Here is a 72,089-nt window from a genome sequence, read left to right as displayed (position 1 = left end):
CCAATAATATCATCCTCAAATTCATCACCTAGCATCATTACTCATTTCTATATATGACTTACCTCCTTCATTTAACCTAAATATTAAATCATTCACACTCATCATACATTCATGCATCCTCATTCATACTTCTACATTCCTGTGACATACAGTGTTCAATCATTGTCTTCTCATCAGAGTGCCTCGAAAAATCAATTAGTTGTTCTCTCATCCTAACATTTATAGTTGCCAATAGCCATTGCATGCGTAGTTTCTACTCTTATTCAAACATTCCTGCTCATTTAGTGTGGTTACTCACCTGTACATCCTTTGCTGTTCTTAATATATATTAATGACATGCCATTCTATATTCACGAAGATGCAAAGCTGGTACTTTTTGCCGATGATACAAGTATAGCTATCACTCCCAATAGACAAGAATTAACTGATGAAATTGCAAACAATGTTTTTCAGAAAATCATTAAGTGGTTCTCTGCAACTGGGCTCTCATTGAACTTTGACAAAATACAGTTTATGCAGTTCCACACAATAAATGGAATGACACCATTAATAAATATAGACTTCGATCAGAAATCTTTAGCTAAGGTAGAATATTCAAATTTTCTAGGTGTATATATCGATGAGGGGTTGAACTGGGAAACAACGCACTGAAGATCTGCTGAAACGTTTGAGTTCAGCTACTTATGCTACTAGGGTCATTGCAAATTTTGGCGATATACATCTCAGTAAATTAGCTTACCGTGCCTATTTTCATTCTCTGCTTTCGTATGGCATCATATTCTGGGGTAACTCATCATTGAGTAAAAAAGTGTTCATTGCACAAAAGCGTGTAATCAGAATAATTGCTGGAGCTCATCCAAGATCATCCTGCAGACACTTATTTAAAGAGCTAGGGATCTTCACTGTAGCCTCACAATATATATATTCACTTATGAAATTTGTTATTAACAATCCGAACGAATTCAAAAGCAATTGCAGTGTGCAGGGCTACAACACTAGGAGAAAGGATGATCTTCACTACTCAAGGTTAAATCTAACTTTGGCTCAGAAAGGGGTAAATTATGCTGCCACAAAAGTCTTTGGTCACTTATCTAATAGCATCAAAAGTCTGACAGATAACCATATGGTATTTAAAAGGAAATTAAAAGAATTTCTGAATGGAAACTCCTACTCATTAGATGAATTTTTGGATATAGTAAGTGAGTAATTTCCCCACCCCCACAAAAAAAATAATTTAAGTGTCATGTAATCTTTTGTGTAATGTAATATCTTGTGTAGACACCTTTTATTAATCTGACACGTTCCACATCATTATGAAGTGTCATATTCATGATCTATGGAACAAGTACTAATCTAATCTCTCTAATCTACAGTTGGGTATGATTTGTAATTTCTTCTGTCACTAATTCATAATAGCTGAACTAATCCAAGATGGGAAAGAGTTGGTGTAACATACTCTGAGTCTGCAAAATGCATCCTAGTTGGCAAAATGAAAAGCAGATAACCTTATGATTTATAGCTCATAAATGAAGACTTTTGAGGTTTTAGGAAAAAAGTTGTTAAGAAAGAGCTTACCTGGATGCTTGTTTCACTTAGATGAAGAAAAAATCACGTTCTTATTCCTGATACAGGTATTACCGAAAAAGTTTCATATAAATTATCAGTGAGCTATTCATTGATTTACTATGACGCTGTTCTCCATAGGAAACATGTCTAATAGGATACACCAGATTTTGGCTGCCTACAACACTATCGAAATTTTAAATCTAAATAGTATAACCAGATAAGCTTCTGTTCCTTCATATGTAACAGTAGCTCTCATTCAGAACAATAATTCATATCATAGTAAAATATTGGTTGTCACTGTAAGGGCTTCACATGATTAATAAGTATATATTCATCTCTCACCTCCTTCCTCCCCCCCCTCCCCGCCCACACACACACCATCGAAAAATAAGAAAGCCTGGCCTAACCAAAACCCTGAAAGAAAATTTCTTATTAATTTCATGTTTAGTCACCTCTGACTTGGCTGCTTGGTTCTCTAAAATTCTAGTCATCAGCATAAATAAGTCACAAACACAACAAAAAATACTTTGGGTGTAACAGGTGATTGTTTACATTATTTGGTTGTTAAGACAGAACTACACTGTGGAGAGACTTTTTATTTAATCAACTTATACATAGAAGTGCTTCCAAACTGTGTAACAAACAGCACTGTTCACGGTGTATCACTATTAATATTTTCACACACTTGATCCCTTTCTAGATCAGACACTATTCTGATAAATTTCGTCTTTAGCTTGTATTTGCCGCAATGTGGACAATCTTTTTATACTGGCACATATCCCTGAAAGAAAACTGTCAATGTGATCTTCCTTTGGCTGTGTCGCTAGAATATAATTCATCAGAGAAGCAGATGCAGAGTCTGTAGTTCTCCTCTTATTGCCACTGACTACGCTTTTGCATGACAGGCCTGCCTGTCTCTGACCTCAAATCACTGTTATTTTCAATGTCCGGAATAGGTGATGACACCTCACTGTTTGATTCATCCTCTGAACAAATATCAACAGTTATGTTAGAAACTGTTTCCCGCTCCAGCATGTATGGGCGCAGGAAAGCCATAATCTCCTCATACTTCCATGGCTTCTTGGGTATGGCAGCTTGTCCACTTTTTGTTTTTTTAATAACACATTTTCTAAATTGGTCTCTCAGTGACACCCATCGTCGCTTGCATTCAGGGCCTGAAATAAGACAACATATACAGCTGTTAATAGAGTGCATGGAGTAGTCTAACGCTTTTTCAAAAAATAATTAGGGACTTTCCAAACTTTTAACGGGGACACAAACACGGTTTGCTTTCATTTATTTTTACAACAGCTTCCCAATAATATGAGGTACTTTTCATTTGCTATGCTGTTAATCAGCACATAGGCAGTAGACACCATTTCTTGGAAATCATCCAGGTTTCTATAAAAACATACTTTTGTTCAAAAATTTTCATGAGTAAACACTCTCTACAAAATGTTCAATTACAGCCTAAACAAAGCTGAAGAAACTTTGTAAGCCTTATCTAGTAATTTACAAAACTGCTAACAAACATATTTGTATCCTGTGATCTTTTTCTAGCTCCAAATATATATGAGAATAAGGTAAGAGATTCTTTACGTACTAGGTACAAGAATGACTGTCCATTTATTTCCTTTTCACATGAATCAATGTAGTAAGTGATTGTATATTCTGTCATCCCATTAAAGGTTTTTTGGTAATTACCCAGTCACAATGTGTCTGTTTTACATAAAAGAAGTGTTGTCTCATTCTGATCAAATGTATAGAGCAATAACACTTTGTAATGTTGTTGCTTTAATTTGAGGTGTAAGCGGTGCTGCTAGACAAGACCATAAAAGTGGGTTAAAGCTGTGAGCTGTCTGGGGAAGTTAACCTTGCATTACTGAGCAACTGTTTCACCAGGTATCCAGTCTAGCTTACCAAATTCCCAACCAGACTAACATTAATTATAATCTTTTAATCGGCATACGACAACCGGTGATATATATATATAAAAAGAGAATTTAAATAAAAAGAAATAAATCAGTTTATATTTGGAAATTTATTTTAACATTGATCATTGCAATTTCAGCATACTAAACTTGAGTCATAACTAAGCTGGTGCCTTATTTAGGTCTGTGAAAATGTGAGTTTGTAATCTTACGGAACACATCAAATAGGGAGTCAAGATTGGGAGACTACATACAACACTGCATTCATAAAATAACACACGAAGAACGTCATAACATATCCAAGAGGAAATTAACCACAACCAACCGATTCAATTTTCACCCAAAGAAGTTACGTTCGTAGCACAATCCTGTCCGTCATGTAATTACCACACACTGGTATACTAAATTCATACCAACTCCCTGTGAAATCTTCCCGAAAAGAGTAGCTGAGAGCTACTTTGATGATTACACCACATGCTTCACGTGGTCAACTTGGTTTACACAAAGAGTGTAACTCCACAATAATTTTGATAATTAAAATAAATTACATCGAAACTCAATTTACAAAAGAAAAACCTCGAACTGGTTACTATCGTCTTACTATTAACCTGATGGGTCAAACAATTGTATAAGCACGTGGTACTGGTCTCACAAAGTACACCCCAAGTGGGTTGAACATAAAGAAAAGTTGCTAAATTGAAAGATATTGTCAAGACGAGTCGTTATAATCTCACGCACATTCGCATTTAAGATTGATGAACTTAGTTAGAGTTACGGATCAACACGTGGTTCTGCTTTACTCACAAAGTAGTGACAAAGCAACTACCGGAATATTTTTCTGAACTTCACACTCGAATTACACTGCGTTGCAATTTAAGATAACATTAGATATTTTAGAGCTAAACCTGAAATAAAGGCGATTAAATTTTCAGTTAGGCTGAACTTAAGAAATCCATTGTCCTATGGACTTAGCAGACACGCGCATAGCCGGAGATCTTACCACTTCAGACGCTCGCTGCGGACAGACTGCCGTGGTCCCTTCCTGAGGGGTGCCTCACAAATACAAACGGAAGAAGCCAGAGGGGCAGCTTCCTATACCAACATGACAAGAGACCGACAGGACCATACTAAGGATAGAAACCTCTCTGCTTTTAGAAAGCGTAGCTACCTGTTCCGACGTTGGTCCTACTGTTCTTTAGCAGACAGGCTTGTCTGCTGCCCTCAAGCATGCAACTAGAAATACATTTGCTCATTCATCCTCTCACACAGAAGGGAAGGGGGATGACAGTATCTTATCATATACAGTATATAAAAGAAAGCGGATGTAGGTTCCATATGAGACTGTGTGACATGAATTACATATAAACTGTGTTTGAAAGTGTAGTAGTGTGATAGATCGTTCTTGTTTATGTGTAAAAGTAACACGTTCCACTACTCAGTCTCCTCCCAGATAGTCAGAAACGCCACAGTAAATTTAGAAGAGGAATTTATGCCGTAAATGAGAACAGATTTAAGAAATTAACATGAAAGGAATCCAACAGAGACCTTTCAAATTTTGTAATTTAAAGAATACGAGTGGCCCAAGTGTATTGCCAGATTTTCTATATGGTGTGTTATTTACATAAGTATTAAATTAGTGCAATATTTCGAAATTATAGCAACAGTGTTACATTAGATACGATATATTTTACTTTGAGGCTTTATACACTGCACAGCACAAAAGTGTCTGCTAAATTACTTTGTGCTACTCCCTCAGATAAATACTGGAAATATACAGCCCAATAAATCTGACTGGAACTATTCTCCGTTACGTGTATACAGCATCCACGTGCAGTACATAATCTAAAGATCCTGAAATGCTAGGTGCACGTCAATACAACATAAATTCGGTCAACACCAGTGTATTTACGTTGCTGGAGTTTGTAAGTTTTAAAAAACACCTTGTACAGTATATAATGTTTTTACCGTGGAACGCTGCACACGGTACTCCACTCAAATATTCATCGTTGTAGCGAAAACTTTCGCACATACTAACTACGTACCACTTAACAATCCTTAGTAGAAAGTAAAATTAAATTGCGTTTCATTTACCTGGACGCCCCACCTCTTCTCCAATTTCCTTCCACAGTGTTTCTTTCCAAATGGAATCACTATATCTCCTATCAGTCATATTATATAGCTCTGAATGAGAACGAACTAATTCAATCAAATACTCGTCGAACTCCCATTATCTAAACAAAATAATAAATACAATAGAAAACACCGGAACTTACTTGTAATTAGAATAAATAACAAAGAGAAACTCGGAACTATAAAAAATTGATTCTTACATGTTAGGTACAAGCAAAGTTTTCGAACCACATCTACCTAACCTCACTCTTTCCAAAATATATAAACAGGGGCCGAGTAAAAACATGGAGGCAGTCTTTCGAAAACCAGAGATTTACATCACGTCAACTCACCGTCATGACGGGAAACATTCTCCGAAAGAATGCGTGACGTTGACGTGACGGAGACGTTCCGGGACGCTGACGTCGAGTGTGAACACAGCCATTAGAAACACAGGGAAGAATGTTTTGGCGTGACGGACGTGACGGAGACGTTCCGTTAAGTGTGAATCGACCTTTACAGTGCGAGTTGGCGCGAGTAAAAACAGTCAGTGACGAAGTTGTCGAAAAGAAAATAGAGCATATCGAAGCAGGTAGTGTACGTGAAGAGTTGAAGGCGATTTTGCAGAGTAACAGGAGAGTGTTTTCAGGGCATACTGGCACTATCAAAGACTTCACTTACAATTTCCAGGTAAAACCACATAAACCGTTTTTCGTACGACCATGGATAGTACCACTTGCCAATCGGGAGAAAGTATCTGCAGAGATCGATTCCATGTTAGAACAAGGAGTAATTGAACGTGGTATAAGTTCTTTAATAATCCCATAATATGTGTTCCCAAGAAAGACGGATCAGTGAGACTTGTCCTCGATTCGAGGCAACTGAATACTGTTATCGACAAGGAAACTGATCGGCCTGAGATACTTGATGAACTACTGCTAAAGTTCCATGTAGTGACTGTTCTCAGTTCACTCGTTATAAGGGCCAGCTACTGGCAGGTGGAGATCGATAATCTTGCCGAAAATATTCGGCATTCCTTTGGTGTGGGCGTTGTTATGTAATCCGAAAATGGTCATTCGACCTTAATGTGTCTTTCAGCCGCTTTTATTCGGGCATTGAGCACTGTAATACCCGAAAATTGCGGTAGAGGATAACACTTTATGTCGATGACATATTGATTGCCAAAAGGACGTGGCAAGATCATAACAAAGTCCTGAATCAAGTACTACGAGCGTTTGGTAGACACGGTGTTACAATAAATCTCCAAAAGTCCGAACTCGGCAGGGGAGAGATAAAATTTCTTGGACAGATAGTGACACCAGAAGGTATACATCCAGATCCTGAGAAATTAAGTGCAATTAGAGAATATCGTGTGCCAAAGACGAAGAAATGGCTGCCAGCCTATTTGGGGTTAATTAACTTTTACAAGAGGTTCATCAAGATTAAGGAGATTGCCACCCCACAGTTGTGTGACCTGACTGGAAAGAAGAGTTTGTGGAAATGGGACGAGGTTGCGCAAAGAGAGTTTGAAAGTTTGAAGGAGACATTATTGTCTGTGCCTCTACCTGTGCACCCAGATCTTAGTAAGCCATTTTGCATGTCTTCAGACAGTTCACTGAGCGGTCTGGGAGTGGCGTTGTTCCGTCGCAAGTAGGGTGCTTAATGAAGCCCAACAAAATTATACTGTTACTGAATTGGAAGCATTGGAAATAGTATGGGGCTTCGATAAATACCGGTACTATCTGTTTGGAAGAGTCACAAAAATATATACAGACCACAAGGCGTTGAAATTTCTTATGACAGCTAAGTTGACCCAGAAGAGATTAATGAGGTGGGCCATGTTCCTTCAGGAATTTAAATTTCAGTTTATCTATGTGCCTGGCCCCCAAAATGTGGTTGCACGCGCACTATCCAGAGGTCCCGTTGATGTCACAGAGTGGTGATGCTGAACCCAATGAGAATATTTATGAACTGCTGTATATGCGCGGTGTGGCCTTCGAAACTTTCATAGGAAATGCCCTGATTAAGATAGGAGGCGAACAGGACAAAGATCCCAATTGGCGAATAATGAAAGAAAGGCTAAATTGTAAGATGGCAAGAACTATACCCCTTACATGAAGTCATTAAAGATCACCGATCTCACGTTGAGCGAACAGTAGGGCAGAACAAAAATGACTGACAAGGCACAATGCATCTTGTAGAGGGTATAGTATGGATGTATTGGAATAATTAATGTTGGGTGATGGTTTTCAAGTAATTCACATGATGTGAAAACTTTTTGGAAACGCGTCGATTTACTGGAGGCTAGTTTATCCCAGGGAAGTAATCAGAGTAGACCACAGATGGGTGGCAGTGCGTGAAGGGAAGCTACAATAGGCAGTTTTGGGCGGTTCAAGCTCAGAGAAAGTGGTAATGGAGTGCGGCCTCCAGCTGCCTCAGGATGAGTGACAGTGAGTGGGTGGTTGACCCCATGCTGGTGTACCGGGAAGCAGACGGAGAACTTGTATGCCTGTTGATAAATGTCCGTCATCCCGTTTTCAGTGAAACATGCGAGAAAGCCATGCAAAGCTACGGTGGAGTGGTCAACAGAGGCCGAAATATGCGTGTTTGTGACTATAGCAACTTCACACTGAATTCACAGTCTGCAGAGTCTGAAGTAAATCAGGTGAAGTGCGACGGAATGAAATACGCCGGCCTCCGATGGGAAAGTAGGACCAAGGAATTTGAAGTACTCTCCTGGGAGCCAGAATTTCAGAAAAATTGGTGTTTTATGCAGACGCTACTCCTTGATGGGTGGCCTTGGAGGAGCTAAATAGCAGAAGTTGAGAGGAAGGGAAATTTTGTGGGAATTTGTTCACTTCGCAGAGCAGGCATTGGTCAGTGCTGGGAAGTGACACATAATTAACGCGACTGGCGCTGCAATTGGCGTAAGTGATTTTGCTGGAGGGGAAACCGAGGTGAAGAGCGGACTGGCAGAAGTCTCGGTAGAGGTAATCCGTTCCCACCTTGGCTAGAGTGCGGACGTGGCGTTCTTTACTCAGCTTGCCTGAGAGAGATTGAGCATCTCTGCAGTTTATGACTTAGCAAACGGAACGATTGAGCTTGGAGATAGAAAGTTTTCGTTCAGATATGTACTGAGCAAGATAGCTAGCAGTGAATCGATGAGCGCAGCCTTGCAGCACCATGAGGCCGGCCGACATCCGCACAACGACGACGCCCCGCCACGCTGAATTCGGTGATATTGCGCCCGCTCTGGCTTGAGTTAGGCCACTGATTAATTTGTTGGATGACGCCGGCAAAGTTTCCACGAGGGTTTCATGGGCCGTGTATTGTAGAATTCTTCTCGCACTTCGCATTACGCCTGGGTCAGTCGATCGGAATTAATTTTGATTTATAGCGATTTACTCCACGTAAACGCAATTTACTTCCACTGCCTGTTAGGAGAGCCATGTAATGTGATGATTGAAGGCCGTGAGTTAAAATAAATTTGTGCTAATCTACTGCATCTGTTTCCAATCAAGTAGTTGAAATCCCAAATCACTTTCTTAATTAATTTTATGTTCAACATGTGCATCTGGTGTTCAATAGCTGAATATAACATCAATATGTACCCCTTTTTAATTAAAAATGGATCAATTCTGAATCAATTAATGTCAACACTGCCACCGCAGTTCAATCAGGAGTCACAGGGCCTTATTACTTTCTTTGCGTTATCCGATATTGCGGCAGTTTTGCACTCTCTGTTGATCTGTTAGTCAATTAGCTGGGGTGAACACACGCCAATACCAGATAAGTGACGGGTGGGGTGTTACAAACTGCTGTATATGCACGGTGTGGCCTTAGAAACTTTCATAGGGAATGCCCTGATTAAGATAGGAGGCGAACAGGACAAAGATCCCAATTGTCGAATAATTAAATAAAGGCTAAATGACCAAGGGGAGAGGAGTCTCCAAAAATTCTATATGATAAAGGATGGTATCCTGTTCTATAGAAAACATCCAGATAAAGGAAACTGGGTGGTATGTATACTTGATGAAATCGTAAACAAGTTGATTTGGTACTACCACGTCGGCTATGGTCACTTCGGGGCTCAAAAGTGCAGTAGGAAATTGGGGGAGTCGGTTTACTTTATTAGTATGGAGCGGAGAGTAAAAAACGGTACTACGTACGTGTGCAGTGTCTCAGAAATCGAAGACCTCTACCGTCTCGTGTAAGGCCCCAATCTTTCCTATTGTACCGGCCAGGTCAAGGGAATTTGCGGCCACGGATCTGTTCGGGCCTTTGCCCCGAACAATAAACGGATATCAATACTTATTTGTGGTGGTAGAACTAGTGCCCAAGTATGTGAGCTTTGTGCCTTTAAGGAAAGCTATGGTGAGGACAGTAGCCACCACTTTTGTTAAAACAATTCCTGAAAGAAGTGGGAAACATAGAGAAAGTGATTGCGGATAATGGACCACAATAAAGGTCAAAACTGTGGTATTCCACACTGAAGAGGAGACGTATTAGGACGGTTTTTATATCCAAATTTAACCCGAATCCGACCGAGAGTGTTATTAAGGAATTGAGTAAACTCTGTCGAATTTACTGCAATCGCCATTTGAGACTGGGATGTGTTTTTGGGTGACTTCCAGGACGTCATTAATGAGTTGCCACATGGCAGTACTGGCCTATGTCCCATCATGATGCTGCAGAATCGAGTACCACCTGACAGAATTAGAGAGTTGGTGCATTTTCCTCCGAGAGGGAAGCAAAGGCATAGTGAAATTGTCAACTTAGCAATTAAAGCGAATCATAAAGTGGCTCTAAGTCGACAAAAGAGACAAAAGGGAAAGATACGCCGTCTGATAGTGAAAACTGGAGACAAAGTGTTAATTAAAGGTCATCGTTTATCTAAGAAACACAGGTTTCTTGCTACCAAGTTATTTAATGTGTATGTGAGGCCTTTCCGTGTGAGGAGAGTGGCTCACGAGAAGGCCGTCGAAGTCGAAACCATTCGTGGGCGAAAGTCACGAGGTCTGCACCACATTTCTAACATAAAGTTATTCCGAGAATAAAAGAACATTTTTTTATCGGGCAATTTCTAGTCACTTGGTTGATGTCAAGGGTCATCGAACGGTTAACTTTGAGTGTTCAGTGGGTGTAGAAAGAGAAATTGAGAGTTTGTGGTTAAATTTTAAGTACTGTTGATATGGAAGATGGACACACTTTGAGGATATCTGAAATATGTGAAGAAAGGAGAATCTATTGGCGAGGATTTGTGTTAGTAGCGCCAAAAGTGCGAGGCAACGTGTGTGTGTGTTTTTTTTTCCAGAAAGCAGAGAGGTAGAGAGGTTGATTGCGCCGACAGGAGCGCGGATTAATGGGTCAAGGATCCCAGAGCACTTAGTGGAGAAGAGATGAGACGGTTTTGTGTGATTGTTAGGGAGAGCCATGAATAGAGTACGCTTGGTAATATGATCCAGAGAGAGTAAGAGTGTGTCAGATGCTGTAAAGACATGGACGAGAGGACGAGAGAGGAATCATAAGAGAGAAGTAACACTGAACGGATGATAAAACACCATAAAAGGAATGGTAAGGTCCTAGCGTCATGCCAAAGTGATCAGGTAACCTGAACTGGTAACGTATAAAATTAATTTCTAATACCCTGTAAGTGAGATTTATGTCAGATATGCTAATGCGTTCTTGATTATTTGTGTGTGGTGTGCGAATTTATGTGTGCACTGCTTGTTGTCAGGTTCTCATAGATTTTTAATAACAGGTAGTGGAGGCGATGGCAAGTTGAAGATAACTCTGAGGTGAGAGGCTGAAAATAACTGATAGTGAAGTGACCAGAAGATAAAGTTATGTAATGGATTTGAATGGTAATCAGTATCCCGAGAAGAGGAAGTAGTCTCAGTGCGTGAGTAAAGGTGGATAATCATGGTAATGTGTTATTCTAATGAAGTAAATCATTGTTAAGATTAAATTTTACAGATTAGTGTGATTGTGTGCATTTTGATGTGTCATTAAGGGGAGTCCTTAGTGGACGTTATGACCCAGTATGGAGCGATTAGTTCAGGTCGAGAGAGATGTCTAATGGATCGTAAAGAAGAGATGCGTTGACAGTTAGTTAAAGGGGGTTTGTTTTCGATAAAGAACCAACTTCAAATCTTCCCTTTACCTGAACCTAATGCATGATATAACCCGTGGGAGGATGTCAACAATATGGTTTTCCCTTTTCCAACGTGTTGTGCATCATTTCTCTGCAACTATAAGAATAATGTGTTAATGAAATTAGAAGTAAATATGTTCTTGTAATTTGTTGTAGGTGTATCCCATTTGTTCTTAATCGATAGGAAATTAGATAGAAAATACAAAAAAAAGGGTCATGTACCTCCTATATATGATTGTCAGGATCTGTTAATCGGAGGGTGTTTAAATGTTTTTGGTGGAATGGTCTGTTAGTTTTAGTGTGACAGTTGTAAATATGACTCCTTAATGTAAAAGCAGACATGGAGTCGCTGAATTTATGATTTGTAGTTAGAATAAGTCTTAATTTTTTTACTAACCATACTGAAGGTAGTTGCTTTTAAATGTTCACCTGGAACAACTACGGCAGTCACTTAAGTAGAATATATTATACACTCTTAAGAGAATATATTAGGGATATATGTATGACTTGATGAAAAATGCTCAAAAGTATTAGAAAGACCGTGTAAGTCAGGTCTCTTCATGAAGGGAGTAATTTATGATTTTCGTTGGGTGTCATGAGGAGTCAATTTGCACTGTGCAAACAACACTTGATCGATATGAGAGTTTTCTTCTGATCAGTTATAGTGTGGATGAAGCTGAAGGAAAGAATGAAGTAGAATGATTGGTCGTAAAGTCATGAGTATTGCATAACAATGATGAATTTTATGGCGTGATGACGTTATGTTGCGAGTACGGTAGTGCAAAGTGGTCCCTTGTGAACTTTCATAAACGATTAACCATGACATTTATGATTATTTTTATTTCAACAGTATGTTATGTGTTTTTTTAATTGCTGATATCTGTTGTACGAGACTTAACAGTGCTAGTGATTATGAAAGATAAATGACATCAAAAAAAGGAAGAAACATATCTTGATAAAATTAGATAGTAGTTAGGTTGTATTGGACGAATTATAGTAACCAACATGGAGATACTGTCCACAATAGTTATGTTCATCTTTGGTGGTGTTTTATTGTACCATAGGACTTATTTCTATTGTACAAGTATACTGAATGCAACGAGTTAATTGTTTTATGTACATCGTTTTTATAATTGCTACGAGACAGATGCAACTGACATAGGAGTCTGGATGAATTTTTTGTTGTTGTAATGTTTGATGTGACCCTGTTGTTAGCAAATGAATAGTCACTTGTTTTTCTTCCAAAAGTAGGTTTATCTAATAACTACAGTGGTTAAACACGAACTGAAGCATAACAAGAAAAAAATGAAAAAAAATGTCAAAATGTGTCCTTCCATAGCAAGGATCCATTTAGTCCATTTTTTCACTATGACGAGGAGGTGATGAGAGGGAACAGTTTGTTATTTCATTCAATTCATAATTACATAAATGCACTTCCTTCCCCTAATCCCACTACGTTGCCTTGGGTTGATTAAGTTTGGGGTTTGTACTAAGAGTTCGTCTGTTGGTAGTTTCAAGGCAGAGATGTGGTCGCCCTGTAGGTCGGTTAGTGCCAACCTAAGCCTGGAGTAAAGACAGATATGATGCACCTGTTTGCCAGGGGGTAGTCTAGGGTTGGTAACAGGTCACCCTCCCCTCCACGTAAGGGAACGGCCGTTGAGGGCTGCCATGATAGTCACTCTTGGGGTAGCGGCTGAACTGAGCGGACGAAATCGAGGGCAATCTCCGTCTTTGCCGCCAATTTCATCATGGAATCAGGTATTATGTTTTACACTGTTACTAATCCGCTCTTTTTCAGGATCGAAATACACTCCTGGAAATGGAAAAAAAGAACACATTGACACCGGTGTGTCAGGCCCACCATACTTGCTCCGGACACTGCGAGAGGGCTGTACAAGCAATGATCACACGCACGGCACAGCGGACACACCAGGAACCGCGGTGTTGGCCGTCGAATGGCGCTAGCTGCGCAGCATTTGTGCACCGCCGCCGTCAGTGTCAGCCAGTTTGCCGTGGCATACGGAGCTCCATCGCAGTCTTTAACACTGGTAGCATGCCGCGACAGCGTGGACGTGAACCGTATGTGCAGTTGACGGACTTTGAGCGAGGGCGTATAGTGGGCATGCGGGAGGCCGGGTGGACGTACCGCCGAATTGCTCAACACGTGGGGCGTGAGGTCTCCACAGTACATCGATGTTGTCGCCAGTGGTCGGCGGAAGGTGCACGTGCCCGTCGACCTGGGACCGGACCGCAGCGACGCACGGATGCACGCCAAGACCGTAGGATACTACGCAGTGCCGTAGGGGACCGCACCGCCACTTCCCAGCAAATTAGGGACACTGTTGCTCCTGGGGTATCGGCGAGGACCATTCGCAACCGTCTCCATGAAGCTGGGCTACGGTCCCGCACACCGTTAGGCCGTCTTCCGCTCACGCCCCAACATCGTGCAGCCCGCCTCCAGTGGTGTCGCGACAGGCGTGAATGGAGGGACGAATGGAGACGTGTCGTCTTCAGCGATGAGAGTCGCTTCTGCCTTGGTGCCAATGATGGTCGTATGCGTGTTTGGCGCCGTGCAGGTGAGCGCCACAATCAGGACTGCATACGACCGAGGCACACAGGACCAACACCCGGCATCATGGTGTGGGGAGCGATCTCCTACACTGGCCGTACACCACTGGTGATCGTCGAGGGGACACTGAATAGTGCACGGTACATCCAAACCGTCATCGAACCCATCGTTCTACCATTCCTAGACCGGCAAGGGAACTTGCTGTTCCAACAGGACAATGCACGTCCGCATGTATCCCGTGCCACCCAACGTGCTCTAGAAGGTGTAAGTCAACTACCCTGGCCAGCAAGATCTCCGGATCTGTCCCCCATTGAGCATGTTTGGGACTGGATGAAGCGTCGTCTCACGCGGTCTGCACGTCCAGCACGAACGCTGGTCCAACTGAGGCGCCAGGTGGAAATGGCATGGCAAGCCGTTCCACAGGACTACATCCAGCATCTCTACGATCGTCTCCATGGGAGAATAGCAGCCTGCATTGCTGCGAAAGGGGGATATACACTGTACTAGTGCCGACATTGTGCATGCTCTGTTGCCTGTGTCTATGTGCCTGTGGTTCTGTCAGTGTGATCATGTGATGTATCTGACCCCAGGAATGTGTCAATAAAGTTTCCCCTTCCTGGGACAATGAATTCACGGTGTTCTTATTTCAATTTCCAGGAGTGTATTTAGCATGTCGTTACAGCCATGCATTCATTTTTTTTTTTAGAAATTTTGCCTTCACAATTAAAGTTTTCAGTTAGGGTTTCTTTTACAGAGGCGAGCGTGGGGGCTCGCGTTATCCCTTTATAGTGCTGCAATCACTTGGTGCCTTCAGCACACGAGAGCAGCAATAGCTCTAAAAAAAATTGTATAGTTTCACTTTTAGAAACAGCATTTTTTTTTGCAATGTTAAAGTAACCTGGGGCCTCACCCCGCCTAGTGAACACGTGGTCGTAACGGCTGATGAGTAATTTGGATGACGATTCCGTGTGAAACCTGGTAGGAGATGCGTGTGTGACATGCTTAAGGTTCTAAGCGTGTGACGTAAAATTTTTGGCAGGCCATCTCATAAATTTTGTTCACGGTTCCTTTTTAACCCCCATTTGCAAGCAGCACGTCCTAACTACTTTGATAAAGAATAGGTTGAGCGTGTGAATGATTGTATAGTATGGGAAGTAAGAACGAACAGAGGGGTGAGTACAAAGAAATTAGCTGTTGGTATCGGTCACCCACGTGGTGCCGAATTGCACTACCAGCGAGGTACCAGTTCGTTCTTGGAAATTAGTTAATGTGAGGATGTTTACGTGTGCTGTTAATTGATTATTTGCATGTGCCGTATTTCACAGGACGTTTTATTTTTTAAGAATTTTCTTTCTTTTGTGAATATTGGAGATGTTTGTGTCTGCTTTGTTCCCCCGTTTTTCCACCAAAGAGAATTTTTGTTATTCGGTCCTAGCAGTAATCTTGGGTACGAATTTCGATCACTGTCCCAGCAGACGGACCACAAGGGCAGAAACATAGTACCATCCTCTTTCCCAGTGCAGAAGTAGAAACGAGATGTCCGTTACTTTAAGCACCTTCAGTGCGAGACAAAAGATATTTGACTTGACTTTGTTTGCTGCAATTATTAAATTTGTAAAGTTTTGGGGAATATAGATAATAAATGTCATATTAAGTCTGTAAAATTTATGGGATCTAGACAATAAATGACCTATGAACTGGATGTCATGGATTTAGTGGTCATTACAAACTCCAGTCCCGTGTCGAGAGCAATGTCACGAATTTAATGATCATTACAAACCCCAGTCCTGTGTAAAGAGCAATGTTACCAACAAAGTGGTGTCCTTATAGATCATGATAGAGTGTGGCCTTTACTGACTTGCCCACTTGGTTGTTTGAGCCCTCCACCGCGTTATCCGCTGCGCAATATTAACATAATAATCCTCAGATCCGAGCAAAGTATCAAGCGGGCAAGCACGTGTCAATGAGGCGACTTGGTCACATACACGTCCGGAACGCTCTAGCATAGATAGAAGGAAACGGAGGAAGAGAGATAAAAAAATGTAACGATGCATAACTAAGCAGAAGGAACCTTTCAGGTTATTTTCAGTTGTTGTGAGAGAAACATTAATCAACTCTGGAGTGGCAGAACATTATTTCTGGTTAGGGTACCATATAGTTCAATACACATGAGAAGAAGAAAAACAGGCATGTGAGAATGTTCTGTCTGTAATTATATTTTAGATCTACGCTGAAGAGAGCAATGTTCTGGAGTACCGTCATGAAGTAGCCACATTAGCCTTCACCTCAGCAGAGCAGGATCACCTGCAGGAAGTGCATGTGTGCCTCGACGCTCGCCAGTAATCCCCGCCCACTCATGGAGGCTGAAATGATGATGTAAATTTGCTGCCACCATAGCAAGGGAATCCTCCATAGCCCATAGACCAGTGTTAAGCAGTTTGGTAACACCACCCTTGTAGAGGTAGCCACATCAGGACAGAAATCCTAGCACCCGGTGGCCTGTGCGACGAACCAACTCGTCGGTGCAGAGGTAATTCTGAAGGTAATAAGGTCTGCACATATTGTGACACGAAGAGTGGCAGTTTTCGTGGAGAATGTCTGGCTTATACCATCCCGGGGAGCCTCTGGGCTGTTGCTGATATCGGGGTCATTGTAGAAGATTTTTAGTTTCCACCTTTAACTCCATGTAGTTCTTTCAGAACAAAACCTCCAGCCATATGTCCATATGACCATTTTTGCTCGTTAGCCTCTCAGAGGTTCAAATGGTTCAAATGGCTCTGAGTACTATGGGACAACTTCTGAAGTCGTCAGTCCCCTGGAACTTAGAACTACTTAAACGTAACTAGCCTGAGGACATCACACACATCCATGCCCGAGGCATGATTCGAACCTGCGAACGTAGCGGTCGCGCAGTTCCAGACTGTAGCGCCTACAACCGCTCGGCCACCCCGGCCGGCCTCTCAGAGGTGTTTCCAGCAGTTTTTCGCCATTTAGCAGAATCACCATGTTTATGTGATAGGGTGAGTGAACCAACTCCTTCCTCCTGTCTCGAGAGATAAAGCTGGAAATGTAATAAATGTTTCAAGTTACTGACATACGTAAGTTTCCTAGAATCAATCCCCTTCTTCCATTTCATGAGAAATCATTCAGCTTAATATGAAAACACTGGAAATCAGAATTTTCGAAAACCTGCCCCATATTTCGCCTGCGCCTGCCCCTAGTATTACTTACCAGGGGTTGCCAATTCAGTGCACACATCAAATGTAAAATCTTAATTTTCCTATGTTCTGCGATATGAAGTGGGCTTTAATGTCAACTAACAAGGTAAGTACAGGAAATCGAAGGGCTAAAATCTGGTAAAATAGTTTTAAAATATTGAGAAGTTCTGTTCTACCAACCAAAATGGCACGGGCGAAAATACATTCAAGGGGGCCCTGGTGCAAACAAACAATTATTGTGATCGCTTCTCAGTTTTGGTTGTTGATAACTTGATACCAGTGTCTGAGTTTAATTTGTACAGCACTGAAGATGATCACAATGTGATCGAAAATCGATTCTGCTATCAATAAAACATCAATATTACGGCCAACGCTGACCTTCCTTTTAATTTAACATATATGGTTGTCGCCAATCAAATCTAATTACCTCTTTTTTCTGATTCCTGAGACAGTAATTTCTTGCGGCCCGTTGGATGGCCTTGCTGCTCTCTGAAGGCCAGCTCTACCATTTTTCTGCTCCACTGGATGGCCACTTCCGAGAAAATGCGGAGTCTTGGATCTACAGGCGGCACCGTTATCCGCAAGTGGTACCTGCACTGACTAGTACGGGAAAGCTAACGCATGTACTTCAAATTTATTTATTTATTCGTATGGCTAGGCCCCCCGTCTTCCAGACCCGTCGCCGGGTGCCGGTCTTTCAATTTGACGCCACTTCGGCGACCTGCAGTCGATGAGGATGATAGGATGATGATGATGATGATGACAGCACAACACCCAGTCCCTGGGCGGAGAAAATTCCCCGACCCAGCTGGGACTCGAACCCGGACGCAGAGAACTGACAATCCGTCACGCTGACCATTCAGCTACTGGGGGAGGAAATGTACTTCAAATGACTAGAGTCTTACATCTCAATGGTTTAGCGACAAGGAAGTACAACAATGCACCGTTCGTAACGTTCGCATGTTTCTTTGCACGTGCTCCTGGGTTCTCCTCCATTCCGTCCAGGATAAACGCTTGTTCAAAAAAAGTGAAGTACCCATAATGGAAAGAGAAAACGAAATCAAACTTCGCTTGTAGGAAGGGTAAGAGATGTTATTTCAATGATTAGAAAATACGTGTCAAATAACTGGGTAACATTTGATGACTTATCAGTATGAAGCTGCACCCCTTCTGGCCTGGATGAATGCACTGATCCACTTGGGAAAGTTGTCAGAAGGATGTTTATTCTCTCCTGATTAGATTCGATTTACTTTCATTCCAATTGATCCATAGTGAGGAGGTCCTCCAGGATGTAGAACATGTCAGAAAAACAACAATACATGGCAAATATTTACAACTCAAACTGAAACGTCCCCTTAGAACAATTTGTACCTGACTGTGCTTAAACTGACAAACAATATTTTTAGCGCAACGCAATCTGACTTTCAAAAATCCCTACAAAAGAATGGCCCTGACTAACATTAACCTATACCTTTCACAAATCACTTACCTCACAAAAAAATCTTCGCTACTCAAGCTACTGCAATACAGCGAGCGCCACTACTGCCAGCTAAATAAAAGATTCAAACTACTGAAGGCACTAACTACTGATAGGCATAGTTAGCAAATGAAAGATTTTGATAGAGAACAAACAATGTATTTACCTTAATAGTCATCAAAAGTCATAATATATATAGGAGTTCATAACATCCATTCTTACAAATATCAAAACGCCGCCATTTCTCTCCCCACATCCACCACTGCTGGTGGCTCACTTCCAACTGCGCAACGCTACGCGCTGTTCACATCCAGCTGCCGCTGCCCAACACTACAATGGCAGACAACAATGCAAACTAGCCACAGACTGCACACAGCACAGCCAGTGATTTTCATACAGAGCGCTACGTAACGTTGCCAACAAGAAAACATAAACAGCCTACTTACATAGCCCCCATGCTCCCCACAAAAAAATTTTACAAGTTGTTTTGGGCAGTGGCCAATAATGATTTGATAAAATTTTTCATAGTTACAATAACAAATATATCAAATGCACACACTTATTGATACAATGTTGGTCAAAAGCTAAAATTTTCTCAGAGTCCATAAAGACAGTCCTGATCATTCATCACAGTAAAATTGCAGTGTTTTTCTCAAAGGCTTAGCAGTACAAGAGAAGGCACACGGAAGTAGTCGATTTCCATGCAGTCTTGAAGAAGTAGCGTTGTCCTTCCAACGGAAAGACAGTGCTGACTCTTGACATGCAGACAGGTAATGGGCCACAACAGAGCAAACCCACCGCAGAGTCAGTCGAAGTTTTGAAGAATATTGGTAGGTAGGTCATCACAGTGCAGACCCACTGTAGTCCTGGTAGAGAGTACGGTATTGGTGGGCCATCAGAGGTGCAGACCCACTGCGGTCCTTGTAGAAATAATGGTGTCGCCATATGAAACGTCCCCTTTGAACAATTTATACCTGTCTGTTCTTAAACTGACACACAATATTTTTAGCGCAACGCAATCTGACTTTCAAAAATCCCTAAAAAAGAATGGCCCTGACTAACATTAACCTATACCTTTCACAAATCACTTACCTCACAAAAAAATCTTCGCTACTCAAGCTACTGCAATACAGCGAGCGCCACTACTGCCAGCTAAATAAAAGATTCAAACTACTGAAGGCACTAACTACTGATAGGCATAGTTAGCAAATGAAAGATTTTGACAGAGAACAAACAATGTATTTACCTTAATAGTCATCAAAAGTCATAATATATATAGGAGTTCATAACATCCATTCTTACAAATATCAAAACGCCGCCATTTCTCTCCCCACATCCACCACTGCTGGTGGCTCACTTCCAACTGCGCAACGCTACGCGCTGTTCACATCCAGCTGCCGCTGCCCAACACTACAATGGCAGACAACAATGCAAACTAGCCACAGACTGCACACAGCACAGCCAGTGATTTTCATACAGAGCGCTACGTAACGTTGCCAACAAGAAAACATAAACAGCCTACTTACATAGCCCCCATGCTCCCCACAAAAAAATTTTACAAGTTGTTTTGGGCAGTGGCCAATAATGATTTGATAAAATTTTTCATAGTTACAATAACAAATATATCAAATGCACACACTTATTGATACAATGTTGGTCAAAAGCTAAAATTTTCTCAGAGTCCATAAAGACAGTCCTGATCATTCATCACAGTAAAATTGCAGTGTTTTTCTCAAAGGCTTAGCAGTACAAGAGAAGGCACACGGAAGTAGTCGATTTCCATGCAGTCTTGAAGAAGTAGCGTTGTCCTTCCAACGGAAAGACAGTGCTGACTCTTGACATGCAGACAGGTAATGGGCCACAACAGAGCAAACCCACCGCAGAGTCAGTCGAAGTTTTGAAGAATATTGGTAGGTAGGTCATCACAGTGCAGACCCACTGTAGTCCTGGTAGAGAGTACGGTATTGGTGGGCCATCAGAGGTGCAGACCCACTGCGGTCCTTGTAGAAATAATGGTGTCGCCATATGAAACGTCCCCTTTGAACAATTTATACCTGTCTGTTCTTAAACTGACACACAATATTTTTAGCGCAACGCAATCTGACTTTCAAAAATCCCTAAAAAAGAATGGCCCTGACTAACATTAACCTATACCTTTCACAAATCACTTACCTCACAAAAAAATCTTCGCTACTCAAGCTACTGCAATACAGCGAGCGCCACTACTGCCAGCTAAATAAAAGATTCAAACTACTGAAGGCACTAACTACTGATAGGCATAGTTAGCAAATGAAAGATTTTGATAGAGAACAAACAATGTATTTACCTTAATAGTCATCAAAAGTCATATACAGGAGTTCATAACATCCATTCTTACAAATATCAAAACTCCGCCATTTCTCTCCCCACATCCACCACTGCTGGCGGCTCACCTCCAACTGCGCAACGCTACGCGCTGTTCACATCCAGCTGCCGCTGCCCAACACTACAATGGCAGACAACAATGCAAACTAGCCACAGACAGCACACAGCACAGCCAGTGATTTTCATACAGAGCACTACGTAATGTTGCCAACAAGAAAACATAAACAGCCTACTTACAAAATAAATAAGCTAATGTACCATGCCACAGGTCCTAAGTGGCATGGTCGTCATTTTTTAATGAACGCCGTATGAAAGAATCATTTTACAAATATTAATGCACTGAATTTAAAATAAAAAGTTTTTTATTTATTTATTTGGTAATAAACGTGTAATACAACTACTAAATACTCATTTACAATGAACACATTACTGCACTGAACTGGTGACGAAGTTAGATTGTACCTACACACACACACTAGCTTACAATGAACACATTACTGCACTGAAATTGTGCAGAAGTTATTATATATATATATATATATATATATATATATATATATATATATATATATATATATACACTCCTGGAAATTGAAATAAGAACACCGTGAATTCATTGTCCCAGGAAGGGGAAACTTTATTGACACATTCCTGGGGTCAGATACATCACATGATCACACTGACAGAACCACAGGCACATAGACACAGGCAACAGAGCATGCACAATGTCGGCACTAGTACAGTGTATATCCACCTTTCGCAGCAATGCAGGCTGCTATTCTCCCATGGAGACGATCGTAGAGATGCTGGATGTAATCCTGTGGAACGGCTTGCCATGCCATTTCCACCTGGCGCCTCAGTTGGACCAGCGTTCGTGCTGGACGTGCAGACCGCGTGAGACGACGCTTCATCCAGTCCCAAACATGCTCAATGGGGGACAGATCCGGAGATCTTGCTGGCCAGGGTAGTTGACTTACACCTTCTAGAGCACGTTGGGTGGCACGGGATACATGCGGACGTGCATTGTCCTGTTGGAACAGCAAGTTCCCTTGCCGGTCTAGGAATGGTAGAACGATGGGTTCGATGACGGTTTGGATGTACCGTGCACTATTCAGTGTCCCCTCGACGATCACCAGTGGTGTACGGCCAGTGTAGGAGATCGCTCCCCACACCATGATGCCGGGTGTTGGCCCTGTGTGCCTCGGTCGTATGCAGTCCTGATTGTGGCGCTCACCTGCACGGCGCCAAACACGCATACGACCATCATTGGCACCAAGGCAGAAGCGACTCTCATCGCTGAAGACGACACGTCTCCATTCGTCCCTCCATTCACGCCTGTCGCGACACCACTGGAGGCGGGCTGCACGATGTTGGGGCGTGAGCGGAAGACGGCCTAACGGTGTGCGGGACCGTAGCCCAGCTTCATGGAGACGGTTGCGAATGGTCCTCGCCGATACCCCAGGAGCAACAGTGTCCCTAATTTGCTGGGAAGTGGCGGTGCGGTCCCCTACGGCACTGCGTAGGATCCTACGGTCTTGGCGTGCATCCGTGCGTCGCTGCGGTCCGGTCCCAGGTCGACGGGCACGTGCACATTCCGCCGACCACTGGCGACAACATCGATGTACTGTGGAGACCTCACGCCCCACGTGTTGAGCAATTCGGCGGTACGTCCACCCGGCCTCCCGCATGCCCACTATACGCCCTCGCTCAAAGTCCGTCAACTGCACATACGGTTCATGTCCACGCTGTCGTGGCATGCTATCAGTGTTAAAGACTGCGATGGAGCTCCGTATGCCACGGCAAACTGGCTGACACTGACGGCGGCGGTGCACAAATGCTGCGCAGCTAGCGCCATTCGACGGCCAACACCGCGGTTCCTGGTGTGTCCGCTGTGTCGTGCGTGTGATCATTGCTTGTACAGCCCTCTCGCAGTGTCCGGAGCAAGAATGGTGGGTCTGACACACCGGTGTCAATGTGTTCTTTTTTCCATTTCCAGGAGTGTATATATATATATATATATATATATATATATATATATATATATATATATATATATCAGTTGGTTCTACTGAGAAATTCATCAATGGAGTAGGAGTTGGCCACCAATAAATCCGTTAGGCTTCTCTTAAACTGAATTTCATTGGTTGTTAAGCTTTTTATGGCTGCTGGCATGTTATTGAAAACGTGTGTTCCTGAATAACGCACACCTTTTTGTACAAGACTAAGTGACTTTAAGTCCTTGTGAAGATTATTCTTGTTTCTAGTATTGATTCCATGATTGAGCTGTTGGTTTGGAAAAGTGATATATTTTTAATGACAAATTTCATTAAGGAATAAATATATTGGGAAGCAGAGTTAGTATCCCTAGTTCCCTAAACAGGCTTCTGCAGGACGTTCTTGAGTTCACACCACATATAACTATTACTGCACGTTTTTGTGCCCGGAAATCTTTAGCTTGGCTTGATGAATTGCCCCAAAAAATAATCCCATATGACGTTATGGAATGAAAGTAAGCATAGTGTGCCAGCTTTTTCATTTTTATATCCCCTATGTCACACAATTCGCATTGCAAATAGAGATTTGTTAAGACGCTTCAGCAGTTCTGTGGTGTGCTCCTCCCAGTTGAATTTATTATCAAGTTGTAATCCCAAGAATTTAACACTGTCCACTTCTTCTATCTGCTTGTCATCGTATGTTAGGCATATACTCGTGGGACACCCCTGAGCCAAGACGGTCCACAACTGTTGTAACTGGTCCACGACATTCTGGATGCTGGAACTGGGCCGAAGTTAATGCCCGAGCTGGTACCACTCGTATTCTGTCGGGGACAGGTCTGGGGAACACGCTGACCATGGGAGTACCTCATCATCACAGGCACTCGTGTGTTCGAGCACTATCCTGTTCAAACATGGCACCACGATATTGTCCCATGAGACATAACACATGAAAATGCAGGACGTCCATGGGGCACTGTTGTGCCATCAGATTTCCCTCAATCACCACCAGCCATGAGCCGAAGTCTTAACGGATGGCTTCCTACACCATTACACCAGGAGTAACATCTCTGTGCCTCTCCAAAACATTGGGAGAATGGGACCTACGCCAAGGTCGCCGCCATACTCGCGATCGTTGGTCATCCAGGGTAGTTCATAGTCTCGGATCATCGCTGAACGTAATGAGACGCCATTCATCACCAGTTCACGCTTCCAGGTCACGGCACCAATCGAAACGCATCAATTGGTGTTATGGTGTTAATGGCGGTCTACATAAGAGACGGCAATCCCCCATCCCGATTGCTGCTAATCTTCATCTAATGGAATGAGATGATACAGATTATTTGTTCTCAGATGCCAGGCACAGATGTGAAGTGGTCACGATGTGCTTCGTGCAATATACGGCTATCCTCCATTGTGTTGGTCAGACGGGATGGACAGAACCCTTGATGACGAGTATGCCTGCCTTCACGTTCTCATGCAGTCCAACACAGGGCTGAGACATGGTGTGGTGTCACCGCCAGACACCACACTTGCTAGGTGGTAGCCTTTAAATCGGCCGCGGTCCGTTAGTATACGTCGGACCCACACGCCTCTTCCATTTGAGCTCCGCTTCATCGCTTACGCCGTAAAGGTGTTCCGTTCGTCTGGACGACGGAATGCGAACGCGCCTTTCGCCATTTGAAATCGGCGTTGCTTTCCAATACTTGCCTTACGCCATTCGATCCCCAGAAGCCCCTTTTGTTGATGGTGGATGCATCGGATTTCGGGATCGGTGCTGTGCTTGCGCACAAAGATGGATCGCACGATCGCCCTATTGCCTTTGCGTCCAAATTACTCTCGTCTGCGCAAAGAAATTATTCACAGATCGAGAAAGAAGCATTGGCTCTCGTATTTGGTGTTACAAAGTTTCATGTTTTCTTGTATGGTCGTCACTTTACCATCATCACAGACCACGAACCTTTGACATCGCTTTTTCATCCGAACAAACTTGTACCTCCACGTACAGCGCACAACTTCATTCGCTGGTCTATTTTCCTCCCGCAGTACCGCTACGATATCTTGTATCGGTCCACTGCTAAGCACGGAAACGCCGATGCGTTGTCCCGTTTACCTGTTGCTGAGGATAGAGCATTCGATTCCTCCAAACTTGCTTGCATGTTCATTGATTCGGCAACCGATGACGTGGTCGAATCCTTTCCGATTGATTTTCGTCGTGTAGCTACTGCCACAGCTGCTGACCCTGTCCTTGCTACCGTTCTTCGTTTTGTTGCTACGCAATGGCCCTTGTCAAAGTCACGGATTGGGGATCCGTTGGTTCGCCGATTTTTTGCTTACAAGGAGAGACTTTTTGTTCGACGTGGTGTTTTGCTGTTGCGTTCTGATAATGATCAGTCCAGAGTCGTGGTCCCACGTTCGTTACAGTCCTCTGTCTTACAGCTTCTCCACCAAGGACATTGGGGTATAGTGAGAACGAAACAACTTGCTCGTCAGCACTGTACTTGGTTTGGAATCGATGCCGCGATTACGAATATGTGCTCTTCTTACATGGCGTGTGCCGAACAACAATCAGCACTACCGCGAAAATTCTTTGCATGGCCAAAAGCCACTTCCCCTTGGCAACGCTTACACATCGATTTTGCTGGTCCATCTGGAATGATCGATGGTTGGTTGTGGTTGATTCATTCAGTAATTTTCCTTTTGTTGTCCGGATGTCTTCCACGATGTCATCTGCCACCATCCAAGCGTTATCTGCTATCTTTTGCATTGAAGGTCTTCCACAGACTATTGTTTCCGACAAAGGCCCACAATTCATGTCCGCAGAATTTCAGTCATTCTGCAAGGCCAATGGTATTCAACATCTAACGACCGCGCCGTTTTCGCCACAGTCAAACGGTGCCACTGAACGTTTGGTCAGGACTTTCAAGTCACAGATGTTGATGTTGAAAGAGTCGCATTCTCGGGAGGACGCGTTATTGCTCTTTTTGTCCTCGTATCGCTCTCAGCCCCGTGATGGTCGCTCGCCGGCTGAGTTGCTCCACGGTCGCCCTCATCGAGTCTTGATGTCTTTGCTCCATCCGCCGCATCAGGTTCCTGTGCAGCGGCAGACACCTGCTTTTGCCCCAGGCGACGTTGTATACTGTCGCAACTATCGAGGTTCACGGCGTTGGCTCGCAGGGCGCATTCTTCGCTGCCTCGGCCGCGCTATGCATCTGGTTTTGGGGGCCTCTGGTGAGGTGCGTCGGCATCTCAATCAGCTGCGCCTCTGTCGTCGCACGGGTTCTGCCGCTCCCCGTCTGCTTTCAGCGACGGTGCCGTCCGGTCAGCGCCCTGGGGACCCATCTACTGGCTCGCCTCAGCCCCAGGTGTTACCGACGCTGCCTTCCATTTTGCCCCATAGCGACGCGCCGCCGCCGCCTGTTCTCCCGCCGGCGACGCCCGCAGTGGACGCGTCGCTGCAACCGCCGGGCGCCTCCCTGGGTCACGCGCTGCCGATCGCTTCCCGTGACCGGATGTCCTCCGACATGGAACTCTTGCCCGCTCCGGACCATATGCCGTCTTCGCCCGTCGGGTGCCCCGGCCCGATGGAGGTCGACCCTTCGGCCCATCCTGTCTCTCTGCGGGCGCATACACCGCATGTTGGCGTGCACCCTGGAGCAGGTTTTACGGCGTTTCCCTGCTCCCCGCGGTCCGAATTGCAGGGTGCGGGTGGCACAGCCTCGCCTGTTGTTAGGCTCCCCACCTCGTCGCATACGTCAACATGGGGTCCTCCCCAAGGCGGGCGGAAGCCTTATGCCACAACCGTACGCCGATTTGCGGGGGAGGAATGTGGTGTCACCGCCAGACACCACACTTGCTAGGTGGTAGCCTTTAAATCGGCCGCGGTCCGTTAGTATACGTCGGACCCGCGTGTCGCCACTATCAGTGATTGCAGACCGAGCGCCGCCACACGGCAGGTCTAGAGAGACTTCCTAGCACTCGCCCCAGTTGTACAGCCGACTTTGCTAGCGGTGGTTCACTGACAAAATACGCTCTCATTTGCCGAGACGATAGTTTAGCATAGCCTTCAGCTACGCCATTTGCTACGACCTAGCAAGGCGCCATTATCAGTTACTATTGATATTAAATCATGTACCGTCAAGACCGACGTTCACCATTAACGGATTAAAGTTAAGTATTCCACCAGCTACGTCCGTTTCTCTAAATTCTAATTTCCTTGTCTTGTTCCAGACCTCACGCCAGCCTGCGTGAGCTAAAACGCGTGCCTTTCGGCCTCCTTCTAGTAACACGGTGTTGGCTCTCCTGCCAACCAAAACACGTGGGACTTAGGGAAGGCAGGAAAAGGTGTGAACTGGGCCTTACTCAGTTACCGTTGCTTGCTCATTTTTTTTAATCACATACACTTTATTTTGGAACCAATTGCATATAAGGTTGACAATATGGAACAATTATGAAATTTGACTGTTAAGAGAATATCCAATTAAAAATTCTTTAGACAAATTGCATTCATGGCTGAAGGTCTTATTGACCATAAAATCAAATTATTTGTCGGCTGAAGGCCCCAATACTAATGACTCAAAAAACAATTCGATTGCTGAAAGCCTAGATAGCAAACTCTTACTAACATATTATAAAAAAAGACAATCATATTAAGCGACAGTATGTAACCTTCCAACAGAAAAAATATAATAACCTCCCAACAGTAAAAAATATAATTATATAACATTCACATTCAGTTTAACCTCCCAACCGTAAAAAATATGTATAGCATTGACATTTAGCGTAACATCACAACACATAAATTCCACAACCTACCAATAATAAAATGTGACTAACCTCCTAATAAAAAATGTGGCTCACTTATAACCTTTCAATAATTGACTGTGGATTGAAACTGGTAAATTTTGGACGTCAACAGTGCTGCGTCATGGCCCTGAAAGATCATTCTGAATGAACTGAAAATTCTTACCTCAATGAAGTCGCCGGATAAGGCGTAATTTTTCTGGTACAGCCCAGTGCAATGCTGACCAATAGATTTGTCATGTATAATACAAACATCTGATTTTTCTTTACAATAATCAGGATGACCATGGATTGGAGAAATTATTAAATTCCTTAAATTGAGATGAATGATTGTCAAAAGTTAATTTTTATAAGAAAGATTATTATTAAGAGATTTTTTTTAAAAACATTTACACGGGACTTGATATAACAATAGTACATATGCGCGAGGCTGCTTTTACTTTATACTACATCGCTCAGGCACCGCCATCGCTCCCCACAACCGGCCCAGCCAACTCGATACACACGTCTGCTAGCTACTACTTACTACTACTGACACACAGTTCCTACTGCAGTCAACACTGCTCTCTGGTCTGAGATTCTCTTACAGTTTACATATTGCAGGCAGCGCGTGAGCAATCCATCGAAATTACGTCTGATCGAGTGCGCTAGCAATAAATTCCTTAGTCATGGACCTCTTACAAGTATCTAATTAAAAATTCTTAAGACAAATTGCATTCATGGCTGAAGGCCTTACTGATAAGAAATTCAAATTATTTGTTGGCTGAAGGCCCCAATAGTAATTACTCAAAAATCAATTTGACAGCTGAAGGCCTAGATAGCAAATTCTTACTAAAATAAAGAAAAGGGACAACCATATTAAGAGACAAGATCTAATAAAAAATTCTTAAGACAAATTGCATTCATGGCTGAAGGCCTTATTGACAAGAAATTCAAATTATTTGCCAGTTGAAGGCCCCAATAGTAATAAATCCAAAACAATTTCATGGCTGAAGGCCTGGATAACTATTCTTAAGAACAGTTAAACTTCTCCAAGAAACACTAAAATATCTCCAAAAAACAATCATCACAATCCGATCAAACCAGGAGAGAAGTGGGTCTCAGACAGTGCTCCAAGGACCGGCCTGGGAAAGGTCGCTCAACTTCGTAACCGACGAGACAGGCAGCCAAGAATTGTATTGACTTAACCTGATGCAAACTCAAACTAGTGACAGTTTAAACGCAGACCAACACTCTTACAAAATTTACCTAACGTCTGGCAACCAACACAACGATGGAGTAGCCCAGGCAAGGCGGAACCGGCGGACAGCACTGCGTCTTCAGAATCCGGTGCTTAGAACATCCGGAAGCAGAAGGATCCACTACGACCAAGGTAGACCAAAAGAACAAAATATCCGAACCACAATCAAGGAGGCTGTTGAACTACACGCCTTACCGGACAGCAGCGGCAAGGCGAAGAAAAGTACACTGCTCCGAAAATACGCTCACCTCCAGATCAGGTAACTGGGGCGTTAGCGGCCCCCAGGCAGAAGAATACCGCTGGTTGAACTTCATGAATAAACACAAGGAATTCAATGATTAATAATATGAAGTGGAGGACGGTTAATTAATTTCGCCAACTCCAAACAAACCAGTCGTTGCCCTTCGTCTCAGCGACCCTGTGAGCAGCAATGCACGAACAAACGGCGTGATCTCAAAATAGTGGAAGTTTCACTACTGGGTTAATGTCCACTCAACTCAAACGTCCTGGGTCTGGTGAACAGCGAGGATGTGGTCCTCACAACTACAGCCCCTCTATCCTGCAATACCTGCTTGCCGCCAGCGGTCCCGGCATGTCCTCCGCGCTGCCGGACCTCCGACCAGCTCCGTCCCAACCGAACTACCGACACACCCAACCCGGAAAACACGGAACATCCTTCCAAAGATAGTACCACTGTACTAGATATCGATAAACGATGCTGCTGCCACTCGCGGACAGGCAACGCTAGCCAACGTATTGGCGCCAGTAAACACAAGAAGAAAACGAGACGCCACTATTCCTATTACACGATGCCAACGTACTAACGGCACCAAAGCGAGCCGCACACGGCTCAAGGGCAATTTTCACTTCTGAATGCCCCATATATCTGAATATTGCACAACTCGGCCAGCTGGTATAACCGAGACCTACAATGAGGCATCTCGGCGTCTCAATACTCTTAGCACTCAGCATTTGTCGCTGTTCATGCCCAATATGTACCCCACCAAACCTCGTACAGAACTAAAAACGGACAGCTCTAATGTACTCTGGTGACCGTTCTACCTGTTGCACAGCATTGCATAGCCATTTAAATTCCCACCGATGGCGTTTCTCATTGCTTCCCTCTTTCTTTTTTATCAGGACTGTAGTTACGTGTAGTCTGGCAGTGTCGCGGAAGTAGGCGGGCGACTCTCTCCAGTGCGAACAATGCAAGGACGACCGTAGGGCGGTGACGCTGTCAGCGTGGCGCGCCTGTCACTTGACGGCGTTGACGGGCGCGCCGGTGTGCGATGTCGCCGTGGGTAGCCCTCTCTCACCCATGGTAGCTAATTTATTAACTGAAGATTTTAGAAAAAAATTGTTTGGCAACAGGGCGAGTGTAAATTCCACATCTACATCCACATGTATACTCTGCAAATCATATTCAAGTACCTGGCAGAGGGTTCATCGAACCACCTTCACAATTCTCTGTTATTCCAATCTCGTATAGCGCGCGGAAAGAATGAACACCTATATCTTTCCGTACGAGCTCTGGTTTCCCTTATTTTATCATGGTGATCGTTCCTCCCTATGTAGGTCGGTGTCAGCCAAATATTTTCGCATTCGAAGGAGAAAGTTGGTGATCGGAATTTCGTGAGAAGATTCCGTCGCAACGAAAAACTCCTTTCTTTTAATGATTTCCAGCCCAAATCCTGTATCATTTTTGTGACACTCTCTCCCCTATTTCACGATACTACAAAATATGCTGCCTTTCTTTGAACTTTTTCGATGTACTACGTCAGTCCTAGCTGGTAAGGATCCCACACCGCGCAACAGTATTCTAAAAGAGCACGGACAAGCGTAGTGTAGACAGTCTTCTTAGTAGGTCTGTTACATTTTCTTAGTGTCCTGCCAATAAAACGTAGTCTTTGGTTAGCCTTTCCCACAACATTTTCTTTGTGTTCCTTCCAATTTAAGTTTTTCGTAATTGTAATGCCTAGGTATTTAGTTGAATTTACGGCTTTAGATTAGACTGATTTATCGTGTAACCGAAGTTTAACGAGTTCCTTTTAGCACTCATGTGGATGACCTCACACTTTTCGTTATTTAGGGTCAACTGCCACTTTTCGCACCATTTTGAGATCTTTTCTAAATCGTTTTGCAGTTTGTTTTGATCTTCTGATGACTTTATTAGTCGATAAACGACAGCGTCATCTGCAAACAACCGAAGACGGCTGCTCAGATTGTCTCCAAATTCGTTTATATAGATAAGGAACAGCAAAGGCCCTATAACACTACCTTGGGGAATGCCAGATATCTCTTGGTGTTTTACTCGATGACTTTCCGTCAATTACTACGAACTGTGACCTCTCTGACAGGAAATCACGAACCCAGTGACATAACTGAGACGCTATTCCATAAGCACGCAATTTCACTACGAGCCGCTTGTGTGGTACAGTGCGAAAAGCATTCCGGAAATCCAGAAGTACGGAATCGATCTGAAATATCTTGTCAATAGCACTCACCACTGCATGTGAATAAAGAGCTAGTTGTGTTTCACAGGAACGACGTTTTCTAAACCCATGTTGACTGTGTGTCATAGACCGTTTTCTTCGAGGTAATTCATAATGTTTGAACACAATATATGCTCTAAAATCCTGATGCATATCGACGTTAACGATATGGGCCTGTAATGTAGTGGATTAGTACTACTACCTTTCTTGAATATTGGTGTGACCTGTGCAACTTTCCAGTCTTTGGGTACGGATCTTTCGTCGAACGAACGGTTGTATATGATTGTTAAGTATGGAGTAATTCATCAGCATACTCCGAAAGGAACCTAATTGGTATACAGTCTGGGTCATAAGACTTGCTTTTATTAAGTGAATTGGTGGAATCTCTTGAGCATCTTAACTCCATTCACGAAAATACCAGGTTTACCACGTGAGAGGAGATGATTGGCTGTCTACTGTTTTTGGGTGTGTTAGTTCGACGAGTGGAGGATGGGTGTTTAGGGCACTGCGTCCATCCTAAGTCCACCCACAACGATTTATACTTGCAGGTGTTCAGCTGCCATCATCCTTCGCAAATTATGATTGTACTTAAAACTTTATTACTTAAGCCCTTTGCAGTGCCCCCCACTCACAGCCTATGGGGCGAACTGGTATAACTGGAAGCACTATTCAGGGTAATTGGATGTACAAAAAATTGAAGTACGTGAGCTCTGTATACGAAAGTGCCGGGTCAACCAAAGGAAGAGCAAGAAGAAACAGATTTGAAGTCTACTGTCTTTTTACCGTGTGTGGGAAATATTTCTTCAAGACAGAATAAAGAAGAAGCATAAAGTTGAAGATACTATTGTTTTTACTAGTTGAAGGTGGCGATAAGACTGATGAATTTCCTCTGATTACCAATTAGCTGGAACATTTGGCCTCACCTCCTCATCTCCTCTTGTCTTGACAGTGGTTTGCAAAAGGACTCCATTTCGTCTAGCTGCGATTTTTTATAGTTAAGGACAACACTGATAGGAGACAACAGGGGAACTCCACAGATCAGAAGACAAAAATATCTGGTAAGAATTTAAACCATTGCTGGGGCGATAACAGCCATTCAAGAGGTCATCCACAGCATCGATATTCCGACACTTCAGCGGGTCGTGCACAATTTCACTATTCGCCTGCGCCACATCATCGCCAATGATGGCAGGCATATCGAACATGTCATAACCTAAATCCGAATATCTGTAGTGACGCTTACATGTTCAATAAAGAGTGCGCACGCCGCAGTTTGTAACTAATTAACGTCTTTTTCATGTAGTTCAATAACTGTCACCCTGTACGTTAAAATGATTTGGAGGTGAAAGAACTGAGATGACTGAAACGTTGGCAGCGGCGGCACATGTTACCTATAGCGGAAGCATGCTTAGCCACATCGCACCTACCGATCGGGATGTTGACAGTTGTATCACTATGAAATCTCAACCGAAATGCTCGCAACTGTATTTCGCATCAAAGTTGTACTAACACGAGCTTTTTGGTCCAGGCTACTACTATGTCCAGGGAGCATGTTCACGGATGCGAAAATGGAGGCAACACTCCCGTTAATGAGGGTAATGACCTGCTCCAACCAAGAACTGCGAGCAACTGAGGTGGCAAGTTCCTCTCTCGATACTTCTGTTAACTCGGACACCGCACCATAGTACGCGCCCGCCAGCAGAAAGACGACCCTGTGGACAACCTAACAGTACCGGCAGACAGGATTTGTTCCGGCCAGCAAAGTCAAAGCGCATAGCTCATAGGTTGGGGGCACTGCAGAGGTGGCATTTCTGAGAGGGGCTGGACTGTCCAGTGTCCCTCGGCTGCGAAGTAGCTGTGGCATGAATTTCAAAACAACGGTTCGCCCGGCCTTCGTGGATTTTCACCGTCTTCTAAAATATCAGGAATAATTAATCCGGAGTTTGGAAGACTACTCCGCCCGCACAAGTCCACTGTCGTCCCTAATTGCCGGAGAAAATTGGTTTGATACCATTTATTTCACATTTATTTGTACTAACTTTTGAAATAAGATTCAGTTCAACCTGTGACCTATGTCAATCGATTCGCAATCTGTTTCCGAATATGTGATCGGATGTGAAAGTTATCTTATATTTAATCACTCTCTTTTTTGTAAGGAAGCTAGACAGCGTTACAGCCGGTTCTTCTGCATGCCTTACGGTAGGTTCGAGAAAAGTCTCTGCCTCTCAATGTGGATGTGATCTTCCGCCCACCAACCAAGACGGTGGCTCTTCTGGGATCTGTGGAAGATGATCTTCTTTTACGAAAGTAAAGAAATCTATTGCCAGTGTGGTAATAGTTACCTAGGACAAACCATACGTACTGTACAACAATAATGTATGGAACACTTTCTATAGGCCAACTAATTTGCAGTGCCTGAACACTGTATTTCCACTGGCCGTTTACATAAATTATTGGAAAGCCACAACTTCATCCTACTGCGACTCAGCAGTCACGAAAGCTGTGTAAATACAATTACCAGACACCATGCTCAACCGAGAACAGGGCGTCCAGCTTGACAGCATAAACCGCGATGCTTAGCATTCCAAAACATGCCACCCATTAGACTAATTAACCACATAATTCGTAAGGACTGTGAATATGCTGACTCGGCGGTTGCTATGTTGTATCCTTAGCCTTAGAGACTCCATCTTGTCTCACGAAGACAGCTACTGGCAGATCTACACTAAAGAGGCAAAAAAGCTGGTACACCTGCCTAATGTCGAGTAGGGCCCCGCGAGCACACAGAAGTGCCACAACACGACGTAGCATGGACTCGACTGATGTCAAAAGTAGTGCTGGAGGGAACACACCATGAATCCTGCAGGGCTGTCCATAAATCCGTAAGAGTACGAGGGGGTGGAGATCTCTTCTGAACAGCACATTGCAAGGCATCCCAGATATGAACAATAATGTACATGTCTGGGGAATTTCGTGACACCGGAAGTGTTTAAATTCAGAAGAGCGTTTCTGAAGCCACTCTGTAGTGTGGGGTGTCGCACTGTCCTGCTGGAATTGTCCAAGTCCGTCGGAATGCACTATGGGCATGAATGGATGCAGGTGATCAAAAAGAATGCTTACGTACGTGTCGTCTGTCAGTGTCGTATCTAGGCGTATATGGCTCCCATATCACTGCAACTGCAGGTGTCCCACACTACTACAGAGCCTCCATCACTTTGAACAGTCCCCTGCTGATATGCAGGGTCTATGGATTCATGAGGTTGTCTCCATACCCGTACATGTGCATCCACTCGATACAATTTGAAACGAGACCCGTCCGACCAGGCAACATTACTCCAGTCATCAACAGTCCTATGTCATTTTTGACGGGCCCAGGCGAGGTGTAAAGCTTTGTGTCGTGCAGTCAGCAAGGGTACACGAGTGGATCTTCGGCTCCGAAAGCCCATACCGATGATGTTTCGTTGAATGGTTCGCACGCTGACACTTACTGATGACCCAGCATTGAAATTTGCGGCAATTTGCGACGATGGGTCGCATTTCTATCACGTTGAACGTCTCACTACAGTCGTCATTAGTCCCGTTCTTGCAGGATCTTTTTCCGGCCTCAGCGACGTCGGAGATTTGATGTTTTACCTGATTCCTGATATTCACGGTACACTCCTGAAGCTTAAATCTTGATAACGTGCCATTGTAGCAGCAGCAACCGATGTAACAACTGCGCCAGACACTTGTTGTCTTATATAGGCGTTGCCGACCGCAGCGCGGTATTCTGCCTGTTTACACATCTCTGTATTTAATGCGTATGCCTACACCTGTTTCTTTGGCCCTTCAGTGTGTATTATTTAAACAGAATGTCGACTGATGAGCATTCAGTAATCAGAAATATATACTTATTCTCCATTGTGACCAAAGATAACTGTAGAAGAACAATTACACCAGCCTTACACCACAGTCACAAGTTATGAAATTATTTAAAAATGAAAGTTTTGTCACGAAGCAACCTTTGATCTAGTAAAGAGATTATCCCGCTACAACATATCACTTACGAACAGGTCTAATTGTTAGTGCAAAGAAGGATCATGGCAATATTTATTCAAAATGTATGCGGAGTTGCTCAATAAATTCATTTCCTCTGATGGATGCAAGCGAACTTTAAACGACTATGTGGGCTGTGCCTTTTATTGTCCACTGTCAGGAGAGTATCTAAAATATCTGTTATGAGAAAACATCTCAGGTTTTACTGCAGAATGAATTACTGTCCTCAAAGCAGTGAAATGTGCTATGTACATAAATCCAAACAAAACTTTGAAATTAATCGATTCTCTCTGTTTTCAGTTCAATGACAGCATGAAAATGGAAAGCGTCCTTGAATAATTATAGAGGCAATATAACAGAACAGTGCATTCAGTGTAACAGAAAAAGGAAACTCAAAGAGATGACTTGGGTGAAACGACTCTGCGGAGTCAGGAACAATGAAAAAGTGAATGAACTTGCGAAGAAAGCAGTAATAGCGGGGTTACATTTAACTATAAAATTTCCACATACAGAATTTTATAGCACTGTCAAATCCAACATTAATTCCCTTTGGGGAGAAGAATGGTATTTATTAGGGCAATTAAAGGGCAATCATTACACAGAAATTCAAGTGAAGATCCCATTGAAGTCTTCGTTCCACAAAATAAACTACAGCAGAAGAAGTATCACCAGTTTAATATCGATGAGGCTAAACCACGAGAAATTTCCTAGTCATTCGTACAGCTTCGATCTTCACGAGACACCTTATTGAGAGTGTGGGAATGAATCAACTGCTGATGTGAACCACCTCTCATTTGCTTGTCCCCCATTAAGAATTCACCAAGAGGAACTGCTGAGGAATCTACTACGGAAAAATGTACTTCTCCCTATGTCTACAGCTCTCTTGGGATCAGGAGTGTCTGTCATCTATGATATAGTGATAAAATACTTGAACAAATGTAATTTAAATATAGGATGTCCATAATTAAACCTCAAGTTTCAAAACGCTGCATAAAGAGAACCACTGCTCAGAATGGCTTCATTTTTGACCAGCATAATATTGACACAGAGGGAACGTCATGGGACAAAATTTCTTTTAGAAAATTTGACCAATAAATGACGCTATAAACGTCATAACATAAATGTGTTCGGCTACAAATGACAGATGAATCGCAGTACGACGGCTATGGTTTGAGTTACACGTTACACCATTCGTACTGTTCAATGTCCATGACTGCACAAGTTCGGCAGTCAACAGTTGTGACACTGTTAGTTAGGTAAGGCCATCCACTACGGAAAGGTCGGACCACATCAGATGGGAAATTCGGTTTTTAACTGTCCAGAGGCCAAAACCGCACCATGTTCATGAGACCCAGAAAATATTAGATACAGGCTCCCAGGTAGATGCCATTGTCCTTGACTTCCGGAAGGCGTTCGATACAGTTCCGCGCTGTCGCCTGATAAACAAAGTAAGAGACTACGGAATATCAGACCAGCTGTGTGGCTGGATTGAAGAGTTTTTATCAAACAGAACACAGCATGTTGTTCTCAATGGAGAGACGTCTACAGACGTTAAACGTTAAAGTAACCTCTGGCGTACCACAGGGAGTGTTATGGGATCATTGCTTTTCAAAATATATGCGGCTTTTCATGGATAAAGCTGTAGTATACAGAGAAGTTGCAGCATTAGAAAATTGCAGCGAAATGCAGGAAGATCTGCAGCGGATAGGCACTTGGTGCAGGGAGTGGAAACTGACCCTTAACATAGACAAATGTAATGTATTGCAAATACATAGAAAGAAGGATCCTTTATTTTCTGATTATATGATAGCGGAACAAACACTGGTAGCAGTTACTCCTGTAAAATATCTGGGAGTATGCGTACAAATCGATTTGAAGTGGAACGGTCATATAAAATTAATTGTTGGTAAGTCGGGTGCCAGGTTGAGATTCATTGAGAGAGTCCTTAGAAAATGTAGTCCATCAACAAAGGAGTTGGCTTACAAAACACTCGTTCGGCCTATGCTTGAGTACTGATCATCAGTGTGGGATACGTACCAGGTCGGGTTGACGGAGGAGATAGAGAAGATCCAAAGAAGAGCGGCGCATTTCGTCACAAGGTTATTTGGTAAGCGTGACAGCGTTACGGAGATGTATAGCAAACTCAAGTGGCTGACTCTCCAAGAGAGGCGCTCTGCATCGCGGTGTAGCTTGCTGTCCAGGTTTCGAGAGGGTGCGTTTCTGGATGAGGTATCGAATATATTGCTTCCCCCTACTTATACCTCCCGAGGAGATCACGAATGTAAAATTAGAGAAATTCGAGCGCGTACGGAGGCTTTCCGGCAGTCGTCCTTCCCGCGAACCATACGCGAGTGGAACAGGAAAGGGAGGTAATGACAGTGGCACGTAAAGTGCCCTCCGCCACACACCGTTGGGTGACATGCGGAGTATAAATGTAGGTGTAGATGTAGAAAAACAAAATGACATCATGCGATTTTGTCATATAATGATATGGTTGGAGACCGTGGCTGTTATTCGAAGACAAATGTTGATGGTGTTGAGACAGCAATCAGACACAAATTTAAGTTCCTTTATTCAAAAGGTAGCGTTACCGGGTTCGAATCATTACGATTCATAGTCAGACGGCTTTCATGCATTCATTACAACATGTGCTGCGTTTTTTACTCATTAGTTTTCGTGAAATGTCTGTTTGGAGTCCTTGTCTTGACAGTTTTTGTCCAGCAGACTACGTTTGTAGTTTTCGCCGCATTCACGTCATTGCACACATAAACTTGCATTAATGAGCGTTTCAGACACGTAGTGTACGTAAACACTATGTATCTATCAAAACATGCGGTGCATGTTATAAGTCTGTTCTGTGACTAAGCTGAAGTGCTCAGTGATACAAATTTACGTGTGCAACGATAGAAATGTGGTGAAAATGCATTCAGTGACAAATCTGAAGCGCTCAATTATGCAAATTTATGTGTGCAATGATGTGAATGCGGTGAAAACTACAAACGTAGTCTGCTGGACGAAAACTATGAAAACAGGTACTCCAGACCGTAATTTCACGGAAACCCATCAGTAAAAAAACGCAGCACATGTTGTAATGAAAGCGTGAAAGTCGTCTGACGATGGATCGTAATGATTCGCAACCGGTAACGGTACTTTTGAATAAAGGAACTTAAATTTGTGGCTGGTTTCTGTCTCAATACTATCGAAATGACATCAGTTTCAATTGTTCTGGGGGCCGAAATCCGCGTCGGTTTTTAATTGTCCTGTGACCACAACCGCTTGAAAAGCAACATCGATCGTTGACGTCCTGTGGCTAAAAACCGCATAGAAAGCAAAGTGACATCGCTTTCTAATATATTCAATGTATTCGCAATTGCGAATAATGACAACCATCAGCTGTAGAATGGAATGACGACAGTGAACATTTGTGCCGCACCGGGACTCGAACCAGTATTTCTCGCTTATTGCGAGCGGTCGCCTTACTATTCGGCTATCCGTGCACGACTCCCGGCCAAACCCAGACTTCCATATGTCGTCAACCATGCGTCTACGTCCCGTACGGGAATATACACAATGGATGTACGAGTCCAGGTCGTAGACGGCAACTGAAGAGCGAACGTTTGTCTTGTGCATGTCAGCAGGAACGAACCCCTCAACATGGGTGATTTTGTGTAGATAGCGATGCAGGATGTTTCGTAGGACTTTATGCACCGTGCTCGCACGGCTGTCCAGCGTTCGGGCGATTCCCCATACACGCCCTGTTTTCACAACGCCGCTCGACCCTTCCTGCAATACTGTGGCAGACGTCGGATCAACTGCATTCCTCCCTCTGTGACATTCCACTCCAAAAGAACGTTTCTTTTCGAATTTTGTAATAATTTTCTCGACACCCTTAGCAGATATCGGATCAATGTTCAAAATGGTTCAAATGGCTCTGAGCACTATGGGACTTAACTTCTGAGGTCACTTTGTGTAAACAGTTCTCTAAACAGGCAATCAGTATTAAGTCATGCCCTCGATGCTGTTCACGGCACAAACGCCAAGACTGCCTGTCCGGACAGAGAGTTACGCTTGTGGCAAGAAAGGACGTGTTCAATCAGTCTGTTTGCAGCGGAACACATATAGGAATTCTGCCCACTCACAAAAATCTAGTCACAAGACCCATGTCATACATGCAGTGTATTCAACGCCTGCAACAAGCATTAGCAGCTGTAGCAATCAAACAATTTCTTCAGTGCTACGCCAGTCCAACACGCTTTTTCCCATTTGCTTCTTTGCGGAAAACGTGTGAAACTTCAGTTGGACAAAGGTGCCTCTGTTACATTTCTGAATCGTAACACACACGAACTGTTAGGCTTCCCACGCCTGTCTAAAACCAGTATGCACCTGACAGCTTACAACGGGCAAGACATTCCGTGAATTTTACAGTGCTACAATCATGTGATTGTGAGAACATATTTGGCCTTGATTCATTTGATTTGTTTGGATTCAAAATTCAGGACAATGTGTTGTCAGTGAGTGCATTCAATGCAAAAGACTGTGTAGCTAGCTTTCTGACAGAATTCCCTAGACATTTTTCTGAAGGTTTAGGCAAGGCTAACTATTTTGTTGTTTATATTACTATGAAAGACAATGCTCAACCGAAATTTTGCCGGGCCAGAACTGTTCCCATTGCATTACGGGACGACGTCGCTGCTGCACTTAAAGAATTGCAAGATAGCGGAGCTATTGCGCCGATACAAGCTAGTCAATGGGCAAGTCCACTGGTTTTGCTCCCCAAATCTTCAGGTCGCATTCGCCTCTGTGTCAACTTTAAGTCTACAGTCAACCCCCAAACTGTGATTGATACTTATCAATTGCCACGCCCCAGAGGATCTCATGGACAGATTAGGCACTGGTCGTTACTTTTCAAAAACTGATCCGCGCGACACGTTGAAACGGTACAGTAGTTTCCGCTCCTTAAGCAGCAGGTTTCGCTGGTCGCTCGCACCGGGAAATACAAACGGGGGCCGCGGGTGCAACAGAACCTATGTGGACGGGTGGAAAGAAATGTGTCAGGCTTCATAATACATATTTATATGTGTCGTGTATTATGCATTTGTTGTACGTGAATATGAATCTGCACATGAACTTTCCTAATCCTCCTCACACCTTTCCATAAAGCGTGGCCAAATCTTAGATGGGAAGTAGTTCTGTAGTATAGTAGTGCCAACCTCACTCCTGGGTGGGGGATCGGAGAGACAGCACAGGCAGGTAAAAGTCAAAGACTTTCCAGTGTCACAAGATATGGGGCGGAGAGGTTGGTCACGGCCAAGTGGTTCGACCATCCCCTCCACCGCGGCCCAGGAAGACCTCTGGGTGCCCGCCATATTCTGGGAGTGTAACAGAAGACGGATAAGTGAGCAGACATGTCCTCAGTGCGTCTGTCTCGATGTTCACGCGTGGAAGAGAGGTATTTGGATATTTGCACTAATTCTTTTATTTCCAGCTTCGGATTGTGTAAGGAAATGAATGTTCTCGTTTAATTTCGGAAATTAATGTATCTGGTCCCCAGTTTGACCGTTATCCTCCTCACACAGTGGATGTCCCATGTAAAATATTGGGAGACTTTGGTGGTATACATTTGGCCAACACAATTCCGTCTTACCTATAGAAATGTGCGTGCAGATTAGTATATAATATACCCGAGCTACAAGTTGTAAAATTTTAATATCTGTAAACTGGAACAATTGCTGCAATCGCTGTAAAGTCGAGTGATAATGTTTAAAATAAATAGATAATCAATTGTCATCAGTCTTAAACGTACCCTAAAAATCACAAAGGAGTCAAATTAAAGGAATTCATTTAAGATAAAAGATATAGAATGCAGGGACTCACACGTCAGCGTGAGAGCCCTGCAGCCCCTTTCCTAGTATCGTACAGAAAGGGCACGCTCTCTAGGTAGCGCTCTCAAGCTCCCCTCCCCAGTTATCCGTTGCGCAATTTTCGTTCAGGGTTTGACGACATCAACTTTCATCTGGCGCCCCTAGGCAAGGACGTTTGACGGTAATCTTTCAACGTTAGTTCAAATAGCACTAGATGAAGAATCTCAAAAAGTGGGTGTTGTGAACGGTCATTTAAGCTTGTTTAAATATTTGCGTTGCCTTCTGCCAGTGTTTCCACAGCAGCCATTTTCCAAAGGTATTTGGAACAACTCAATGCTCAAGTACCAAACTGTTCAAACTATTTCGACGATATTGTAGCAGATCGTACAAAAAAATGGCTCTGAGCACTATGGGACTCAACTGCTGAGGTCATTAGTCCCCTAGAACTTAGAACTAGTTAAACCTAACTAACCTAAGGACATCACAAACATCCATGCTCGAGGCAGGATTCGAACCTGCGACCGTAGCGGTCTTGCGGTTCCAGACTGCAGCGCCTTTAACCGCACGGCCACTTCGGCCGGCGCAGATCGTACACATCAAGAACACATTGCAAATTATGCGTGCTTTGTTTCGTTTGTTATCTGATGCAGGCCTAAAGTTTAGACTGGACAAGTGTGATTTTTTTTTAAAACCTGAGTTACAGTATCTTGTTCATGTCACAAACAGTCAAGGTGTACATCCTCTTCAGTCACACGTATTAGCCATACGTGACTTGCCACGGAATTGCAGTCAGTCTTAGTGAAAATGGGCTATTATATTCGATTCATACCAAATTCTCTACAAATTGCAGCTCCATTGCATCGCTTTCGTCGCAAGAATGCCCCTTTGTTTGGACAGATGAGTGCCAAAAACCTTTTCAAAGATTTAAAAGATGCATTGCTCAGTGAGAGCTGGTTTCTCAGGATGGGGCTGGATAAGGTTACGATTGTGGACGGGGCCGTAATCAGCTACTCTCGGTTGCACAACAAATACGTAAACTTTATTTAAAGAAATTAATGTTGTGTTGGCAGAAGAGCCAACACCGTGTTACTAGTGGGGGCCGAAATGCACGCGTTTTAGCTCACGCAGGCTGGCGTGAGGAGGGAAGGACTCTACTGACGTGAGGTCTGGAACATGACAAGAAATTAGAATTCAGAAAGCGGACGTAATTAGTTTGATACTTAACTTTAATCCATTAATGATGAACGTTGCTCTTGACGGTACATGATTCACAATATTATCTGTTCAGAATAGTAACTGAATATGGCGCGTTGCTAGGTCGTAGCAAATGACGCAGCTGAAGGCTATGCTAAACTGTCGTCTCGGAAAATGAGAGCGTATGTAGTCAGTGAACCATCGCTAGCAAAGTCGGCTTTACAACTGGGGCGAGTGCTAGGGAGTCTCTCTAGACTAGACCTGCCGTGTGGCGGCGCTCGGTCTGCAATCACTGATAGTGGCGACACGCGGGTCCGACGTATACTAACGGACCGCGGCCGATTTAAAGGCTACTACCTAGCAAGTGTGGTGTCTGGCGGTGACACCACAATTAAAATTTTAAAACAATCTCTTAAAAAAAAACACAGCTGACTGTATGACGGCTGAAGGCCTTATCAAAGGAAAAATTCCATAATTTTGGGGCCGAAGGCTACCAACAATACCCCCAAACAACAAACGGCTGAAAGCCTGAATTAGAAGTCAGAAGAACAATTCCAAATAGCACGTATTAAGATAAATTCTTCGTTTTAAAACAAACTGTAACACGGCTGAAGGCCTTATTATAAAAGAAGTGAAATTATTACTTGGCTGAAGGCCATAAACAATTTCAGATAACAAACGGCTGAAGGCCTGAATCAGAAGTCAGGAAAACAATTCCAAATAGCACACATCTCAACAAATACCTTGCTTTCAAAACAAGTTTGCCTTAAAAAAAAGTTATTGTAACATGGCTGAAGGCCTTATTATGAAAGAAGTGAAATTATTGCTCGGCTGAAGGCCACGCGCAACTTCAAATCACAAACGGCTGAAGGCCTGAATTAGAAGTTAGAAGAACAATTCGAAATAGCACCTTTAAAATAAATACCTTGCTTTTAACACAAGTTTACTTTTTAAAAAATCTTACTGTAACATGGCTGAATGCCTTATCACGAAAGAAGTGATATTATTGCTCGGCTGAAAGGCACACCAACAGTAATTAGAAAATTACAAATATCACAATCTAAGGAATCAGGACAAGCGGTTCTCAGCAGGTGTTCCAAGGGTCGGCCTGGGAAGGTAACTCAAACATAAGGTAATGTGAGACAGGCAGCCAAGAGTTGTACTCACGTAATAGGATAGCAACTCAAACTAGGGGCAACTTAATCGCCGACCGACCGACTAACCAATCCACCTAACGTCCGATCACCGGTACAACGATGGAATATTTTTATGCAAGGGGGAAGAGACAGACAGCACCAAGTCTTCAGAAAATAGCCTAGGCCGAAGTAAACACTAGAACCAAGTTAGACCTCCCAAAAAAATATGCACATTACAGTACAAGAGGCTGTCGAACTACACGCCGTGTCGGACAGCATCAACACGACGAGGAAAGGTACACTGCCAGAAAGCACACTAACCTCCAGGGCAGGTAACTGGGGCCTTAGCGTCTACAAGGTAGAAAATCCGCTGGTTGCACTTTACTAATAGGAATTACACTAAATTCAATGATGAATAACAAATAGAGAAAGATGGCTGCAGTATTTCACCGCCTCGAAACACTTCACTCGTTGCCGACAAGTTCAGCGGCCTTGGGAGCAACAACCCGCCGACCAAAGGCGAGATCTCAGAACAGTGCATTAGTAGTTAAATCTTCACTCAAGCGTCCAGGGTTCGGTGTGCAACGAAGTCGTCGCTCTCGCAGCTACCCCTCCTCGATCCGGCAGTGGTAGCACTCCGCCAGTGGCCCCGGCTTGCCCAGGCGCTGCACGGACCTGCTCGCTGCTGCACCCCAACCGAACTGATGTCCGTTCGCAGCTATCCACTCCACACAACACGACCCGGAAATACCAGAGGTCGCTCCGAGGATAGTACCACAGTACTCGTATCGATAAGCGCTGCTGCTGCCACTCATGGGCAGGCAAGCCAGCAACTTAGTGACACCAATAAATCGAATAAGAAACGAGATGCCATGACCGCAATGCCAAGATGCCAAGCAATAAATGGCATGAACACGAGCCGCACACGGCTCACTCAGTGATCGACGCTTGCTTCACTTTGATCCTGACAAACCGGGTGTGTTGCAAGTTGATGCTTCCTCTTATGGAATCGGTGCAATGCTTTCACACAGAATTGGTGATAGGCCTGTTGTCCAAAGCTCAGCATAACAATTCACAAATGGAGAGAGAGGCATTGGCTATTGTGTACGGTGTCACCAAATTCCCACCACTATTTGTATGGCAGAAAATTCTACTTATTAACGGATCACAAGCCACTGCAGTTCTTGTTTCGTCCGACGAAGCCGGTTCCTGTACGAACTGCCCAAAAATTGCAATGGTGAGCTTTGTTTCTGTCTCAATACCAGTACGAGATAGGGTGTTGTCCGACAGCTAAACATGGTAATGTGGACGCACTTTTACATCCTCCGATTGGCCTGATACAGACTTTGATGCTTCTGCTGCTTCTTGTTATCACATCGACGCTCAGGATTCTGAATTGTTTCAATCCTTTCCTCTGAACTATAGAAAATTGCACAGGCCACGGAAGCTGATTCAGATTTGAACATTTTGTTAAAATACATTCGCACATCGTGGCCTCGCTCATTGCATAGCATCAAGAACTCTGTAGTGCGCCGATACGTTGCACGTCGGCATAGCCTCGCTGTACCGAAAGGTGTGATTCTTGTTCAAAATAAGCCGGCCACAGTGGCCGTGCGGTTCTAGGCGCTACAGTCTGGAGCCGCGAGACCGCTACGGTCGCAGGACATAAGTTCATCAGACGTTTTTTGTTCTGTATCCCTAGAGTTTGTACACGGTGGAAAAAATCACCCTGTATATGGATAGAACTTACGACTATTGCCGTTTCGTATAGGACATAATACATAGGAATCATACACGCACCGTCAATAAATTTATGGAATGAAATTTTCACTCTGCAGCGGAGTGTGCGCTGATATGAAACTTCCTGGCAGATTAAAACTGTGGGCCCGACCGAGACTCGAACACGGGACCTTTGCCTTTCGCGGGAAAGTGCTCTACCATCTGAGCTACCGAAGCACGACTCAAGCGCGGTTCTCACAGCTTTACTTCTGCCAGTACCTCGTCTCCTACCTTCCAAACTTTACAGAAGCTCTCCTGCGAACCTTGCAGAACTAGCACTCCTGAAAGAAAGGATACCGCGGAGACATGGCTTAGCCACAGCCTGGGGGATGCTTCCAGAATGAGATTTTCACTCTGCAGCGGAGTGTGCGCTGATATGAAACTTCCTGGCAGATTAAAACTGTGGGCCCGACCGAGACTCGAACTCGGGACCTTTGCCTTTCGCGGGAAAGTGCTCTACCATCTGAGCTACCGAAGCACGACTCAAGCGCGGTTCTCACAGCTTTACTTCTGCCAGTACCTCGTCTCCTACCTTCCAAACTTTACAGAAGCTCTCCTGCGAACCTTGCAGAACTAGCACTCCTGAAAGAAAGGATACCGCGGAGACATGGCTTAGCCACAGCCTGGGGGATGCTTCCAGAATGAGATTTTCACTCTGCAGCGGAGTGTGCGCTGATATGAAACTTCCTGGCAGATTAAAACTGTGTACTCGACCGAGACTCGAACTCGGGACCTTTGCCTTTCGAGGGCAAGTGCTCTACCATCTGAGCTACCGAAGCACGACTCACGCCCGGTCCTCACAGCTTTACTTCTGCCAGTACCTCGTCTCCTACCTTCCAAACTTTACAGAAGCTCTCCTGCGAACCTTGCAGAACTAGCACTCCTGAAAGAAAGGATACCGCGGAGACATGGCTTAGCCACAGCCTAGGGGATGCTTCCAGAATGAGATTTTCACTCTGCAGCGGAGTGTGCGCTGATATGAAACTTCCTGGCAGATTAAAACTGTGGGCCCGACCGAGACTCGAACTCGGGACCTTTGCCTTTCGCGGGAAAGTGCTCTACCATCTGAGCTACCGAAGCACGACTCAAGCGCGGTTCTCACAGCTTTACTTCTGCCAGTACCTCGTCTCCTACCTTCCAAACTTTACAGAAGCTCTCCTGCGAACCTTGCAGAACTAGCACTCCTGAAAGAAAGGATACCGCGGAGACATGGCTTAGCCACAGCCTGGGGGATGCTTCCAGAATGAGATTTTCACTCTGCAGCGGAGTGTGCGCTGATATGAAACTTCCTGGCAGATTAAAACTGTGGGCCCGACCGAGACTCGAACTCGGGACCTTTGCCTTTCGCGGGAAAGTGCTCTACCATCTGAGCTACCGAAGCACGACTCAAGCGCGGTTCTCACAGCTTTACTTCTGCCAGTACCTCGTCTCCTACCTTCCAAACTTTACAGAAGCTCTCCTGCGAACCTTGCAGAACTAGCACTCCTGAAAGAAAGGATACCGCGGAGACATGGCTTAGCCACAGCCTGGGGGATGCTTCCAGTATGAGATTTTCACTCTGCAGCGGAGTGTGCGCTGATATGAAACTTCCTGGCTGATTAAAACTGTGTACTCGACCGAGACTCGAACTCGGGACCTTTGCCTTTCGAGGGCAAGTGCTCTACCATCTGAGCTACCGAAGCACGACTCACGCCCGATCCTCACAGCTTTACTTCTGCCAGTACCTCGTCTCCTACCTTCCAAACTTTACAGAAGCTCTCCTGCGAACCTTGCAGAACTAGCACTCCTGAAAGAAAGGATACCGCGGAGACATGGCTTAGCCACAGCCTGGGGGATGCTTCCAGAATGAGATTTTCACTCTGCAGCGGAGTGTGCGCTGATATGAAACTTCCTGGCAGATTAAAACTGTGGGCCCGACCGAGACTCGAACTCGGGACCTTTGCCTTTCGCGGGAAAGTGCTCTACCATCTGAGCTACCGAAGCACGACTCAAGCGCGGTTCTCACAGCTTTACTTCTACCAGTACCTCGTCTCCTACCTTCCAAACTTTACAGAAGCTCTCCTGCGAACCTTGCAGAACTAGCACTCCTGAAAGAAAGGATACCGCGGAGACATGGCTTAGCCACAGCCTGGGGGATGCTTCCAGAATGAGATTTTCACTCTGCAGCGGAGTGTGCGCTGATATGAAACTTCCTGGCAGATTAAAACTGTGTACTCGACCGAGACTCGAACTCGGGACCTTTGCCTTTCGAGGGCAAGTGCTCTACCATCTGAGCTACCGAAGCACGACTCACGCCCGGTCCTCACAGCTTTACTTCTGCCAGTACCTCGTCTCCTACCTTCCAAACTTTACAGAAGCTCTCCTGCGAACCTTGCAGAACTAGCACTCCTGAAAGAAAGGATACCGCGGAGACATGGCTTAGCCACAGCCTGGGGGATGCTTCCAGAATGAGATTTTCACTCTGCAGCGGAGTGTGCGCTGATATGAAACTTCCTGGCAGATTAAAACTGTGGGCCCGACCGAGACTCGAACTCGGGACCTTTGCCTTTCGCGGGAAAGTGCTCTACCATCTGAGCTACCGAAGCACGACTCAAGCGCGGTTCTCACAGCTTTACTTCTGCCAGTACCTCGTCTCCTACCTTCCAAACTTTACAGAAGCTCTCCTGCGAACCTTGCAGAACTAGCACTCCTGAAAGAAAGGATACCGCGGAGACATGGCTTAGCCACAGCCTGGGGGATGCTTCCAGAATGAGATTTTCACTCTGCAGCGGAGTGTGCGCTGATATGAAACTTCCTGGCAGATTAAAACTGTGGGCCCGACCGAGACTCGAACTCGGGACCTTTGCCTTTCGCGGGAAAGTGCTCTACCATCTGAGCTACCGAAGCACGACTCAAGCGCGGTTCTCACAGCTTTACTTCTGCCAGTACCTCGTCTCCTACCTTCCAAACTTTACAGAAGCTCTCCTGCGAACCTTGCAGAACTAGCACTCCTGAAAGAAAGGATACCGCGGAGACATGGCTTAGCCACAGCCTGGGGGATGCTTCCAGAATGAGATTTTCACTCTGCAGCGGAGTGTGCGCTGATATGAAACTTCCTGGCAGATTAAAACTGTGGGCCCGACCGAGACTCGAACTCGGGACCTTTGCCTATCGCGGGAAAGTGCTCTACCATCTGAGCTACCGAAGCACGACTCAAGTGCGGTTCTCACAGCTTTACTTCCGCCAGTACCTCGTCTCCTACCTTCCAAACTTTACAGAAGCTCTCCTGCGAACCTTGCAGAACTAGCACTCCTGAAAGAAAGGATACCGCGGAGACATGGCTTAGCCACAGCCTGGGGGATGCTTCCAGAATGAGATTTTCACTCTGCAGCGGAGTGTGCGCTGATATGAAACTTCCTGGCAGATTAAAACTGTGTACTCGACCGAGACTCGAACTCGGGACCTTTGCCTTTCGCGGGAAAGTGCTCTACCATCTGAGCTACCGAAGCACGACTCAAGCGCGGTTCTCACAGCTTTACTTCTGCCAGTACCTCGTCTCCTACCTTCCAAACTTTACAGAAGCTCTCCTGCGAACCTTGCAGAACTAGCACTCCTGAAAGAAAGGATACCGCGGAGACATGGCTTAGCCACAGCCTGGGGGATGCTTCCAGAATGAGATTTTCACTCTGCAGCGGAGTGTGCGCTGATATGAAACTTCCTGGCAGATTAAAACTGTGGGCCCGACCGAGACTCGAACTCGGGACCTTTGCCTTTCGCGGGAAAGTGCTCTACCATCTGAGCTACCGAAGCACGACTCAAGCGCGGTTCTCACAGCTTTACTTCTGCCAGTACCTCGTCTCCTACCTTCCAAACTTTACAGAAGCTCTCCTGCGAACCTTGTAGAACTAGCACTCCTGAAAGAAAGGATACCGCGGAGACATGGCTTAGCCACAGCCTGGGGGATGCTTCCAGAATGAGATTTTCACTCTGCAGCGGAGTGTGCGCTGATATGAAACTTCCTGGCTGATTAAAACTGTGTACTCGACCGAGACTCGAACTCGGGACCTTTGCCTTTCGAGGGCAAGTGCTCTACCATCTGAGCTACCGAAGCACGACTCACGCCCGGTCCTCACAGCTTTACTTCTGCCAGTACCTCGTCTCCTACCTTCCAAACTTTACAGAAGCTCTCCTGCGAACCTTGCAGAACTAGCACTCCTGAAAGAAAGGATACCGCGGAGACATGGCTTAGCCACAGCCTGGGGGATGCTTCCAGAATGAGATTTTCACTCTGCAGCGGAGTGTGCGCTGATATGAAACTTCCTGGCAGATTAAAACTGTGGGCCCGACCGAGACTCGAACTCGGGACCTTTGTCTTTCGCGGGAAAGTGCTCTACCATCTGAGCTACCGAAGCACGACTCAAGCGCGGTTCTCACAGCTTTACTTCTACCAGTACCTCGTCTCCTACCTTCCAAACTTTACAGAAGCTCTCCTGCGAACCTTGCAGAACTAGCACTCCTGAAAGAAAGGATACCGCGGAGACATGGCTTAGCCACAGCCTGGGGGATGCTTCCAGAATGAGATTTTCACTCTGCAGCGGAGTGTGCGCTGATATGAAACTTCCTGGCAGATTAAAACTGTGTACTCGACCGAGACTCGAACTCGGGACCTTTGCCTTTCGAGGGCAAGTGCTCTACCATCTGAGCTACCGAAGCACGACTCACGCCCGGTCCTCACAGCTTTACTTCTGCCAGTACCTCGTCTCCTACCTTCCAAACTTTACAGAAGCTCTCCTGCGAACCTTGCAGAACTAGCACTCCTGAAAGAAAGGATACCGCGGAGACATGGCTTAGCCACAGCCTGGGGGATGCTTCCAGAATGAGATTTTCACTCTGCAGCGGAGTGTGCGCTGATATGAAACTTCCTGGCAGATTAAAACTGTGGGCCCGACCGAGACTCGAACTCGGGACCTTTGCCTTTCGCGGGAAAGTGCTCTACCATCTGAGCTACCGAAGCACGACTCAAGCGCGGTTCTCACAGCTTTACTTCTGCCAGTACCTCGTCTCCTACCTTCCAAACTTTACAGAAGCTCTCCTGCGAACCTTGCAGAACTAGCACTCCTGAAAGAAAGGATACCGCGGAGACATGGCTTAGCCACAGCCTGGGGGATGCTTCCAGAATGAGATTTTCACTCTGCAGCGGAGTGTGCGCTGATATGAAACTTCCTGGCAGATTAAAACTGTGGGCCCGACCGAGACTCGAACTCGGGACCTTTGCCTTTCGCGGGAAAGTGCTCTACCATCTGAGCTACCGAAGCACGACTCAAGCGCGGTTCTCACAGCTTTACTTCTGCCAGTACCTCGTCTCCTACCTTCCAAACTTTACAGAAGCTCTCCTGCGAACCTTGCAGAACTAGCACTCCTGAAAGAAAGGATACCGCGGAGACATGGCTTAGCCACAGCCTGGGGGATGCTTCCAGAATGAGATTTTCACTCTGCAGCGGAGTGTGCGCTGATATGAAACTTCCTGGCAGATTAAAACTGTGGGCCCGACCGAGACTCGAACTCGGGACCTTTGCCTTTCGCGGGAAAGTGCTCTACCATCTGAGCTACCGAAGCACGACTCAAGCGCGGTTCTCACAGCTTTACTTCTGCCAGTACCTCGTCTCCTACCTTCCAAACTTTACAGAAGCTCTCCTGCGAACCTTGCAGAACTAGCACTCCTGAAAGAAAGGATACCGCGGAGACATGGCTTAGCCACAGCCTGGGGGATGCTTCCAGAATGAGATTTTCACTCTGCAGCGGAGTGTGCGCTGATATGAAACTTCCTGGCAGATTAAAACTGTGTACTCGACCGAGACTCGAACTCGGGACCTTTGCCTTTCGAGGGCAAGTGCTCTACCATCTGAGCTACCGAAGCACGACTCACGCCCGGTCCTCACAGCTTTACTTCTGCCAGTACCTCGTCTCCTACCTTCCAAACTTTACAGAAGCTCTCCTGCGAACCTTGCAGAACTAGCACTCCTGAAAGAAAGGATACCGCGGAGACATGGCTTAGCCACAGCCTGGGGGATGCTTCCAGAATGAGATTTTCACTCTGCAGCGGAGTGTGCGCTGATATGAAACTTCCTGGCAGATTAAAACTGTGGGCCCGACCGAGACTCGAACTCGGGACCTTTGCCTTTCGCGGGAAAGTGCTCTACCATCTGAGCTACCGAAGCACGACTCAAGCGCGGTTCTCACAGCTTTACTTCTGCCAGTACCTCGTCTCCTACCTTCCAAACTTTACAGAAGCTCTCCTGCGAACCTTGCAGAACTAGCACTCCTGAAAGAAAGGATACCGCGGAGACATGGCTTAGCCACAGCCTGGGGGATGCTTCCAGAATGAGATTTTCACTCTGCAGCGGAGTGTGCGCTGATATGAAACTTCCTGGCAGATTAAAACTGTGGACCCGACCGAGACTCGAACTCGGGACCTTTGCCTTTCGCGGGAAAGTGCTCTACCATCTGAGCTACCGAAGCACGACTCAAGCGCGGTTCTCACAGCTTTACTTCTACCAGTACCTCGTCTCCTACCTTCCAAACTTTACAGAAGCTCTCCTGCGAACCTTGCAGAACTAGCACTCCTGAAAGAAAGGATACCGCGGAGACATGGCTTAGCCACAGCCTGGGGGATGCTTCCAGAATGAGATTTTCACTCTGCAGCGGAGTGTGCGCTGATATGAAACTTCCTGGCAGATTAAAACTGTGTACTCGACCGAGACTCGAACTCGGGACCTTTGCCTTTCGAGGGCAAGTGCTCTACCATCTGAGCTACCGAAGCACGACTCACGCCCGGTCCTCACAGCTTTACTTCTGCCAGTACCTCGTCTCCTACCTTCCAAACTTTACAGAAGCTCTCCTGCGAACCTTGCAGAACTAGCACTCCTGAAAGAAAGGATACCGCGGAGACATGGCTTAGCCACAGCCTGGGGGATGCTTCCAGAATGAGATTTTCACTCTGCAGCGGAGTGTGCGCTGATATGAAACTTCCTGGCAGATTAGAACTGTGGGCCCGACCGAGACTCGAACTCGGGACCTTTGCCTTTCGCGGGAAAGTGCTCTACCATCTGAGCTACCGAAGCACGACTCAAGCGCGGTTCTCACAGCTTTACTTCTGCCAGTACCTCGTCTCCTACCTTCCAAACTTTACAGAAGCTCTCCTGCGAACCTTGCAGAACTAGCACTCCTGAAAGAAAGGATACCGCGGAGACATGGCTTAGCCACAGCCTGGGGGATGCTTCCAGAATGAGATTTTCACTCTGCAGCGGAGTGTGCGCTGATATGAAACTTCCTGGCAGATTAAAACTGTGGGCCCGACCGAGACTCGAACTCGGGACCTTTGCCTTTCGCGGGAAAGTGCTCTACCATCTGAGCTACCGAAGCACGACTCAAGCGCGGTTCTCACAGCTTTACTTCTGCCAGTACCTCGTCTCCTACCTTCCAAACTTTACAGAAGCTCTCCTGCGAACCTTGCAGAACTAGCACTCCTGAAAGAAAGGATACCGCGGAGACATGGCTTAGCCACAGCCTGGGGGATGCTTCCAGAATGAGATTTTCACTCTGCAGCGGAGTGTGCGCTGATATGAAACTTCCTGGCAGATTAAAACTGTGGGCCCGACCGAGACTCGAACTCGGGACCTTTGCCTTTCGCGGGAAAGTGCTCTACCATCTGAGCTACCGAAGCACGACTCAAGCGCGGTTCTCACAGCTTTACTTCTACCAGTACCTCGTCTCCTACCTTCCAAACTTTACAGAAGCTCTCCTGCGAACCTTGCAGAACTAGCACTCCTGAAAGAAAGGATACCGCGGAGACATGGCTTAGCCACAGCCTGGGGGATGCTTCCAGAATGAGATTTTCACTCTGCAGCGGAGTGTGCGCTGATATGAAACTTCCTGGCAGATTAAAACTGTGTACTCGACCGAGACTCGAACTCGGGACCTTTGCCTTTCGAGGGCAAGTGCTCTACCATCTGAGCTACCGAAGCACGACTCACGCCCGGTCCTCACAGCTTTACTTCTGCCAGTACCTCGTCTCCTACCTTCCAAACTTTACAGAAGCTCTCCTGCGAACCTTGCAGAACTAGCACTCCTGAAAGAAAGGATACCGCGGAGACATGGCTTAGCCACAGCCTGGGGGATGCTTCCAGAATGAGATTTTCACTCTGCAGCGGAGTGTGCGCTGATATGAAACTTCCTGGCAGATTAGAACTGTGGGCCCGACCGAGACTCGAACTCGGGACCTTTGCCTTTCGCGGGAAAGTGCTCTACCATCTGAGCTACCGAAGCACGACTCAAGCGCGGTTCTCACAGCTTTACTTCTGCCAGTACCTCGTCTCCTACCTTCCAAACTTTACAGAAGCTCTCCTGCGAACCTTGCAGAACTAGCACTCCTGAAAGAAAGGATACCGCGGAGACATGGCTTAGCCACAGCCTGGGGGATGCTTCCAGAATGAGATTTTCACTCTGCAGCGGAGTGTGCGCTGATATGAAACTTCCTGGCAGATTAAAACTGTGGGCCCGACCGAGACTCGAACTCGGGACCTTTGCCTTTCGCGGGAAAGTGCTCTACCATCTGAGCTACCGAAGCACGACTCAAGCGCGGTTCTCACAGCTTTACTTCTGCCAGTACCTCGTCTCCTACCTTCCAAACTTTACAGAAGCTCTCCTGCGAACCTTGCAGAACTAGCACTCCTGAAAGAAAGGATACCGCGGAGACATGGCTTAGCCACAGCCTGGGGGATGCTTCCAGAATGAGATTTTCACTCTGCAGCGGAGTGTGCGCTGATATGAAACTTCCTGGCAGATTAAAACTGTGTACTCGACCGAGACTCGAACTCGGGACCTTTTCCTTTCGCGGGCAAGTGCTCTACCATCTGAGCTACCGAAGCACGACTCACGCCCGGTCCTCACAGCTTTACTTCTGCCAGTACCTCGTCTCCTATCTTCCAAACTTTACAGAAGCTCTCCTGCGAACCTTGCAGAACTAGCACTCCTGAAAGAAAGGATACCGCGGAGACATGGCTTAGCCACAGCCTGGGGGATGCTTCCAGAATGAGATTTTCACTCTGCAGCGGAGTGTGCGCTGATATGAAACTTCCTGGCAGATTAAAACTGTGTACTCGACCGAGACTCGAACTCGGGACCTTTTCCTTTCGCGGGCAAGTGCTCTACCATCTGAGCTACCGAAGCACGACTCACGCCCGGTCCTCACAGCTTTACTTCTGCCAGTATCTCGTCTCCTACCCTCCAAACTTTACAGAAGCTTTCCTGCGAACCTTGCAGAAGCTGTGAGGACCGGGCGTGGGTCGTGCTTCGGTAGCTCAGATGGTAGAGCACTTGCCCGCGAAAGGCAAAGGTCCCGAATAAATTTATGGTTTATACTTTATACTCGGTAATAGCAAACTACTTTTTAATTCAGGCTTACATTGGCACGCTTCAGGAGTTTTAACCGCCATTGCATTATCCGGTTTGAGGCATCCAGAATGCTCCAAAAAGTGGTACTATATCTTAATGTTTTCAAATTTTTCAAAGGGATCTGCCGTCCAGACCTCCTTGTGATGTATATCCTGTCTATCGACTTCCTCCACACCCTCCGATTAATTTAGTATTTGTGACCGCTGTGTGTGGATTCAATAACATCCTTCTTTGTTCTCGCTGACTGCGTCGCGTGTACATCATACACGCAAATACCGCAGACAAGACTGGCGAATATTTCTAAGCAATTTTGATACATCCCATCCTGAAACGTTTTCATGACCAGACATACAGTTTAAGTAGGCTGTTTAGGTTTTTATGTTGGTAACGCCACGTAGCGCTCTATAAAAAATCACTGACTGAGCTGTGTGAAGTCTGTGGCTGGTTTGCATTGTTGGAATATTTGCTATTGTAGTGTTGGGCATTGGGCAGTTGGATGTGAACAGCGCGTATCTTTGCGCAGTTGGAGGTGAACCGCTAGCAATGGTGGATGTGGGGAGAGAGATGGCAGAATTTTGAGAGCAGACGATCTGGACGTGTGTCCATCAGAAAGAGTAAATTTGTAATATTGAATATCATAAACTGACATGTATATATGATGACATTTTAACATAATTAAGGTAAATACATTGTTTGTTCTCCATCAAAATCTTTCATTTGATAACTATGCCTATCAGTAGTTAGTGCCTTCAGTTGTTAGAATCTTATTTAGCTGGCAGTATTGGCGCTCTCTGTATTGCAGTAGTTCGAGTAATGAAGATTTTTGTGAGGTAAGTGATTCGTGAAAGGTGTAGGTTATTGTTAGTCAGGGCCATTCTTTTCTAGGGATTACTGAAAGTCAGATTGCGTTGCGCGTAAAATATTGTGTGTCATAGAGAAATGTCTGAGTACGTTCAGTTTTTCTCAACTGTTTGAAAATCAAATAACGTAGAGGTTTATTAGCACAGTAACTCATAAATTTTTCAAAGGGGATATTTCAATAGGTTCTTGCTAGTAAACGTCCGTGTATTTTATAGCCTTCATAATGTCTATCAGAATGGAACGCAAATCTGCAGTATACAGATTAAATAGAAATGCCGATAATGTCAGACCTTGAGGGAAATTTTGTCCTATGTGTCCCTGATGCTGAGGTAAGATCTGCTTGCTCAACGAATGGTGCGATTTCGAATGAACGTACTCGGTGTGCTCAGGTTCTTTTAACTGCTGCACTAGCCGTGGGAGCAGGGCACGTCGTAGGCTTTAGTTAAGTCCTTATACTTACTTACTGCCGAGCGGTCTAAGACGTCTTGTCACGGACCGTACTGCTCCCCCGTTGGAGGTTCGGGTCCTCCCTCAGGCATGTGTGTGTGTGTTGTCCATAGTGTAAGTTAGGTTAAGTAGTGTGTAGGCTTAGGGACCGATGGGCTCTGCAGTTTGCTCCCATAAGGCCTTACCACAAATTTCCAAATTTACTTACTTACTCCTTGGCGCTACAGCCCATGTAGGACCTTGGCCTCTCTGATGATCACAGCCAAATCCTGACGGTTTTCTGCTCGTTTCCTCCACCTCCTGACTCCAATATTTCTCAAATCATTTTCCACATCCTCCAGCCATCGTTTCCAGGGTCTCCCTTTGCTCCTTTTGCCACCTGGATTTCCTGTGTAAACCTTTTTAACAGCTCGATCCTCTGACATTCGCATGCCCCTCCCATCTTAATCTGTAACACTTAATTTCAGTCACGAAGTCAGGATTTCTATACAGTTCTAATTCCATGGTTCTCCTTATCCTCCATTGCCCCACCTCATACACAGGTCCAAAAATCTTTCTTAATATTTACCTCTCCCATCTTCTCAAAAGCTCTTCGTCTGCTACAGTCATTGTCCATGTTTGTGAGCCACACATTGCCACCGGTCTTATGACTGTTCTGTCTTCTGCTCAGGCTACGTGACAAAGATTTTGATCAGGGCCCAGTAAGCTCTATTTCCCGCAGCAATCCAAGATTTTATTTCACAACTCTCATAATTGCCTCCGTTCAACTTAATATAGTATTTCTCTTTAACAAAAGCATTTTTCCGGGAAGCAAAGAGATACTGTGGTTTTGTGTTGTTTACTCTAAGTCCCAACCTGCCTCCTTTTCCAGTCTGGCAAATCCTTCTTCCATTTCTTTCAAACTTCTAGACAGCACACGTCATCGGCGTAAGCTAGATTTTGGTGCATACGGTTGAACAGAGTGCCACCTCGGTTATCAGTCTCCACCCTTCGCATCACTTTCTCCAACACTATGTTGAAGAGTAGCGTGGATAATACATCACCCTGTCTTAACTCCTGGCTGACCTCAAATTCTTTAGAATGTTTTCCTTCTACTGTTACCTGGCATTTTGTGCTGGTGAGGGTCATTTGTGCCAGTTAAGTCCTTATAGAAGGCCATAAAATACGATTTATCACTATGTGAAATCTGGAGGTATGTAATTAAAAGGATGAGAACATCAGGGATGCCTTTACCTGTGTTAAAAAGATGAATAATAAAGAAGCTCCGTGTTACAACACCGACGCCAAGGTTATAGACAGGTTTTTGGAAGACGATACTCCTCGAATAAACAACAACCCAGCAGCTGAACCCGCTGACCGGCTTTGTTTGTCAGGTTCGTTATCTCTACGTGCCTGTTCGCTGGGAACATCGCCAACCGCCAAGTTCCCCGAACTTCTGTTAGCGAGGCAGCAATCGCCGCTCTACCGTCCGAGGAAGCAGTCACAGGTAACCACTCTCGACTTACAGTAAATTTAACAGTTTCACCACAATGAACTGTAATCTTTCCTGTTACAATAAGTTTGAACAGAATTCTGAGTATACTTTAATTTATCAGACAAGTCACAGAATTAAACAAACTTCCATTTACGAAGTGGAGAGACTGCAGGTCTATAGTTCACGTAGAGTTGAAGAACGACATTTCGTACCACGAATTACTGAAATTTAATTTCACAATCTATTTTCTGTACCTCATAATTGTATTATCGCGGCTTGTAATCGTGACGTCGAGAAGATGTTTCGAAATATGTAAACGAGTACAGACCGAAAGCTTATACTGTGGTATAAGAAGTTTCGAACATAAGAACAACACAAGAGCCAATAATATTAGTTCATTTATACAGATGCCCATTACCTATGTAAATATTCTAGAGACCACCAAGCCGTGCTTAAGTAGTTTTACAAGTGTAAGTTCTTGCCAAATTTATTTTGCTCTTATACGATTCTATACTCCACGGTTATTCTACAGTACAACTGGGGTCACCTCGGTGCTTTATCCTGCTTTCTGATATCTCTTATTCTGACATAGAAATTCTCTCCGTTAAATGTCTTACATATTATAATACACTGAGATGAGGTGACAGACGTCATAGGATAGCGATACGCACATAAACAGAAGACGGTAGAACCGCTTACACGAGGTACAAACTAGCGATGCATTGGCGGAGCTGTTATTGTACTCCGGTGATTCATTTTAAAAGGTGTTCTACATCTACATCTACATCCATACTCCTCATGCCCTCTTGCAGCGTGTGGCGGAGGGTACCTTGAGTGCCTCTATCGGTTCTCCCTTCCATTCCAGTCTCGTAATGTTCGTGGAAAGATTGTCGGTATGCCTCTGTGTGGGCTCTAATCTATCTCATTTTATCCTCATGGCCTCTTCGCGAGATAAACGTAGGAGGGAGCAATATACTGTTTGACTCCTCGGTGAAGGCATGTTCTCGGAACGTCAACAAAAGCCCGTACCCAGCTACTGAGCGTCTCTCTCGCAGAGTCTTCCACGAGTTTATCTATCATCTCCGTAACGCTTTCGCGATTACTAAATGATCCTGAAACGAAGCGCGCTGCTCTCCGTTGCATCTTCTCTATCTCTTCTATCAACCATATCTGGTACGGATCCCACACCGGTGAGCAGTATTCAAGCAGTGGGCACGCAAGTGTACTGTAATCTACTTCCTCTGTTTTCGGACTGCATTTCCTTAGGATTCTTCCACTGAATCTCAGTCTGGCATCTGATTTACCGACGATTAATTTTATATCTTCGTTCTATTTTAAATCACTCCTAATGCCTACTCCCAGATAATTTATGGAATTAACTGCTTCCAGTTGCTGACCTGCTATATTGTAGCTAAATGATAAAGGATCTTTCTTTCTATGTACTCGCAGCACATTACACTTGTCTACATTGAGATTCAATTGCCATTCCTTGCACCATGCGGCAATTCGTTGCAGATCCTTCTGCATTTCAGTACAATTTTGCATTGTTATAACCTGTCGATATACTAAAGCGTCATCCGCAAAAAGACTCAATGAACTACCGATGATATCCACAAGGTCATTTATATATATATTGTGAATAGCAACGGTCCTACGACACTCCCCTGCGGCACACCTGAAATCACTCTTACTTCGGAAGACTTCTCTCCATTGAGAATGACATGCTGCGTTCTGTTATCTAGGAATTCTTGAATCCAATCACACAATTGGTGTGATAATTCATATGCTCTTACTTTGTTCATTAAACGACTGTGGGGAACTGTATCAAACGCCTTGCGGAAGAAACATGGCATCTACCTGGGAACCGTCTGAGTCTCGTGGACGAATAGCACGAGCTGGGTTTCACACGATCGTCTTTTTCGAAACCCATGCTGATTCCTACAGAGTAGATTTCTATTCTCCAGAAAAGGCATTATACTCGAACATAATACGTGTTCCAAAATTCTACAACTGATCGACGTCAGAGATATAGGTCAATAGTTCTGCACATCTGTTCGACGTCCCTTCTTGAAAACGGAGATGAGCTGTGCCCTTTTCCAATCTTTTGGAACGCTACGCTCTTCTAGAGACCTATGGTACACCGCTGCAAGAAGGGGGACAAGTTCCTTCGCGTACTCTGTGTAAAATCGAACTGGTATCCCACCAGGTCCAGCGGCCTTTCCTCTTTTGAGCGATTTTAATTGTTGTTCTGTCTCTCTGTCATCTATTTCGATATCTACTATTTTGTCATCTGTGTCACAATCTAGAGAAGTAACTACAGTGCAGTCTTCCTCTGTGAAACAGCTTTGGAAAAAGACATTTAGTATTTCGGTCTTTAGTCAGTCATCCTCTGTTTCGGTACCATTTTGGTCACAGAGCGTCTGGACATTTTGTTTTGATCCACCTACCGCTTTGACATAAGACCAAAATTTCTTAGGATTTTCTGCCAAGGGAGTACATAGAACTTTACTTTCGAATTCGTTGAACGCCTCTCGCATAGCCCTCCTCACACTACATTTCGCTTCGTGTAATTTTTGTTCGACGTGATTATGGCCGCACGACGGCAATTAACAGACTTTGAACACGGAATAGTACTTGGAGCTAGACGCAAGGGTCATTCCATTTCGTAAACCGTTAGGGAATTCAATATTACAAGATCTACGGTGTCAATAGGATGCCGAGTATACCAAATGTCAGGAATTCCCTCTCACCACGGACCACTCAGTGGCCGACGACTTTACTTAACGACCGAGAGCAGCGGCGTGTATGTAGAGTTGTCGGTGCTAACACACAAGAAACACTGCGTGAAATAACCGCGGAAATCAATGTGGGACGAACGACGAACGTATCCGTTAGGACAGTGAGGCGAAATTTGCCTTTAATGGGCTGTGGCAGCAGACGGACGACGTGAATACCTTTGCTAACAGTACGCCAAGCCCGCAGCGCCTCCTCTGGTTTCGTCACCATATCGGTTGGATCCTAGACGACTGGAAAACTGTGGCCTGGTTCCCGATTTCAGGGCGTGGGGTTCGGGCGCGGCGTAGACACCACAAAGCCATGGATCCAATTTGTGAACAAGACATTCTGCTAGCTAGTGATGGCTCCATAATGGTGTGGTCGGCGTTTACATGAACTGGACTGGGTTCTCTGTTCCAACTGAACCGATCATCCAGTGGATCTGGTTATATCCGGCTACTTGGAGACCATTTGCAGCAATTCATGGGGTTCACGTCCCCTAACAATTATGCGCCACAATTGCTCGCAATTGGTTTGAAGAACATTCCGGACAATTCGAGCGAATGGTTTGGCCACCGAGATTCCTGGAGTGAATTCCATCGAACTATTATGGGTCATAATCCAGAGGTCAGTTCGTGCACAAAACCCTGCACTGACAACACCTTCGCAATTATCTGCGGCTATAGAGGAAGCATGGCTCAATACTTCTGCAGTGGACTTTCATCGACTTGTTGAGTGCATGCCACATCGAGCTGCTGCATTACGCCGGGCGGAAGGAGGGCCGACACAATATTAGGTTTCCCATGACTTCTGTTACCTCAGTGTATATTAGCAGTTAACTGTCTGACAACTATCACTTTTGTTTATGCATTGCCAAAGGTGACTGTGTCTTTCCTGATTTTTACTTAAAAAATGGTTCAAATGGCTCTCAGCACTATGGGACTTAACATCTGAGGTCATCAGTCCCCTACAACTTAGAACTACTTAAACCTAACTAACCTAAGGACATCACACACATCCATGCCCGAGGCAGGATTCGAACCTGCGACCGTAGTGGTCGCGTGGTTCCAGACTCTAGCGCCTAAAACCGCTCGGCCACTCCGGCCGGCTGAGTAGGTTTGGGATTACTTTGCTGTTTGTAGTTGTTACAACAGCATGTAGCACATATACTCCCTCATCCAACAATTTCACAGTTCTGTAAAATAAGCCGACATGACAAATACGTTTCTGAAAATGTCCCACAATGTAAATCAGCTGTTCACTCCCGGTTTTAGTTTCCAACTCAAGCCGCGAGGAGTCGCTCGGGAGCGCTGTCGTATAAAGCTCTCTGTACAAGGAAAATAAGGCCAACTTGCCAGTGGGCGCCATTTTGGTCCCACTGCGCCGCTGGTGATATATTGACTTCTGCGGCATATTTAGCCGTGTATTTTAAAGAAGTGCACTCAACCGTCTAATGCACTGAAAAAACTGATCAGTGGCTTCAAACAGAATATGTCGGATATTTAGCAACAAAAAATCTCAACAAATTCAAGCTAAACGAGTCGAAAACCATTTGTTGTGGCAAGCATGAAACACAGTTTTTTCCCTCCTATCCTTTATTAATAGCGAAAGCAGATTTCGTAGTTCTTGTTGCGGTATCGAGTTTGAACACATGTCTTCGTAATTTGCGTTAAATTCGTCCTATACAATAGTCAGCAGGACAAAAGGAAACCAATGTTGGTTCGCAAGTGCAAGGAAAAATCCATCGCTAATTTAAAGCTGTATATCGACATTTTTTATGATAACTTTGTACGGTATCACTCACTATTTTTCGTTTTATGTGCTAACAGTGGCAGTTTTATCTCTAAGATTTCTACTTAGTAATTAAATTACCATTTAACCATACTATTAGCTTTTCTAATTTTTTTTAACTGTTCAAATGGATCGGAAAGTAAATAACAGAAATGCAGAAAAACAAAGACAAAGGGCCAGAAATGGATAAAATTAACTGAATGGTTAAGTCGAGTTCCTACAACCTACCAGTGTTCTGCTTCTTGTTGCATCTCTTCCTTTGGAAGGAATTCTGTACTGTTTTCCTCCCTTTTCGCGTCGAAAAGAACAGCGAAAAGCACTGCACTGAGGCATTATTTTACTTGAAACTTCGAAGCTACACAACTCTTAATATGCTTCACACGTAACGCTTGGGCCCACAATGGCTGCTAATGTCACGTGACGCGCTTTCAGCCAATCCTGAACTGCGGACGGCGGCAAACGCAGGGGAAAACAATGGTCATACTTTCCTTTTACAGAGATTACTGTCGTACATTTTAGGGAAGAGTTTCCGTTATTATGTTTATAAGCTACTTGTTAGTACTTCATCGTAATCGGAGGCCTATAGCAGTTTCAGGTGAATCTCAAGCCACAGAATGTGCCTACTGAAAATGTTACTTACAAGAACCATGAAGTGTTGGAACAGGTCCTAATTGTGTGTTTGCTGCATTTAGTATCTGTTCTTTATGTTCTGTTTCTAGTTTCTCATTAATTACAAACTGTGCAGCTGTCAAAACACACTGTAACCTATATAGGGAAACACTGTAATAAACATTTATAAAATATAGATCTAAATATTAATTTATTTTTCGTAACATAAAGTAAGCACATTATTTTTCTGTAGGAAATATAGGATGTTTAGAGTTCGTTTAAAAAAAATCAGACCTGTGAGACTGGTGGTTTGTTTGCAGATTTGATATTCACAAAAATCTATTATTCTCAGAACTTTGTTTCTGTGCCATGGGCCGTTGTGGTTCTCACTGACTCAATTCAGTTCGCCTAGTGATACATTTAATAGTGATAGTAAGATGGAGGAAAAGAAACAAGAGCGAGTGAGGCTGGTGCCGTTGTAGGTCACTGGACTCTGGCAATCGGGAGAATGGCGTATCCATTCCACATTCAGTCGTTCAGGTTGTCCGTAGTGTCACTAAATCGAGTAAGGCAAGTTTTGCGATGATTCCTCTAAAAAGACACAGCCGGTTTTACAACGCTCTGAAATTTGTGCCTCAAGGAGCTGGTTGCAACACCATGGCCACACCCTTGAGGGCTGTAGTTGGAGATGTGCAGCATTAATAGACCTCGCTGGTTTTCTATAACTCACGTGTATTCTAAAGATGACATCCCTCTCGCAGCAGAATATAGTGCTCGGCCTTTGCTTCGGTTATGAAGTGGTGCTGCAACAGCTGTGATTATAGGAAAATAAGAGTCTGCTTTTCAGTAAAGAGCACTTCAATTTGATTTAAGGCATACCATGTTTTATTCAGTGTCGTAAGTCTTGCAACAGCACTGTTACTACACCGGATGACTACGCAATTCGTGTAAATCGTCACCGTGCAGTTCCAATAATGCTTGACAACACTGTGTTGTAACGGCGACCGGAATGGCCGCGGGGTAGTAGTGACGGAAACACGGCGGGACCCGCGGAGCGGCCCGCGAACAACAACACAACGGGGGAGGACGGACACGACCAACGCAGAACCTTACGACACAACAAGAAGAGACAACAGAGTAACGAACCAAACAAGACAACCACGTCCACTGGAATAGAAACACGAAAGTCAATACGCTGTCTGAGGCGTTGTGTCCTGAGACGCACGCGATGTTAGACTGCTGGCTGAGTTTTTTTTTCTTTATTGTTATTTTTAAACCTGTTTACAGGCAGGCCAGCAGCAGCATACTACGCCGCTCTTTGGCCATAGAGAAACACAAAAGAGACAAATGAAGACAATTAGAGAAAAACATGGTGGCCATATAAATGGAGACAAACACTTTTTAAAATACATGGAGCCGTTCATGGGCGTAGAGTCCCAGACAAAATTTGTTCAGACACTTGGACACATACATAGACGAAAATTGTCACACGCGAACGTAGGTGCACAAAACGAATAACACTGAACCACTTAGGCACAAAACGACGGTACACACAGAAACACGAGGCGTTGATCTCCAGCACGCGAATGTTCACTAAGCGTGTACGAGTCCGGGGATCTGCCGAGACAGGAGGAGGGGGGGTAGGGTGGGAGAGGCAGAGGGGAGAGCAGAGATGCCATGGGCAGGGGAGATAGGGGGAAGGGAGGAAGGGGGAGGGGAAGCCCAGGGGAAGAGGGGTGGAGGAAGGGGGATGGGGGGAAAAGGAGAGAGAAGGGAGGGAGGGTGCCTTTAAGGAAAAGACACAGGAAGTGGGGGGAGGATCAAAGTTGATAGGAGGGGTAGATGGAGGGGAGGAGGACACCATCAGGGAGGGGGAGCTGGCGGAAGCCACCTTGGGAGAGGGTAAGGAGGGTGGAGAGATGGAGACTGGGTGGGACATGGGAATACAGGCGTAGCAGCGGGCGGGGGTGGGAGAGGATGGGCGAGACAAGCGGGTGAGGAGGATCGAGTTTACGGGAAGTGTACAGGATCCGTATCCTTTCAAGGAAAAGGAGGAGGTGGGGGTACGGAATGAGATCGTACAGGATCCGCATGGGGGAGTGGAGACGGATGCGATACGCGAGGCAGAGAGCATGGCGTTCAAGGATTTGAAGGGATTTGTAAAAGGTAGGGGGGCAGAGATACCGGGCCAGATGGGCGTAACAAAGGATAGGGCGGATAAGGGATTTATAGGTGTGGAGTATGGTGGAGGGGTCCAGACCCCACGTACGGCTGGAAAGGAGCTTGAGGAGACGGAGTTGGGAGCGTGCCTTGGCTTGGATTGTCTGGAGATGGGGGGTCCAGGAGAGGCGATGGTCGAGGGTGATGCCAAGGTACTTAAGGGTGGGGGTGAGGGCGATAGGACGGCCATAGATGGTGAGATAGAAATCAAGGAGGCGGAAGGAAGGGGTGGTTTTGCCTACAATGATCGCCTGGGTTTTGGCTGGCTGAGCACAAGGCAGGCGCTTAAGTATACTATCGGGAGCGCCGCTATTGGCCGCTGAGACTACGTGTTCCACTGTGGCGCGTTCACACTAAAAGCGGGCCAGGAGGCGCGCGCCGCCACAGCTTACAGGGCGATGGTGCAGAGACCTCTATGGGGCTTCGACATCCGGGGCGGGTACAAATTCCGTGGCGCATGGTACCAGATCCTTCCCCCCTGAAACTTGTGCGTAGGGGCAGAAACGCCCATGGGCTGCGACGACTGTGGCGGGTGTCCAACCCGCCTTGCGCCCATACTCACGGGCCAACATGGCCGTGCCAGGGACATACCACTGCGAGGGCCGGGAGTGGGGGCGGGAGGAGGACAGCATCAGCAAATGGAGCACGGTGCACGGCTGTCGCCCATGAAGGAGCTCTGCTGGACTGCGTCCATCAATGGGCATAGTGCGATAGGTGCTGAAATACAGGGTGAGGGCCGATGTGGTTGGGGATGTGTTGACTGCCTTCGTCAACTGGTGTTTGAAAGTGCGGACAAGCCTCTCCGCTGCACCATTGGACGAAAGGGGAGGCTATGGATATGTTTGATACCGTTGGCCTAACAGAAGTCGTGGAAGGAGGATACTGTGAATTGGGGACCATTATCGGAGACCAAGGTGTGGGGCAGGCCCTCAATGGCGAGAACCTGGGCCAGGGCCATGAGTGTAGCCTCCGTGGTGGTGGATGCCATTCAGACAACATATGGGTATTTGGAGTAGGCATCAACGATGAGTAACCACATGGACCCCAAAAACGGGCCCACAAAATCAATATGGATGCAATCCCAGGGCCGGCGAGGCACAGGCCAGGGTGCAAACGATGGGGGGGGGGGGGGTTGCCTGGTGATGCGCACAGACAGTACAGCCACGGACCAGGTGCTCAATATCGCAATCGATGCCGGGCCAATACACATGCCGGCGAGCCAAAACTTTCCTACGGGACATACCCCAGTGTCCGCAGTGTAACAAACTGAGCACCCAAAGCTGCAATTCTGGAGGGATGACCACCTGGTGGGCATCCGACTCCGTGGCCAACAAAAGGAAATCATTGACCACGGAGAGCCTGTGGGACAGATGGCGCCAGGGGCTGAAATCTGACTGCATCCGATGAGTAACATATGATGGCCACCCGTGGACCACATACTTGAGAACGTGCCACAAGACAGGGTCGCAGTGGGTAGCCGCAGCAACATCAGCAGCCATAAGAGGAAGACTGTCCAGCACATCCCAGTGGGTGGAATCAATGTGAAAGCAGAGGACCTCCTGTTGGTCAAAGGCAGGATCGGGGCCTACTGGGAGACATGACAAAGCACCCACATTAGCATGCTGCGCGGTGGGCTTATACCAGGTGGTGTAATTACGTAAAAACAATGCCCAGCGCTGGAGATGTTGAGCCGTCCGCTCGGGAAGGTGAGAGTGGGGCCCGAAAAGTGTAACTAAGGTTTTATGGTCCGTCAGGAAGGATGAACTTTGGCCCAAAGAGATAGGTGTGAAATTTTTGTATGGCGAACACGATCGCCAGGGCCTCCTTTTCAATCTGGGAGTAGTTCCGTTGTGCTGGGGTCAACGTCTTAGAGGCATAAGCGATGGGCTGTTCGGAGCCATCGACATCCCGGTGAGCGAGGATGGCCCCAATGCCGTATGTTGATGCATCAGCTGCCACAACCAAGGGGCACTCAGGAGAGAAGGGAGTAAGGCAAGGGTCGTTCAGCATCGTCTTTAAATGGAGAAAAGCCTGGTCACAGGCATGAGTCCAAACAAAAGGTACCCCTTGTGACGCAGTTCAGATAAGTCCTTGGGACGAGGAAGGGCCTCAATGGCCGTGACATTACGACCTGAAGGGTGAATGCCATCTTTGCTAAGCCAGTGGCCTAAGTATTCCACTTCCGGTTGAAGAAAACAACACTTGTCCAGCTGACAGCAGAGACCAGCAGACTGCAGAGTGTAGCTGTTAACCTTAAGTTTTTTTGTAGTAAATCAGTTATTAACTAGATGGATAGGGACTGTGTCTGTTGTGTGCGGATGCAGGAGGAGTTGGCCACAGTCCAAACGCAGCTGCAAGCTTTGTTGGCCACAGTCAACAAGCTCCAGAGTGCCACCTTGAGGTGCAGTGGGGTGGGGTGCCTGGGGCATCCACTGCTGTACTAGATGTAGGGCTGAGGGATGTCATAGCTCTCTGTCACTGAGCCAACCTCAGGTGCGACTGAGCCGGCCAGGTTACTCTCACCTCAGTGTGGGAGGTAGACTGTCGAGGTCTCGAGCCTCAAGGCAAAGGCTGCATGGGGGAAGCAGGCTCCTGCCAAACCCCATGCACTTTGCTAATAGATTCAGTGTGCTATCTGATGCTGGGGGGAGGGGGAGGCTGAGCCAGATCAGAATGCACCTTCTGGCAGGATAGTGGCTGCTCCTTCAGCAAGGTCTGGACAGGCACGTGGGGGTAGGGGTTTGTTAGTTATTGGGAGCTCCAATGTTAGGCGGCTCATGGGGCCCCTTAGGAACATACCGACTAGGGCGGGGAAGAAGTCCAACGTTCACCTGGTGTGCTTGCCATGGGGCCTTGTCCAGGATGTGGAAGAGGCTCTTCTGGTGGCTATCAAGTGTGCGGGGTGCAGCCAGCTGCAGATTGTTGCACATGTCGGCACCAACAATGCCTGTCATCAGGGTTCCGAGGAATTCCTTGCGTCCTTTCGACAGCTGGCTAAATTGGTGAAGGCGGCCTCCATCTCTCGAGGAGTGGAAGCCAAGCTGACGATCTGCAGCATCGTACCCAGTGTTGACCGTGGTCCTCTGGTTTGGAGTCAAGTGGAGAATCTAAACCAGAGGCTACGTCTGTGACGAAAATGGTTGTAGGTTCCTCGACCTACGCTATGGGGTGGAAGGTTGTAGGATGCCCCTCGATAAATCAGGGGTGCACTACACACAGGAAGCAGCTACATGGATAGCACAGGACTTGTGGCGTGCACATGGGGTTTTTTTAGATTAGGTTTCTCCCCACGGGAAACAAACTGCTGGCCTGAAAAATTACCAGTTCATGACACTGATGTGGGTGTGCCAACTGTAAAAATTGTTAGTTTGCCTGAACAGGTCATTCGAAAGGATTTAAATATGCTTAATCCCATGTTAGTAAATTGCCAATATTGTATTAGGTACTGAAAGCTGGTTGAAACCAGACATAAAAAGCAGTGAAATTTTGAACTCGGATTGGACAATTATTAGGAAGGATAGGACTGATGCTATGGGAGGTGGCGTGTTCATTGCAGTTAAAAGCTGTGTAAACGCAGTTGAGATCGCTACTGGGTCGGACTGTGAAATAGTCTGGATAAAGCTGTCAATCAGACAAGGACTGACCATTGTATTCAGATCTTTTTATAGACCACCAGCATCCGCAACAAACGTCGCAGAAGTACATAGGAAGTAAATACCCTAATTATCCATTAGCTATAGGTGGAGACTTTAATCTAGCATAGATTGACTGGGAAAATTAGACGTTTATCGCAGGGGGCAGGAGCAAAGATTCGTGTGAAGTTATTCTACGAGCGCTCTCGACAAACAACCTTGAGCAATTGGTTACAAAACGAACTCGAGATGGGAACATATTAGCCGGCCGGAGTGGCCGTGCGGTTATAGGCGCTACAGTCTGGAACCGCGTGACCGCTACGGTCGCAGGTTCGAATCCTGCCTCGGGCATGGATGTGTGTGATGTCCTTAGGTTAGCTAGGTTTAAGTAGTTCTAAGTTCTAGGGGACTGATGACCACAGTAGTTAAGTCCCATAGTGCTCAGAGCCATTTGAACCATTTGAACCATGGGAGCATGTCAGTGGAAGTTGAAAAAAAAAAACCAAAGAAACAGCGTAGAGTTTTTTTGTTTGGGAAAGCAAATAAAAGTGTCATTAATGAATATCTTCATAGTCAGCTCCAAGCATTCACCGCGGGACACAACGATATTGAGCATCTTTGGTCGGAACTTAAAGGTATTGTCCACCATGTGCTAGAGAAGTATGTGTCTAGCAAAAGCATAGGGGAGGGAAAGGATCCACCTTGGTAAAACAAACATATTAGTAAGTTGCTGAGAAAGCAGAGAATTTTGCATAGTCGTTTTAAACGTAGTCACTGCTCCGCTGACAAACAGAAATCATGCGAAATGAAAGCAGCTGTCAGAAGGAGAGATTCTTTTAACGAATTTGAAAGCAGTATTTCATCTTCAGATTCTAAAAATAACCCCAAAAACTTTTGGTCTTACGTAAAATCTATGAACGCTACAAATAATTCAATACCTTCTCTTGCTGACAGTATGGGTAATGTAACTGATGATGATAAACAGAAGGCCGAAATTCTAAACCTAGCTTTCAAAAACTCGTTTACGGTAGAGGACTGCAGCACCATTCCCCCTTTCAACTATCGAACAAACGAAAAGATGGCTTACATAGTTTTTAGTGTATCTGGGATTGGAAAACAGTTAAGATCATTAGACGCAAGGAAGGCATCTGGCCCAGATGGTATCCCCGTAAGATTTTATGTTGACTGAGCTACAAATATAGCACCATTCTTCTCCATCATCTATCAGAGATCATTGGAACAGGGATAGTTCCACGGGACTGGAAGAAGGCCCAGGTCATCGCAATCTATGAAAAGGGTAGAAAAGCGGATGCACATAATTACTGGCCAATTTCATTGACATCTATTTGTTGTAGAATCATGGAACATATTTTGTGTTCAGACATAATGACCTTTCTAAGAGAAGCTCATCTGCAGAAACTAACGGTCATGAGAGACACAGCTGGCCTCTTTGTGCATGATATACAACAGGCTCTAGATACCGGCTCCCAGGTTGATGCCATATTTCTCGGCTTTCGCAAGACGTTCGACTCAGTTGCACACTGTCGCTTGCCCCAAAAAGTGCGCGCTTACGGCCCATCCGATGACATATGCGGTTGGATAGAGAGTTTTCTAACAGACAGGGGGCAGTATGTCGTCCTGAATGGCGTGACTTCAACAGAAACAAGCGTAACTTCAGGTGTGCCACAGAGCAGTGTAATAGGTCTGTTGCTTTTTACGATTTACATAAACAATCTTCATGGTATTGACAGCGGCATTAGACTGTTTACCTATGATGCTGTAGTCTACAAGAAAGTAGTATCACACGACAGTTGTGAACGAATCAATGAGGATTTGCAGAAAATAAATGCGTGGTATAATGACTGGCAGTTATCTCTCAATATTAGTAAGTGTAACCTACTGCGTATAGCAAGGCGAAATTCCCCATTAATGTACGAGTACAAAATAATTGCCCAGTCTTGGGAAGCGGTAACATCCTTCAAGTATCTGGGTGTGACTATTCGAAATGATCTCAAATGGAATGATCAAATTACACAAGTAACGGGCAAGGCGAACTCTAGATTGCGGTTTATTGGTAGAATCCTGAAGCGATGCAGTCCTTCAACAAAGGAAATTAGTTCGTCCAGTCTTAGAGTATTCTTCGTATTGTAAGTAGGCTGTTTAGGTTTTTTTATTAGTAACACCACCTCTGTATGAAAATCACTGGCTGTGCTGTGTGCAGTCTGTGGCTGCTTTGCATTGTTGTAATACTCGCCATTGTAGTGTTAGGCAGCTGGCTGTTAACAGCGCATAGCGTTGGGCAGTTGGAGGTGAGCCGCCAGCAGTGGTGGATGTGGGGAGAGAGATGGCGGAGTTTTGTAATTTGTCATGAACTGCTATATATATAATGATATCAAGGTAAATACATTGTTTGTTCTCTATTAATATCTTTCATTTGCTAACTATCCCTATCAGTAGTTAGTGCCTTCCATAGTTTGAATCTTCTATTTAGCTGGCAGTAGTGGCGCTCGCTGTATTGCAGTAGCTTGAGCAGCGAAGATTTTTGTAAGGTAAGTGATTTGTGAAAAGTACAGGTTAATGTTAGTCAGGGCCATTCTTTTGCAGGGATTTTTTTTGAAAGTCAGATTGCGTTGCGCTAAAAATATTGTGTATCAGTCTAAGCACAGTCCTTGTAAAATTGTTCGAAAGGGGACGTTTCATATGTCGACCCTTAGCCTAGGATACCTCACTGGAATCTTCTGATATTTTCTTGTAGTTTGTGTAATTAGTGTAGATTTTGTTTATTGCTAGCGCGTAATTGTAGAGAGAATTTCCTTTGTAGTTGCAGTCTTTCATTGTTGTACAGTAAAATAGTTGTGGCATGCATGTAGATTTGCACAAAGTATTTCGCAGCTGCAATTAATTAGATATTATTTTCAGTGTTATG

The 72,089-nt window shown here is 45.2% G+C and overlaps 8 non-coding genes across 8 annotated transcripts; all 8 read right to left on the bottom strand.

Moving 5' to 3' along the window:
- Positions 1 to 46,627: 46,627 nt before the first annotated feature.
- Positions 46,628 to 46,702, bottom strand: Trnas-cga (transfer RNA serine (anticodon CGA)). Its single transcript has one exon. It is a non-coding gene; the product is annotated as a tRNA-Ser (tRNA).
- Positions 46,703 to 47,530: 828 nt separating this feature from the next.
- On the bottom strand, positions 47,531 to 47,605 carry Trnas-cga (transfer RNA serine (anticodon CGA)). Its single transcript has one exon. It is a non-coding gene; the product is annotated as a tRNA-Ser (tRNA).
- A 527-nt stretch (positions 47,606 to 48,132) lies between these two features.
- Trnas-cga (transfer RNA serine (anticodon CGA)) lies at positions 48,133 to 48,207 on the bottom strand. The gene has a single exon. It is a non-coding gene; the product is annotated as a tRNA-Ser (tRNA).
- Positions 48,208 to 49,938: 1,731 nt separating this feature from the next.
- Trnas-cga (transfer RNA serine (anticodon CGA)) lies at positions 49,939 to 50,013 on the bottom strand. Its single transcript has one exon. It is a non-coding gene; the product is annotated as a tRNA-Ser (tRNA).
- A 527-nt stretch (positions 50,014 to 50,540) lies between these two features.
- On the bottom strand, positions 50,541 to 50,615 carry Trnas-cga (transfer RNA serine (anticodon CGA)). The gene has a single exon. It is a non-coding gene; the product is annotated as a tRNA-Ser (tRNA).
- A 1,129-nt stretch (positions 50,616 to 51,744) lies between these two features.
- Positions 51,745 to 51,819, bottom strand: Trnas-cga (transfer RNA serine (anticodon CGA)). Its single transcript has one exon. It is a non-coding gene; the product is annotated as a tRNA-Ser (tRNA).
- An 828-nt stretch (positions 51,820 to 52,647) lies between these two features.
- On the bottom strand, positions 52,648 to 52,722 carry Trnas-cga (transfer RNA serine (anticodon CGA)). The gene has a single exon. It is a non-coding gene; the product is annotated as a tRNA-Ser (tRNA).
- A 1,129-nt stretch (positions 52,723 to 53,851) lies between these two features.
- On the bottom strand, positions 53,852 to 53,926 carry Trnas-cga (transfer RNA serine (anticodon CGA)). Its single transcript has one exon. It is a non-coding gene; the product is annotated as a tRNA-Ser (tRNA).
- Positions 53,927 to 72,089: the final 18,163 nt, after the last annotated feature.

This window comes from Schistocerca nitens, chromosome 6 (assembly GCF_023898315.1).
Source record: "Schistocerca nitens isolate TAMUIC-IGC-003100 chromosome 6, iqSchNite1.1, whole genome shotgun sequence".
NCBI lineage: Eukaryota > Metazoa > Arthropoda > Insecta > Orthoptera > Acrididae > Schistocerca > Schistocerca nitens.
Note: the sequence above shows the minus strand (reverse complement) of the source record. Positions and strands in the feature narration are given on the sequence as shown.